At 42.3% G+C, this 72,089-nt stretch overlaps 1 long non-coding RNA gene across 1 annotated transcript; it reads left to right on the top strand.

The window, feature by feature from the left end:
* Nucleotides 1-15,327: 15,327 nt before the first annotated feature.
* Nucleotides 15,328-58,517, top strand: LOC143838077 (uncharacterized). The gene is made up of 3 exons (XR_013231215.1): nucleotides 15,328-15,385; nucleotides 57,719-57,786; nucleotides 58,468-58,517. It is a non-coding gene; the product is annotated as an uncharacterized LOC143838077 (long non-coding RNA).
* The last annotated feature ends 13,572 nt before the right edge of the window (nucleotides 58,518-72,089 follow it).

Genomic DNA, 72,089 nt, shown 5'->3' with positions numbered 1-72,089 from the left:
TCATCCATTGCTATAATATACAACATATAGAATGCAGAATTCCAGAGAAAAGCTAGAAGAGATAAGAATGCCTTCTTAAATGAAAAGTGCAAACAAATAGAAGAAAACAATAGAATGGGGAGGACCAGAGATCTTTTCAAGAAAATTGGAGATATGAAGAGAACATTTCATGCAAAGATGGGTATGATAAGGGACCAAAATGGTAGGGACCTCACAGAAGCAGAAGAGATTAAGCAAAGGTGGCAAAATTATACAGAAGAACTATACAAGAGCGAGCTTAACATCCCTGATGACCACAGTGGGGTAGTTACTGACCTGGAGCCAGACATCCTGGAATGTGAAGTCAAATGGGCCTTAGGAAGTCTGAGCAACAATAAAGCTAGTGGTGGTGACAGCATTCCAGTTGAACTATTCAAAATCTTAAAGGACGATGCAGTAAAAGTGCTACACTCAATATGCCAGCAAATTTGGAAAACTCAGCAATGGCCACAGGATTGGAAAAGGTCAGTTTACATTCCAATCCCAAAGAAGGGCAATGCCAAAGAATGTTCAAACTACCGCACCATTGCACTCATTTCTCATGCTAGCAAAGTTATGCTCAAAATCCTACAAGCTAGGCTCCAGCAATATGTGGACCGAGAACTTCCAGAAGTACAGGCAAGATTTCGAAGAGGTAGAGGAACTAGAGATCAAATTGCCAACATACGCTGGATCATGGAAAAAGCTAGGGAGTTCCAGAAGAACATCTACTTCTGCTTCATTGACTATGCTAAAGCCTTTGATTGTGTGGAGCACAACAAATTGTGGCAAGTTCTTAAAGAGATGGGAATACCAGAGCATCTTATTTGTCTCTTGAGAAATTTATATGCAGGTCAAGAAGCAACAGTGAGAACTGAACATGGAATCATGGATTGGTTCAAAATTGAGAAAGGAGTTCGGCAAGGCTGTATACTGTCGCCTTGCCTATTTAACTTGTATGCGGAGCACATCATGAGAAAGGCGGGATTAGAGGAGTCACAAATTGGGATTAAGATTGCAGGGAGAAATATCAACAACCTCAGATATGAAGATGATACCACTCTAATGGCAGAAAGTGAAGAGGAACTAAAGAGCCTGTTGATGCGGGTGAAGGAGGAGAGTGCAAAAGTTGGCTTGAAACTCAACATCAAGAAAACAAAGATCATGGCAGCCGGCCCTCTCAATTCCTGGCAAATAGATGGGGAAGAAATGGAGATAGTGACAGATTTTATTTTCCTCGGCTCCAAGATCACTGCAGATGGGGACTGCAGCAAAGAAATTAAAAGACGCTTGCTCCTAGGGAGGAAAGCTATGGCAAATCTAGACAGCATCCTAAAAAGCAGAGACATCACCCTACCAACAAAAGTGCGTTTAGTCAAGGCTATGGTATTCCCAGTTGCAATGTATGGCTGCGAAAGTTGGACCATAAGGAAGGCCGAGTGTCAAAGAATTGAGGCTTTTGAACTCTGGTGCTGGAGAAGACTCTTGCGAGTCCCTTGGACTGCAAGGCGAACAAACCGGTCAGTCCTAGAGGAGATCAGCCCTGACTGCTCTTTAGAAGGCCAGATCCTGAAGATGAAACTCAAATACTTTGGCCACCTCATGAGAAGGAAGGACTCCCTGGAGAAGAGCCTAATGCTGGGAGTGATCGAGGGCAAAAGAAGAAGGGGACGACAGAGAATGAGGTGGATGGATGGAGTCACTGAAGCAGTAGGTGCAAACTTAAAAGGACTCCAGGGAATGGTAGAGGACAGGAAGGCCTGGAGGATCATTGTCCATGGGGTCGCGATGGGTCGGACACGACTTCGCACATAACAACAACAACAACATACAGAAGTGGGCCATATGGACACTGTAGGGCTACACTGAACACCTGGTGTGCATGTTTGTGTGGTATTTGTATAATTAAACAATTTGAGGTCCTGTGGATATTCTTTCTCAATCTGGCTGGTGTTTGAGCTAGGGCAAGCTGCCCCGCCTCTTCCTGCCCCTGTATGGGGGAGCGTTTGGTCCGGTGAATCTCGTCCACACTGGATTTGTGCTCTCATATGGGATCCAGGGCAGCAAAGTTCCCAGTGTGGAAACTTTCTCCGAGTGACACCCCTTTCTACTGGGGGGAACTCTGCCTCCCGTCTGGATGTTTCTATCACAATCATACTCAAATCCTTAAACCACATATGGGGAAGAATGTGTTTATGTGTGTGTAACAACCAGGGAAAGGGATAAAATCCTGCTGCTGTTTCTCCACTTAAAATCTTTTATCTCTGAAGCTACTTTTTATTTTATTGTGAGTTTTGGGGGAACTGGCAGGGGTTAACAGGGTTTGTTGCACATATATTTGTGTGTAATGTACAATTTCTCCTGGAAGCCCTATTTATGTATATAGTTGAGTATTTCCTTCAGAGAATTGCAAATGGATTCTGGTTATGGTTGCCAGATTCCTCCTGGCAACCAGCAGGGGAGGGGGGCACCTACTAGGAGTGGGAATAAAACCCAGCTAACATTGCAGTGACATGTCTATATCGCTTCCAACATGACTTCACACAATGACACCAGGGCAACGCTCTGGTGTTTGGGCTAAAACATTTTGGTAAATTTAGGTTCTGCCACAGTGTTTTTGCCCAAACGCAAGAGCATTGCCCAACATTGCCAGCATGATGAGATAACTTCTGGGCTACTTCAAGATCATTGCAACATTGACTGGACTTCACTCTTTTTCTATTTAGGTCCCTCCTGCGAGGCAGCTGATCAGTGGCATTGTCAATAACTTAACAGATCTGCCAGAGGTCTAACATTATTTTATGTGGAATTGATGGGGCCCATTGTGCAAATGCCATTCATTTCATGAATCACAGTAATAATCCTCCAGGATTCATTTTAGTCTGCCTGCCATGCCTAGTATGCTATTATATTATTTGAATTACTAGCAATTAAGCACGCTGTGGTTTGAATACAGCAGGCGCTAGGGAACCTGTAAGTATGTGTGGGCACGGGTCCGGTGGTCGCGGGGAGTCCCGGGTCAGTTGGCACGTCAGCGTGCAGCTCAGGCCGCTCCGAGGCAGCGGTGGGGTGGGTGGGGGTGGGTGGTGAGGGGCGACGGGGCCGGGGGCAGGCATGCGGTGCAGTCGGCGCATGGCAGTAGGTCATGGGGGCGGAGCAGGGGGAAGGTCGAGTTGAAGTATGCACTCGCGGAGCTCAGCGCATGCGCGGTTCATAGCGAGGAAAGCCTTGCGTCTGGGCGGGTCGGGCGGCCTGTCGGCCGGTGTGTAGCTGCATGATTGAGATGTCAGGCAAACGAGTAGGTGGCCGTCCGGCAAAGGAGCAGGTTCTCGAGGGTCCGGCGGGGCGCAGGGAGCGGAGGGTGGGGGTGGGGGTTGCCGAGGCGTGGGAATAGGTGTGGGGGGGTGGGAGGAGGGTGGGAATCGTCAGCGGGAGTTCGCGGGTGCGTTCGTTGGGTGGGCTTACCGCGGGGTGCCTGGTGGTCGTGTTGGCGGCACGATCGGGAAGGGCGTCCTGCGTAGGAGGGCTGCGGGGAGGCTGCGCAAGGGCCCCCGGGCGGCGGCGGCGGCGCCGTTTATTGGTGGCGTGTGCTTTGAAAGGGCGGCGGGGCGGCGGCGCTCCTTTCCCAGCGGCGCTCTCAAGAGGCAAGGGTGATGTTCCGGTGCTGGCAAAGGAGTAGGGCCGCCGCGTCTTTGACCCGGCGGCCATGCTCAGCGGCGCGGGCGGAAGAAGGCAGAGTTGGGCGGGTGTGCGGGTGGAAAGGAGCAGGGCCGGCACGTCTTCGATGTGCCTGCCCTGCTCCTTTCCCCGCATTGAGGCGAAGGCAATGGCGGCCAAAGAGGCAATGGGGAGGCGCGCTTTGCGTGCCTCCCCATTACCTCCTCAGTCCAGGATTGACACTCGGAGGAGCGAATCAGGAGCCGCAAAGAGGCTCCTGATTCGCTCCTCCGAGTTTTTATCATGGATAGAGCCCGCCCTAACTCCTCCCCACCAGCCCTTACTGTATTATTTAGTCTGCGGCACCCTGCGCCACAGGACGGTTTAAAGATTTTGTGTGACCTGCACTGAGCCAACCAGGAAAGGCGAGCTTTAAAAATGATGATGATGATGATGATGATGATGATGATGATGATGATGATGTTTGAGTTTGTGGTCACATTGTCGAAATACCTTCTATTTCAGCCAGTGTAAACTGTTGCTGCAGGGCATTAAGGACTTTTAAATAAGATGGTATATCTATCCTCTTACATTCCAGACCTCCAAATGTTGTTGAGTAACAGGAGAACAAATCACTGTTCAGAAACTGAAACCAAATTAAATGATTGTGTGAATTTTGTTTGTTATAGCAGTGTGTAATGCATAACTTCTGTTCCTTACAGTGTCAGTAAGAGAACCACTTCTGCGGAAAGATCAGAACATTATTTTGCATACTGCAGCATCTTTGTACGTGGCACAATGAAAAGTAACATAAACACAAAACATCGAATGAGCACTTTATATTAGAAATGTGTAAGAGTGGTCTTCTACTGATAGGGACATCCAGATGGGTCACAGACTGACTGCTGGGTCACAAATTCCTGAAGAGCTTCTATTGTGGGGGTCATTTTTAGAAGGACCTGCTGCTGGTGTACGTGTCTACAGCACAAAGGCATGATGTTTCCTGCCTCTTTGTCCTTAGTGAAAGAAATTGCAGGATGGTGAGGTGAAGTTGCTCTGTGGAGGAGAGGATGCTTTTGTGGCACAGGCATGTTCAGAGGGCCCCTGCTTCCCCTGCAAAGCTTATTCTTGCCTTCTATCTTTGTCCCCAGCTTGCCACCGGTCATGCCTGCATCTCACCCCATCATTGTACCACACACGATTGCAGCAGAGTCACCCTCTCTCTTGTGGTGAGTTCATAACCGGGACTCGTCTTCCTGTCATATGCTTTTGATAACATATGACTTTCTCTAATGTGTTTATAGAAGAGACCAGATTCCCTGGAAAAGAGTAATGCTAGGAAAAGCTGGAAGTGGCAGGGAAACCAGAAGACCCAGTGAAAATGAATTAGAAGAAGAAGAAGAAGAGTTGGTTCTTATATGCCGCTTTTCCCTACCCGAAGGAGGCTCAAAGCGGCTTACAGTTGCCTTCCCATTCCTCCCCCACAACAGACACCCTGTGGGGTGGGTAAGGCTGAGAGAGCCCTGATATTCCTGCTCGGTCAGAACAGTTTTATCAGTGCTGTGGTGAGCCCAAGGTCACCCAGCTGGCTGCATGTGGGGGAGCGCAGAATCGAACCTGGCTTGCTAGATTAGAAGTTCGCACACCTAACCACTACACCAAACTGGCTCTTACCACACTTATTTCACAAAAAAATATTTATTTATCCAGCCATTTAAAACTCAGTCTCCCATACCTCATAGACTTACCCAGAAACAGAATAACCCACACTTTTTTTGGTCCATTCCCTCATGCAAATACCATAATTCCAAACTGATTATGTTGTCTGGATACATATAATGCCAACACAACCAAACTGGCAGAGATGAAAGCCTGTGGAAATTTCATCTCATTTCATTGCTTCTCATCTGCAAGAAACTAGGGCTTTAAAAATATCCTTAAAGCTTCACTGTTGAGTAGCATTGCTTTTAAAATTAATTATACAGAGACTGCGTTAGAAGTCTCTGTCATGGAGAAAGTGCATCTGCTTCAGAACGGAATGCTTCTAGTGAACTTCATTCACTGTCAGACAACACTAGATTGAGAGAACTGTCCTTATTGAGGTCATGCTTATAATTAACTACCATTTATTTCTCCACATTAGACTTTTATTCAATTCTTACTCCAAAGAAGTCTACATGCATTTTTAATATTATCTTGATTTGTTACCCTAAAATAAAACAAATAAGTACATGCAATCCATATTACTACTGCCTTTCCATTAAAATAACTTAAATCAGCAAAAAAAAAATCTTTTTGTTCATGTTAAAGAACATAAGAAGAGCCCTGTTGGATCTGACCAGTGGTCCATTCAGTCTAGCATTCTGTCTCTCACACTGGCCAACCTGTTAACTCTGGAAGGCCAACACCAGAGCATAAAGGCTGAGGCCTTCTTCAGGTTGGTACTGGTATTCAGTACCAACTTCTTGCTTCTGAATGAGGCAGTTCTCTTCAGTCAACATGGCTGGCTGACACTGGTAGACCTTCAAGAATCTCTCTCACTATTAGGCACATACATGTTGGAGGACCAGGATCATTACCTTCAAAACATTACTGGCCAGTTATTATAACATCCTCAGGGGAAAAGTGACATTTAAATAAAGATAATAGGTTAGCCAGTATCTTTGAAATGGAGACAACAGAGATGATACTGTTTGTTGTACATCTGTTTAATATCAACCTGAGATGCACTCTTTAAACAGTCAATATGGAACATTCTTTAATCAGAATTTGAGGGCAGATTCATAAATTCATAAATTATTGCACAACCGTGGGAACTATTTTATTCATTTATACCCAGATTTTCTCCCCCAGAGGGAACCCAGACTGCATATATAATTTGTTTCTCCACTTTATCCTCACAGCAGCCCTGTGAGGTAGGCTAGGCTGAGATTATGTGACTGGCCAAAGGTCACCCAAAAATTTCATGGCAGACCGAGAGATTCAATCTGGGTCTAACCACTGCACCACATTGGCTGTCCTATGAACCACTATTTTGGCACATGTATAGAGGTAAAATGTTAGTGGGGTGGATAATTTACTTTCAAAATCCTGTGGCTGCAGATCCGAGTGTCACTAGCATAAAGAGCAACCATAGCATTTTGCGTAACCTTCATAGTCCCTTGTATGGATTTTGCTGGGAGGAAATCAAGAGATTTCTACCAACCTCTTCTTGTAGCACATTTGTTCCACAAATTGTATTGTTCTTATGTTATTATGTAAACCGCCCTGAGCCCCCAGGGAGGGCGGTATATAAATATAATAAACAAATAATAAATAAATAAATAAATAAATAATATATTTCTGGTAAGGGCTTGGGGGAGGAGCATGTCTCATGGCTTAAGTGCCGCTCAGTGGTTAACACCCACTCAGGGCGGCTGTCCTATCCCAGAGTGCCTCCTCCTCCAACTGGCTTGCCTGTCAGTCCAGTAGCCAGCGAATCGCCTTCCGTCACCTCCTCCTCCTCCTTCCACTTCCCTCCGAGGCTCAGAGGCTGCAGATCCCTGCTGCATGAGAACTGCCCCTGCCAGTGACTTCCCTACCAGCTGCCTGAGGCCTTTCCTGGTCTCGGGGGGAGGGGAGCCTATCAACAGAATTATCCCCCCCCCCAATCTAGTGCCCATTGTATTCCTGAATGAAAGGGGCTTGGCCCCTAGTCATAAATATATCTCTTAAAAACCCACCTCCAAAGCAGAAATGGTCATCCTGGTGTGAAAACATGTTCTAACCTCCAGGGGCTGTTGCCACAACTGCAATGAGAAATATGGGGCTAACAGGGCAGTTTGGGAATGTTTCAGTTTATACACCAATTCAGCAAGCCTCATAAACTGAGTCCCCAGCTTCCTCTGCTCTTCCAGTAGCAAAAGGTCAGAGCTTTCTAGGCAATGTGCATCCAAGGACAGAATAGACAGCATTTCCCAGTTTAAGATTTTTAAGGATTTAATACATCAGTTTGAATCTAACTCAGAACTTGCAAAATGCTTAATGACCTAGTCCATTTATGACCCGTGTTTGGGATCCCTTGTAGTTTTTTGTGCAACGATTCTCTCCCTAGGAAAGGTGCTACTTGGACCATCTTTTACACATACATAAAAAAATTACAGGATATCAAATCAATTAAGCAGGTAAAACCACAAGAAAAATGAAGTCATGGAATCCAAGCTGAAGTGTTTTTAGGACTTTTGCTGTTGCTGTTACCGCAGGCAGTAGAGGTATCTTGCCAGGCTCTAGAATGCAAACATCCATTTCCAAACTGGGATCTAGGTGGTAAAACCAGAAAACAAGGCAACAAAGCCCCCTGCCCAATATCCATTCTCCAAGCAGAACAAAAGGAAGAGGAACGGAAGAACAGTGATCTGACCAGCTATGAATTTCTTTCTTAGATTTCAATTTGAACAGGACAAAGGGGATTCAGGATAAGGAAGGAGGATCTCCCATCTCCTGGGAGGTAATCAAGTCAGAGCCCTGTGTGAGTCATTAGTCCCCATCAGGCACAAGCCTTGGATAACCACATCACCCCTCTGTCCATTTGCATTTGAATTACCAACTCAGCAGCAGGAAAATAGAATGCACAAAACTATTGCCAAGGATTATCAATGCAAAAGACAGCGTCAGCAGCTATTTGCTGTAGCTGGATAACTAGAATCTGGATAAGGCAGACAAATGGAAGCATCTTGCTGTTATGCCAAGGAAGGAAGGAAGGAAGGAAGGAAGGAAGGAAGGAAGGAAGGAAGGAAGGAAGGAAGGAAGGAAGGAAGGAAGGAAGGAAGGAAGGAAGGAAGGAAGGAAGGAAGGATGTTGCGGGCTGATGAGTCTACTTCTTAAAATGGCACCAGCTGGGTCAAGTGATAGTCATAAATCGTTACACTCAGGTCCACCAAACCTTCATACATGGGACCGTTAGAGAGATGAGGCCGTCATGATAGTGCTTTGGACCCCATTTCAAGATTATTAACCTTCACTCCCGAAAGGCATAGGTTTGACTGCAGCTGTGCTAAAACAAGTGTAACCCCTTTCTCAGTGTTCACTCTGTACTGGTGTTAGTGCATTGGTGGTTGTTTCCTCCTGGGGGACTGCACAGCAGAGTTGCATAACGTGCATTGCTCACTATGGTAAACATACCTGGGGAATGTCACCGGTGGTCCTCATAACAAGGTTTCTCTCATAACAAAGAATAGTAGCTGGGATTCGGGGACTAGGGGACTGGCATTCTTTATCACAGCAACACGTATGACCACCTTCTCAAATGTAGTGCTTCCCCTTAAAGCGTGCCTGGTGTGCATTCTCTAAAACGTAAACAGAAATAAGACAGATGCTGGAGAATCCAGGGCATTGTGACAAATGCAACATTTTGCTGGTGGAACAAATTGATATTTCACAGCAAATGCCCCCACAGAATGTGTTGCCATCCCCCATGGAGCTGTCTAAAAATATCAGTGTACCCTGTAGATGGTTCTAGGCCATAGGCTACATTCACACAGAAAATATATCAGGCTGGAAAAAAGGAGATGGACAGGTAGCAAGTTCAGTTGCTTTAATAACTCCCAATCCTAATGCAATGGTTTTTCTTATTCTTTATCGAGGGAAGGAGCAACCCAGAAGCCAGTATTTACTGACATTAATGGCTTTTTAAAAGATTTAGAAACTGCATGTTTAGTTTCATGCCTTAGTGGGAATGCAAAAGAGGAGGAAGACATGGTTGCCATGATCACTCAGCATACAAAACATCTTCTTGGTTTTCTTTATTTTCAGGAGAATTTTTGCGTGTTTATTAAATAATCCCCAAGACTGAAGAAAATGTTGCAGCCGTATATCTGGAGCCTATAAGATCCACATGCAAAATTGGGTATGTGTACTGAAAGTCTCTAGTGAACTGTGGGGAGGGGTCCCTCACTAACCACAGTGATGAGAAAGCACATATAAGGGTCAGATCTGCTTCCCTCACTCAGGATCATGCTAGTTAGTCCTAAGGCCTCAAATGAGGAAAATGAATTTACTGAGTGAAAACATGCATTGGCATCTTTCCTCTGTTCAAGCCCACTCACTTCTTGTGCACATCTGGATTTTTGTTAGGCTCTCAATAGGGATATCAACCTCCAGGTGGGATTTGGGAATCCCCCAGTTTTACAGCTCATTTCCTGACTACATAGATCAGTTCCCCAGGAGAAAATGGATGTTTTGGAGGATGGACACGATGGCATTATACCTCACTGAGGTTCATGTTCTCCCTAAGCTCCATCCCCAAATATACAGGAGTTTCCCAACCTGGATCTGGCAACCCTACCCTACCCCCCCCCCCCAAATGCACTGCCAGTGGCAAGGGAGGACCTGGCAACCCTAGTGCTCAACCAAGACTTAAGGACAGGAGCGGCTCCTCATGAGCAAAATGCTGTTGAGGCAATGCTGATGCCCAGAATACCTGCTTTATCCATAGGAAACCTATACCTTTTCATACGAGCCTACACTCAACCAGAGAAATATAGTCAGCTTTTTGGTGGTTGTCTACCTACTGCCAGATGGCAGTCTGTTGAATTTTAGATTTTCTGCTATAAGGTTATTGAAAATTTATCACCAATGCTTGATCAGTTGCTCAAATTTGCTTTTTCCTACTCAGTTGAGATAACAGTCATACCACATGGCTGGTTATCTGGTTGGCTGATTTCCAAATGTTTTTATGTCACTGTTGCTTTTAATATTTTATCATTTTAATGAATTATTATAAACTGTCTAAAGCATTTTTATGGGATTCAGAATATAAATGCTACAAAAGCTAAGCCATACATATGCAAAGAGTAGCAATACAACTCTTTTCTTTCATGGACTGATCTCGAACATGCTCCAAGCTTATTTCAAATCTGCCTTATTGGAATATGTGGTCATTGTGACTTTGTAACATTGGTAGTTCCTTGATGGCCACCCTACTTCTTGCAGTTGCCACATGCTTCTTCTTCTGTTCCTTTTTCTTCTGTATTATTACAGAACTACTACCAGCCTCTGGCCCATTTGGTCTTGCATTCCTTTTGTCATCTGATCCTGTCTCTTCACCTGTTCAGATATGGACTATGTGCACACTTTCCCCCATGGTGTATAATTTGCCACAACATTAAATATCAGACCCTGAATGCTTCAATGTAAAGTATGTATAAGCCTTGCAAAAAGGCCTTACCAGAGTCTAGATTTTTGGATCAATCTCCTTGAATGCATTCCTCCCTGGACAGTAGAACAATACATTTAGTCATTTATAATTTTATTTGAGTACAGCTAAATCCAACATTCTGATAGAGTGCTTTTAGCACTGCCCTGAGGAAAGTGCACGCAATAAGTGAAAGAAAGGGAAATGGAGACAGATGAAATCAAGCGTACAGTGGAGGGGAGTTAAATTGTATGAAGCCTACAAGGACTTCCGTACTGAGAACAATTGGAAATGATTGTTTGCAGCCACTTGGGCTATTACAAACTGCTGTGTTGTTGATATGGCAGCCACCTTTAAGAATAAAGAACTGTAACATGGCCTTGGCTACCTGGTATGACAGGACAAGGCTTACATCTGTGCTTTTAAACAATTTGCTGAGGCTCTGGAGATCGTGTATTTTGCTGCATTTTTTAAAGAGTTGTCAAATGATGAACAGAATTTACTGGCTTATAAATGGCATGCTAATAGCCCTTAAATAATTGCATTAACTAAGCAATGTTCAGTATCAATCTTAATGTCTGTTGCAGTGTCATCATTTTCAGTATCCTGTTCCGTCATAAGTAGGCGCAGTGTTTTCTGCAAGTAGATGCCCTTGTACATTCTAAAATTCACAGTTTAACAAGGTAATTTGTTTACTGATGCATGGATGCATAAGTACCACAAAGACTGGGTATCTCTACATATTCCCTTCTCTAGATCATTCTGAACAAAGATAATCCCTTAGCAAGGAAAAATATGGCACTGAAGTAGTGGATGGTGCTGTTAAGATAGGGTAACCAATGGCATTAAACATGTCCAAGAACATGATCAGCAATTAAGAGCATCCTTGAAGAAAAGAGTCTATCCCTCTTTGGCCATCCCTGCTGACAGAGTATGAACTATTGCAGGGTCAGAAGCTATGCTAATGAACCAGCTAGACTCAGTTCAAATATATTTGAAGGGAAAATCTTTTTTATTTCCCTAACCCAATGGCTCAGGTTGAGAGGAAGTGGGCAGTATCTCTGGGAAACAGAGTGAAAACCCAGTAGGTAAAAGGGTCAGGGAGAATACAGGCAGCAAACCTGTGACTACCTAACTTACTTGCACCTCTGAGCCTGAGAAAGGTTGTATTGGGTGGTAGGGTTATTGGATCACACATTCCCCCACAAGAACTCTTAAGGGAAGAATTAAACATGCCATGTTACCATGGAAAGACAAGTACGGTAGGCCTAGGCTTATGTAAATGTGGCCAAATTGAACCTAAATTCCCACCAAATAGCTTCTGAACTGTTGTCTTAAGTTTTAGTTTAAAGGAACATCCTCAATCTGGGTGATGACAGGAGAGATTTTTTGGCAAAGTATTAGGACAATTCTACAAGACTGGAATGGATACTGAGAAATCCAGATAATTGAGAGGAAGTGATTATTGAGAGGAAGTGTTTCAAATATGAGAGCTGGTAAGCTGAAGCACTCAAAAATAATACTAAGCATTTATATATCCATAGTCAATGCCAGATGTAGAGCCAGTGTGGTCAAATTCTGGCTCTAGTTATAAAGCAAAGCAACTAACTATGGGCTCTTGATCAGATAAAGGCCTAATTGATCACTAATTGATCACCAAGAGGCCTTGATTGACAATCTAGTGGCTTTGGAGTGGGCATTCGAGGCTTCTCCCTGAATCAGCTAATTAGGAGGGCTGTGGGTGTGATCCAATCACACTCTCTCTTTTGTCTTGGTCATAGCTTGATGATGATGTCATCCGTTCAGTCGTGTCCAACTCCCAGCGATTCGCCATGCACCCCTATCTCTGACTGCTTCTTTTACTTAGTTCATGGTGAATCGCTGTAATGGCTTTGATCATGTTGAGCCAGCGGATCCTTTGGCGACCACGTTTCCTTTTGCTGCTGACCATGCCGAGCGTTAATGATTTTTCTAGTGAGTCTGATCGCATGATGTGTCCAAAATAAGTGAGCTTTAGCTGTCGTAGCTTGAAATTCTGTTTAACTTGCCCCAAGGAACACTCTAGACAACAGTGGCTCACAGTGCCAGGGGAGAAATATGAACCAAACCATTTGTTGGTAGCAGCAACCAGCGGTGAAGTGTATTGTATTATCACGCAATAGTGTACCCCTGTGCCATGTCAGTTCACATCCATGTAAACTACACATCAGAAACTTCAGCACACGAGTAGTGTATATTTTGTTAAAGGCACAGAGGCTTCGAAGAAATCTGCTTCCTAGTGAAGTATGGCAATATATTTGATGTGAAAGGATTGTCCCATCTCCCAAACTGTCTTAATTGGTCTTACATGAGGATTTTTCAGATGCTGTTTAAGTGAGCAGTCACATTGCAGAGGAAACCCTTCACAATATCAGTGCAATGCCATATCTTGTATTCAGCTTGTGAGAATCAATTTCTTTTAGCTAGTTGGCTGGTTATAAATGTGTTGCAAAATATAGCACAAATCCAAACACTGTATTTTACAGTACCTGTTTTACAATTAGTGACCATTATTATTGAGTCAGCCAAGCTAATTGTGTTGGAAGAATGCTGACATCTTTCTAACACTGATTCCAAATAAATCCTTGTTCCCTGCTAATCTGGCAGAAGGAACCATTAATCAAGGTCTTCATGCATTTTTAAAGATGAATAGGGGCAAACAGAGCTTCCTGCTGAATTCAAGCTGTTTGTGACACTGAAGGAGATCAAAACTGTTTTTAAGATGGATCTCTCTGATGCTCATGCCCTTTCCCAGGAAGCAGGCTCCAAACTCGTTGACATACACTGAGCTTTGATTAAGAAAATTACTACATTAAAGACAGTGACAATTATTAGAACAAACACGTTGTGTGTACTGCTGGGTGAGAGCTGCAATAAATTATTGCTTTTTAATTATTGTCCCTTAAACTTTATGGAGATTGAGCTATTTATCAATAGGGCTTTAGTAAATTGTAGCAATATATTAAGTACTTATTAGGACCTTTACAATAGGTAAGATGAATAAGAAATGTTTAGTTTCCAGGGCAAAGATGAAGAAAATTTGAAAATTAAAGACAATAAAGAGGAAATGTATGAGATTTTGCTTAAAGGTATATGACTGAATGCACTGATAAGGCTGTTATCAGTCATTCAGACTGTTTCCGTATTAGAAGACATACCTTGTTTTGGCCTCAATTTGGATTTCCTTTGGATGCTGCAAGTCTAGTCTTTCTACATTTTGGCTTTCCTTCCCTTGTTTCCCAGGCTGTAATTCACAGCATGCTTTATACACTGAGTGGAATGAAGGAAGCTTCCCATCATGCTTTTCTCCCTTCTCCTTTTCCAAAAATGTGCTTTTGCAAAATGATGCCTGCTTGCACCTTTGTTTTAGTTGTACCCCTTAATCCCACCATTCTGTGCTGTTGATTGCCTCCCCCTTCTCCCGAAGTGTTCCAAATGTAATTTTAAAAATTCTGAGTTATAAAGTTATAACAAGACTGCTCTTTTAAAAAACTCACAGTGTTGCAACTTGATCACCCCTTTTTAAAACTGATTGCATTACAACGCTGTTTCTGAAATTTTAAAAAGCAGTCTTGCAGTCTTACACAGCAGTGTTATGATATTATTAGGGACCAAGCCCATTGTACATGTAAATACAATGGCTCTAGGTGTGCTTTTGGGGCTGGCAGTGGTGCAGCCTTCCCCCCAGCCCAGAAGTGCACCCACAACCTCCCCGAAGGCTGGACTCTGAGGTATTGTACGATTTTGAAATCCGACCTCCAAAACTCCAGGAATATTTCCAACCCAGGGGTAGCCAACCTCCAGGTGGGGCCTGGAGAGCTCCTGGAATTACAGCTCATCTTCATAGTATAAATATCAGCTCCCCAGGCAGAAAGGGCTACTTTGGACAGGGTTGTGGTAGAGAAGAAACATTTAAGGCCTCCCGCACAGGTTGTTGTTGAATTGGAAGACTTGAGGCCTACTGCACAGGGTTCTTGTGCAGATGAAACAGGAGACAAAAGAGCCTCTGCAACAGCATCCAGTTTCGTCAGCAGAATAGCACTGTGCAGTGGCCTCAAATCTGCAGAGAGTTGCAAAGAAGAAATATACATGGCTTGGCTGTGTCTAACCCCCGGCCAGAGCAGTATTTTAAGTGAGAAGGGGCTTTTCTGTGGCCTCCCTGTCAGCCAGCTGGTTGGCAGAAGGGAAAAGTTCCCCCCCTCAAAAGGAATGCCCACCCCCATTCCCTGAGGTTCCCCTGCGTTGCTCTTGGAAACACCTCAGTCAGGGGCTGTTAAAGGCTCCTTCCCTGCAGGGGGAGGGAGCGCACTCTCCAGCCTCCTGCCAGCTCTGTCAGGGTTTTGAGGCAATTTACAGTTGGACATGACAGTTAGGACAGCCTTGGGATGAAAAGGGCAGGTGCAGCCTGTCCAAGCCTCTGTTCCCATCCCCCTTGGCAGCCCTGCACAGATCAGGAGCAGACTGGCAGCGATGTCTCCAGATTGCCCCTGGCTGGGATAGGTGGGTGAGTCTCCCGACTGGCTGGAACTCTGATCTGTCCTGGTGAGGGCCTTTGTGCCTTCCGATTGGCCCCTCACCCGACTGGCTGGAATTCTTGTCAGTCCGGGCAAGGGGGCCAATCAGTGCCTTCTGCTATCCTGGACTGGCCACGCCCCTTTCTCCTCCCACGTAGGCCTTAACCAATTATTTATATATCGCTTCAGCGATTTACAGATACCACTTCCAGATAACATTATACAGATAACATTATCTGTATAACATTATAACTCAGATAACATTATAACTCAGGGTTGTTGTTTTTTTAATCGCTCTTGGGACACTTGGGGGGAAGGGGGTAGGCAATCAATGGTGCAGAATGGTGGCATTAAGGCATACAATGAAAATGAAGGTGCAAAAAAAGGCAGATTTTTCAGAATGGAAGAAGAGGGAGGAGGGAGGATGGCATTGAGGAAAAAGTTGTTCCCAAACAACTTAAAATAGTGGGCATTGGAAGAACTGTATTACACATTTCTGTATTTGGCAGCCCTGAATTAGACCTTACATTAAAAAATGAAAACCGGTTTTCTGGGGATTCTGAGGTGGCAATTTGGGTCTCCTCCCAAAGAGGCAAATTTCTGAATACAAAAAAATTCTGAATGATATGGCTGCTTTAAGGGATGGAGTCCATGGTATTATACCCTTCTGAGGTCCCTCCCTTCCTCAGCACCCACCACCCCCAGGCATTACCCCTCAAATATCCAGGAACTTCCTAACCGGGAGTTGGCAGCTCTATCTCCTTCCCACCCAAAAGCAAGCCTATTTTTATCTAGTTCTCAGCCTTAATATCCTCCCTCCTCCAGTCTGGCAGCCTCTGCCAAAGAAATCCATGGCTCAACTGTTTGGTGCCAGCCACTGGGCCAGGTCCACTTGCATTGTGGAGGAACTCTCAAGGACATTTGGAGGATGTCTTACTTTCCCCTGTATTCCCCTCCCCACACCATTTCCTTTCCCCTTTCCCATGACAACCCCCATTGCTGGCTAGCCAGGTCATCGGGTGCCCCTGGAATTATCCCCCAAGCCACTGTATGTGAGGGGCAGTGGTCCAGGGGGGAGGGGGAATTTCTCATCGGGTTGGACAGATTTTATCATTGTTTTAGCAGGATTTTATTGCGGGATATAAATGTGATAATAAGTAAAATAAATAGCCTCTCTCCTTTCCCTACTTCATTTTGTAATCAGACATTCACCAACCTACTTTTTATTTGCCTCTCATCTTCAGCTATATTTATTACTTACTTACTTCATTTATACTTCACCTTTCTCCACAGTGGGGAGTAAAACTGTTTTCACTATTCTCCTCATTTCCTTTTTCTTTGCATTACAACCCTGAGAGACAAGTCAGGCTGAAAGTATGTGACTGGTCCAAAATCAGCCAATGAGCTTCAACAGCAAAATGAGAATTTGAAGTTGGGTCTCCTAGGTCATACTCTCTGTTAACTGCTGTATCACACTGGCTTTCATAGGGTGGCTGTTGATGAACAGTAGCAAGCAGCCAGGCCTAGCTGAGTCATGAAAGTTAAATGGTATCAGGTCACCCAGAGGTTGCTATCAGGCCTAGGGTTGCCAGTCTCCAGATGAGATCTGGAGATATCCCAGAATTACAGCTGAACTCCAGTCAGCAGAGATTTGTCCTCCTGGAGAAAAGGCCTGCTTTGGAAAGTAGATTTTATGACAATATTGTTGTTGTTAGTTGTGAAGTCGTGTTAGTTAGTTGCAAAGTTGCGACCCCATGGACAATGATCCTCCAGGCCTTCCTGTCCTCTACCATTCCCTGGAGTCCATTTAAGCTCACATTTATGACAATACTAGGGGCCAAGCCCATTGCATTCAGGAATACAATGGGTGCTAGACTGGGGTGGGGGTGGGGGTGGAAGAACTCTGTGGATGGCCTCTCCCTCCCCCCAGGACCTGGAAAGGCTGCAGGCTGGAGGTCCCCAGGCAGGGAACCCACCGGCAGGGGCAGCTCTCATGCAGCAGGGATCTGCAGCCTCTAAGCCTTGGAGGGAAGTGGAAGGAGGATGGGGTGGTCAGAGGTGGGATATGGAAAGTGATTGGCTGGCTTCTGGACAGGCAGGAAAGCTGGTTGGAGGAGAAGGCACTCTGGGGCAGGATAGCCACCCTGAGTGGGTGTTAAGCACCGAGTGGCACTTAAGCCATGGGGCATGCTCTTCCTCTAAGGCCTTAACAAAATTTTAATGTGTAACAGATATTTGGATGAATCCTATCCCCTCCCCAAATCCTGCCCTCATACTCCACAACAAAATCTCCTAGAATTTCACAACCTGGACTGGCAACTCTAGTCTATCTTGGACTTAATGAGTCTTCCCTCAAAGGATAAAATAGGTCTGGAAAGGCTCCTTTCCCTTCACTCTTGCTGTTTACTGACAGACCCTAATTTGGAATGTTGTGATTGCCTAGCAACAACTACTGAAATAATCTGTTGCTTAAAGTTACTATTTCGGAGTTTGTTAACCACTACCTCCTCCTCCTCCTCCTCCTCATTATTATTGTTTTATATTTCACATTTTCCTGCAAAACTGCCCCCCCTTTCAGGCTTGTAGAAAATCCCGTCTTTCCTGTTCACAGCTCCACTCACCAGAATTAAGTATCCAAAGATTTTGTGAACTTGGCTTTTATTATGTACATTAGGGAATGATTTTAAAATGAACTAGTTTGATTCTTGATGGGCATTCTCCAAAGGTCTATGTTATGTGCCTATGAATAATTCTGGCTTAATAACAGCAATGATAGTTGGTCCTCATTTAACTTAATAAACTTTTTCTCAGTGAAAAATATGTAGACTGGCTACATGTGTTAGGATCAAAACTTATTGGGCTCTCCTACAAATTTTGACTTTCCATGCAATACAGACACCTATTTAGAGTTAAGTATGGTTTCAATCAACATGATACTCCCTGTTTTGAAAGTAAAGGACATTTTCATTTGTTCCTGCTTGATCATTGCCAGGCCCTCAGAGGCAGACTGGAAAGCTTCAAAGACTGCTGAAATGCTGCCACCTTGTGAGTTCAGCAAAACAAATCTTAAAATGTAGTGGCTCTGCTTTCAATTGCTAAAAATAGTCTCCTTTGAAATGGCATATGTAAAAGTGGAACACTTGACACTTATTCTGCTGACTGCAAAAATTCTTTTATGAATTATTTTTATTTTCTTCCTTATTAACTTCTTTTTTGGAATGTTGGTTTATCTAAAATATATCCTGCCTTTCCACATGCTGCCCAAGACACATTAACTTTATAATTATGTATATCAGCAGAACAATTCAATGGGATCTTATGAGAGAGTCATCTTTTTCTTTTTAAAAAATGGGAAAGCCTCTTTAGGCTTGAATTTGAACATCCTGTGAGGCAGTGAAAGCAAATACCCTTTGCTCAAAGGAGCAAAATAAACCTGTAGTCCGGTACACGTTTACTAGAATACTAGGTGACTAGAATATTCTCTCTGGTACTGCTTTTGAAGACATGATAGGGTTGCCATGTCTGTTCTGTGAAATACCTAGTGATTTGTGGGGTGGAGCTTGAGGATAGCAAGGTTCAGGGAAGGGAGGGACCAGATCTGTAACTTAGAAACCAGTGGTGATTCTGGGAGATCTCCAGCTACCACCTGAAGACTGGCAATCCTAAATTGTGGAACATTTAGTTCATTCAGAATGTAGGCATGATGTTCTGATTGGTAAAGATGATTGGGTGTTGATCTTGCCAACACCTGCCAGTATGTTTCCCAGAACAGTGTTGAGTGTTTATTCCTACAGTTAAAGTTGGAAGTCTTCTCAGATTGGGCTTTTGGAATGACCATGTGCAACCATATGAGCCTGACCAATTATTGAGATGACTCTCTCATAAGTAGCAACTATGGAAAAGTTTCTCCATATTTTCAGGAATCTCAATAATTTCAGCTCAGTTATGCCTTATGGAGACCATTATATACAATGGGGAATCTATCTGGGGCATGGATTCCCAACCAGGGTTCTGGGAAACTCAGGGATTATGTGAGAGCTCCCAGCCTTTTCCAGAGGTTTGGATGACCACTGACCTCACTAGACATCACTGAAGCTCACGTGACAGGTCTAGACTCTTTCTTCACAATGGAAATGGGAAATAATTGATTGGTTGGCTCATATATTTTACTTCCATGGCCAGTTCACTGAAGGAGCATGTAACTACTTCTGGCGTTCCTTGAATCCTAAAAAAAATATTTCAGGAATCCCTTCACAGTCAAAAGTTTGATGCAAAGGTCTCAGGGGGTGAGTTTGTTTCAAAAAGTTTAGACCATGGGGTTCAATTCTGTGAGCCCCCAAATAACATGCCCCACCTCTATTGTTTCCAATGACAAAACATGCAGAGTTGGGAAAGCAGGGGCAATAGAAGCTGAGCAGAACCAGTGCCACTGTGGAAGTGCAAAACTGACAGAACTAAGGCCAAACCAGAGAATCACTGAAGGGGGGGGGGGTTTCAAGCCCTTCAGAATCAGTGTAATGCACTAGTGACTAGCAGAACCCAGTGCCACTGGGCAATGCCAGCTCAACAGGACTGATGTGAACCACAGAAACACAATCCAAGTCTTTGTGTGGGGCTGTTGGAAGTCCAGCAAAACCCTGAAAAGATATTTTAAAGGTTCGTAGTCTCCTTAAACTATTTCTACAAGTTGCAAGTTCACCCTGAAGGCATTTAATGGGGCTGCAAGCCCTTTAAAAATCCTTTAATTGTGGCAATCTGGCATTTATAGATAATCCTGAATATTTTTGTAAGATTTTGTAAGTATATCAGGAATACCAATATTTTTGTGTACAATATGCCACAATTAAAAATACTGATTTATTTTGTGAGCACACCCCTAAAATCAGCTACTGTATCAGAAGACTGAAGATTAGCATTTTTAAAAATGCTTCTAGCGGGAGACAGGAGATAATAGGCCAGTTAGCCAAAGGTCTATTCCAGGCAATTTACTAGAAAATGTAATTAAAGGTGAGATGATTAGCAATACCATAGAGGAACAAAGACTGCTGATGGAAAAATTAGCAGGCATCAAATTTTTTCTTGTTCGTCTTCTTGCAACAAGGAATAAACTGGCTTCAGCTCAGAAAATGCAGTCCTATAATAACTATATGATTTAAATCAATGGTCCCCAACCTGCGGGCTGCGGCCTGGTGCTGGGCCGCGAAGGCCATGGCGCCAGGCCGCGGCTCCCTCTCCCCGCCCCCCCCCCCGCAGTAAAAAACTTCCCAGGCCGCAACCTTGCGGCCCGGGAAGCTTCTTACTGCGGGAGGGCGGGGAGAGGGAATCAGGGCCGGGCCGCGCTGCCGTGCGGGTGCGGCCCGATGCGCGGGCACGGCCCGTGCGGGCGCGGCCCGCTGGTGCGGCCCAATGCGCGGGAGTGGCCCGCGGGCACGGCCCGATGAGCGGGCGCGGCCCGATGCCCTGCCGGTCCCCAGCCTCAGAAAGGTTGGGGACCACTGATTTAAATAATAATTCAAGTCACATCATCTTTCCAATTAACATTTCACATATATAAATTTCAAGTATACAAAGTGAAAAGAGTCTAGAATTATACACAGCTCCTCAGAAAACAGACTGTCTGACACTAAGCTTCATAAGCCTGCTGGACTAAACCTGCTAGTTGTTACCTGTGCAACCTTACCCCTGAAATGTTACTGTCATGACCCCCCTGGTTCATGCCATCCTGTTCCCGACTACTCTTGCATATTTTACTTTCTCAGGCCTCTTCTCACCCAAGGCCATAAAGCAATAAACCTGTCCTCTGAGATGTTCCCTCCCTTCCTGTTCCCAGCGGGCGAGGAGGCCCAACAACTGTATCAATCTCACTGTAAGTGTCCTTGCGGAGACAGCCAAATCTCAACAATGTGCCATCTCCCCGATAAGGCACCTGGCCATCTGGTAGCCTGAGAACAGGACCCCTTTTTGTCTCTCTACCCACTCTCCCGCCGAATCTCCTGAGCACCCCTCCCTTATTTGGCGTACCCTATATCTACCCCACCCGTTTCGCTTGTACTTTGTTATTATCAAGATCTTTGCTTAGGAAGATCTTGGCCTGCTTTAGCTTTCTGTGGACTTTGCCTAATAAAGCTCTGCTTTGGAATTTGCAACCGACTGTTGGATTCTTGATGCGCTTTCATTTGGGACTCCACAGGCTGGGCTCAGCCTAATTCCTGACAGTTACCAGTGCTACCAGACCCTGAAAACCAGACCCTCTGGACTGTATCCAATGATGCGAGAAACCCTGGATCAGTACCTATAACAACAGACCTCATTGTGGGACATTAGAACTTGTATGCTCCTTCAATCAAGATTCAGTCAAGACTCTGGACTTTGGACATTTGTTCTGGCCCAAACAAAAAAGCAATCAGGCCAACCTTTCTCTGCAGAGCATCTGTAAAGCTTGGTATGACTGACTGTCCTCAGCATCTCTGGGAAAACATAGTGCTGGTGACTTCATAGAATCATAGAATCATAGAGTTGGAAGGGGCCATACAGGCCATCTAGTCCAACCCCCTGCTCAACGCAGGATCAGTCCAAAGCATCCTAAAGCATCCAAGAAAAGTGTGTATCCAACCTTTGCTTGAAGACTGCCAGTGAGGGGAAGCTCACCACTTCCTTAGTCAGCCTATTCCACTGCTGAACTACTCTGACTGTGAAATTTTTTTCCTGATATCTAGCCTATATCGTTGTACTTGTAGTTTAAACCCATTACTGCGTGTCCTTTCCTCTGCAGCCAATGGGAACAGCATCCTGCCCTCCTCCAAGTGACAACCTTTCAAATACTTAAAGAGGGCTAACATGTCCCCTCTCAGCCTCCTTTTCTCCAGGTTGAACATTCCCAAGTCCCTCAACCTATCTGAATAGGGCTTGGTCCCTTGAGCAACCTTCAAAGAGCATCCTCCTTTCTGACTCCCCACCCCACAAAATGGAAGATCTCAGAAGTGTTTTCTTATCTTGGAATCCCCTTCCCATCCATTAAAATGCCAGGATGCCAAGAGTTTTATGGCTCTCAATATATCAAACCAGAGCCTCTTGTGGCGCAGGGTGGTAAGGCAGCCGACATGCTTTCTGAAGCTCTGACTATGAGGCTGGGAGTTCGATCCCAGCAGCCGGCTCAAGGTTGACTCAGCCTTCCATTCTTCCGAGGTCAGTAAAATGAGTACCCAGCTTGCTGGGGGGTAAAACGGTAATGACTGGGGAAGGCACTGGCAAACCACCCGGTATTGAGTCTGCCATGAAAACGCTAGAGGGCATCACCCCAAGGGTCAGACATGACTCGGTGCTTGCACAGGGGATACCTTTACCTTTATATATCGAACTGGGTCTCAAGTTTCCCAGATAAGTCTCATTGATTATTTTGATCATGGACATCCTGTATCAAGCAACCTTTTGGGCCCACATCAAAGGGGGGGTATCTGACCCTTTGTCCAAAGCCCTCTTTTGCCTACGTGACTTTTACCATGTATCTGACTAAGGAAAAAGTATAAAACCCTTCTTTGGAGCTCCCAGTATGCTCTCTCCCCCCTGGTTATGCCTGACTCAGATGTTTGATTAATTCGTGTTGCTGACCCCATCCCTCAATGCACCCAACTTCTCCACCTGTGCAAGATAGGTAATCGTATGAACCTTACTATCCTCTTCCTATTTCCTATCTTATTTCTTTCTGCTGTATTTGTTAGTGTAATTGCTTGGTTTTATTCTGTAAATAAAACTACAATATTATTTTAAATAGTATTTGTTATCTGCCTTGGATTTCGGAAGGGCTTAATCACCTTATAAACTGTGCAAAAGAGATCCTGCTAGTTATTATTATTATTATTATTATTATTATTATTATTATTATTATTATTATTATTATTATTATTTATTTACTTACTTACTTACTTACTTACTTACTTACTTACTTACTTACTTACTTACTTACTTATTTATTTATTTATTTATTTATTTATTTCCTGCCACTCCCGAATGGCTCGTGTCGGGTTACAGTGTCTTATCCCCCTTTTAGCATAGCTGATTCCTCCAATTTTGGATCAGAGCATTTTGGAATAACAGAGCATTTTGCTTAACATAGTTTCTAGGGTTTACAAAAGATACAGTAGGCATCATTTTATGTTTGTAATTGGTGCATGAGGAGTCCTCAGCTTGTTTCACAATTAATTTGAAATAATTCTTTCTTGGTGAACATTAAAAAAATTAATCTCTTTTTGCTAGAGTACCCTCGCAGCTCATAATGGTGATGGAGCCAGGTGTAGCTACATTATTACATTGCTCCTTGAAAACAGTATTTTGATTAGATTTAACTTGGAATGGTCCATATTTAAGTGTAAGTGTAATTGGTTTATTTATTCACAAAGCACAGAAGGTGAAAATATCATTCCCATTTTGAAAATGTTTCTTGTTTCAGGGACAGATGACAGAACCAGCTCTTGGATCTCTTCATAAAATATCTTATGTAACTTCACAGAAAAAAAAAACAGCCTCTCTTAGCAGAACAACTCATAAATGCAGGCATCAACTTGTCAGGAATTGAGGGACACTTTGCTACATAGCTCTTCAGTCACCATATAGTGCAGTTTTTGTCCCACCTCCTTGTTTACTTTACTATGATTACTTTATTCTGCAGCAAAGGAATTCGTATTCAATAACTTTTATTTGTGTGCCTTCAAAGCACCTAGCTTGGAGCAACTGGTATACTGAACACTACAGGCACAGAATCCTGTCCATCCTTATCAGCCAGAGAAGAATGGTTGGCCAATTTGTAATCAGCCAGGCATTATATTCATATGCCTAACCAGTTAATTATGAGTTTAAGGATGGCTTCAGAACTCTAATCTATGAGATTATCTTCCAGTGAAACCAGATTTAGTGAATGCTGGTGTGGATAAATAGCCTAATACATTTGTTGTTGTTATGTGCGAAGTCGTGTCCGACCCATCGCGACCCCATGGACAATGATCCTCCAGGCCTTCCTGTCCTCTACCATTCCCCGGAGTCCATTTAAGTTTGCACCGACTGCTTCAGTGACTCCATCCATCCACCTCATTCTCTGTCGTCCCCTTCTTCTTTTGTCCTCGATCTCTCCCAGCATTAGGCTCTTCTCCAGGGAGTCCTTCCTTCTCATGAGGTGGCCAAAATATTTGAGTTTCATCTTCAGGATCTGGCCTTCTAAAGAGCAGTCAGGGCTGATCTCCTCTAGGACTGACTGGTTTGTTCGCCTTGCAGTCCAAGGGACTCGCAAGAGTCTTCTCCAGCACCAGAGTTCAAAAGCCTCAATTCTTTGACGCTTGGCCTTCCTTATGGTCCAACTTTCGCAGCCATACATTGCAACTGGGAAGACCATAGCCTTGACTAAACGCACTTTTGTTGGCAGGGTGATGTCTCTGCTTTTTAGGATGCTGTCTAGATTTGCCATAGCTTTCCTCCCCAGGAGCAAGCGTCTTTTAATTTCTTTGCTGCAGTCCCCATCTGCAGTGATCTTGGAGCCCAGGAAAATAAAATCTGTCACTATCTCCATTTCTTCCCCTTCTCCTTCTATTTGCCAGGAAGCCTAATACATACAGACATTATTAAGACAAACTTCAGATTTTAATTACATCAGGAAGTCAGGTAAATAGTTTGTACTTCAATTTACTTTTCTGCTGATACTTTCATATATATATCATATATCTCCTATTCTTTAACAGCCTTAAGGAAGACCCACAAAAATGGATACTTCCTGATCAATTCACTGTTAGTTATGATTGGGCGTGGGGGTGTGGGGGGGGGAGTTTAATGATCAAAGTATACATGGGGCAAAAAACAAGTATATTCATAGCTAGATTCTCTATGAAACATGCTTCAAAATGGAGAATGTCAGTGCTGTATGCATGCTGTGTTGTCTAGATTAAGCCCACTGCCCACTATGGAACAATGGGAAAGACAGAGCTGCACGGCACAAGCCACAGTCTGCACAAATATCAAGGAAATCTTTAATTCATTCCCTTTATACTGCAGTATCCCAGGCCTCTGTCCAGCATCCTGTCTTTGCCTTAAAGATCCCCCTTCAAGTTCAAAGGAGTGGTTGATGCCTTGCCTTTAATATTTACATATATCTTGTCACATCTTCCTTTCCCTTCACTTGTTTCTCTTTCCTATTAATAAAGCAGGCAATAATATTCCTTTCTATGATTTCTGATATTTTCTCATGTTTTTCATGCTTCCTTAGGCAACAATAAAGCACACTTTACGCAGAGCAACAGATTAAATTACAGTAAAAGAAATAGAAATGGCTTACTGACCTTAGGACCATGGTATAAATGAAGCCATTAAAACATGATAGTGGAGGAGATAAAATTGAGGACTGTAGTGATATAGGTCAGTATGGGCAGGGCAGTGAGTGTGAGGGTTTATGATGCATGCTGAATAGGTTTTATGGTTCCAACCTCTTGCCCGTAGACCCTGCACCTGCCCTTTAAATCTCCAGTTGAAACAGGAGAAATGATAGCTTTACCATCCATCCATACTTACTGTACTGAATGGGATTTTGAGGGTGCCACACAGTATGACCGTTTATGCACTGGGAACTTCACTGCCCCAGCTCTTGTGCAAGAGCACAAATCAGGGGTGGATGAGGCACACCGGGCCAAATGCTCCCCCATGTGGATGCAGGAAGAGGTGAGGCAACCTGCCATGACTAAAACTCCAGCCTGTAGCACGGCATGAAACCTCCAGTGCATAAAGGTCTAGGTAAGGCAGAGGGGGTGAATGACTTTGAAAAAAAAGGAACAAGCATGACATGTCTAACCGAAGGCCAGGATGGGGTGAGAGCCGCAGTTCTTGCCAATAGCTGACCATGGCTTTTAGTGGGACAGAGCATTTTCAAAACAGAATGAGGATCCCTCAGCTTTCTAGTAGTGCTTTGGATAAACAACAAGAAGAAAGATATTTCATCAGTTCTTCCTTACCCCAATGCTCTTTTGATCCAGCATTTATCCCTTTTTGAATAAAAATAGATACTGTCCTGCAAAGTGGTCAGCTCTCCATATGATAGAAGATCTACCTTGGTTATACTGGCAGGCAGTGCCCAATAGTGTCTTTCAGCAGAATGATCAGAACATGACAAAATGACCTATTGCTAGAGGCCCACCTCATATATCCATTATCCAGAAAATTAATAAAACCCTGGGACCTAGCTATGGAAGCATCCACTAACACTCATTACTTATGTAAGACAAAACCGTGTGACATTGCTTTGGACTCATGGAGTTGCAGCAAGGAACTAGCAGGTGAAAGCAGACATAGCTTTCATATCACATTCTCCCATCATACTTTCACACATAGGGTTCACCTAGGACAACTATTCTGAGTGCCTGCTGAGCTATTCAGAGAATGGGTGTTGGAATTACAATCAGCAAGTAATTTGGTGAAGTCAGCTTTGAAGGGCTATTGCTAAGCTATTTAAGTAGCTGAGCTGTACCTGGGTGCTCTCTAGTGGCATCAAGTGGTCATTGGAGAGGTTGCAGGGAATTCTGAACTACATGCTCTGGGGGCCCCTTGTTTAAGGTGGGCTCCTGCCTACTCCCTGCTTCTTCAGGAAGAAGCAGCTCAGAGTGTGTGCAATAAGGTTTTTGTTAAAATTGGTTACATATTTCATATTGCAGATGGATAACAGAACAGAACGAAGTATATAAGTAGTCCTAGCAACATGAACATAGAACAATAAAATTCAAGGCATTTTTGGTAATATAGTCAAAGAACTGTTACATCTGAACCCAGTTGGATCATTATGAGAATGCAACCAACTCTCAACCTGTTCTTGTAGACAACTTCAAGAAGGGATTGGAGAAACATTTGGAACAGAGGTCCATCAGTGACTACTCGCCACAACGTATAGATGCTCTATATTCTTGGTGCTTGAGTGGCAGCAGTACAACTGTGGCAGTGTAAACCAAACAGGACTAAGGTCAAGCCATATAATCACTGCAGTAGATGCTGAATAGGGGAGGGGATTTTAGGAAGCCCATCAGAAATGGCACAATGGCACAGAGTGCCCAGCAGAACCCAGTGCCAACAGGACTGATTTCAAGCACAGCATCACAATCCAAGCAAGGGGTTTTATTCTACAATGCCTGTTATTATGCTGTATTTAAGTTAAAAAAATCAAGCAAGGGTTTGCGAGCCTAGCACAACAAGTTCAGTGTTCAGAATGTCCAGCAGAACCCAGTGCTAATGTGGCAATGCAAGCAACAGAGGACAAATGTCAAACCAGAGAATCCCTACAGTACAAATTTTAAAAGGTTGGGCATTTTTTCAAGTCTAGCACAACAATTCAGTGTAGAGGATGCCCAGCAGAACTCAGTGCCGCTGACACTGCAAACTTAAAAGGTCTGCTCTCAAAGCACAGTCACAACAAATTGAAGCAAGGGTGGGGAAGGATTTTGCAAGTTCCCTGCAAAAAAAGAAAAAAAAAGAAAAAAGGGAAGCAAACACAAAGACACCAGGGAAAGGAAATAAAAACCTCTTGAAACACCCAACACGTTTGAAATTGAAAAGAAAATCCTGAATATCTTTGGAATGCCAAAATACACCCAAACATTCTGATAAGGCTTATTAGGCAGTATATTTTTAGCTTGGTTGTATCCAAATGCACACCCCTACTCATTACTTATATTAGTTGTTGCAGTGCAGCATATTGTGTAAAGATTATTTACACCATAATTTAATATCCTAAGACATCGTTTTAGAAATTTACCAGCAACAAATATAAGGATGGCAGTGGTGTCTTTCTTCAGTACTGAAATATCTGCAAGAGTAGCCATAGGCAAGTTTTTCATTCCTTCTTAGAGAAGTAAAACTTTCATTCCCTGTTGGATGCAGAACTGACACTTTTGGAGCATTTATATTACAGCCTCATGCATGATGGAACATGGGTTTGTTATAATTGAGCAGAAATTCATAGAACATCCCTAGAGGAGTCGGAAAGGATTTGTTCTTGCTGCAGAAACTGAGAGGAGAATTATGGAGCTACAACTTGAAACACAAGGGCATGAACTTCAAGGCACCAAATACAACCCAAATAATATAATCACTTTATATGGTCAATTGTGTTGCATACTGTAAAGAAATTGACTCACAAGCACTTCCATGTTCCTTTTGATTAGACCTTTACGAGGTCAGATGAATGCTGTAAAAATACCCAATCCTTTCATTTCTCTAGGTACTTCCTAAGTTATGTTTTATTTAGCTTTACCTGAAAATACAGTGTTACTGTATATACTTGCATATAAGCCGACCCGCATGTTTTATGTAAACCGCCCAGAGCCGTAGGGAAGGGCGGTATAAATAAATAAATAAATAAATAAATAAATAAATAAATAAATAAATAAATAAATAAATAAATAAATAAATAAATAAATAAATAAATAAATAAATATAAACTGAGGCACCTAATTTTACCACGAAATCCAGGCAAACTATAAGCAGAAGTTACTGGTAAATTTACATTAATTGAGGCACCAGTAGGTTAAATGTTTTTGAAAACTTATTTCAAAGAAAAAACAGTAAACTAGCTCTGTAAGTGCAAAAGAGGGCCAGCAAACCAGAGCAGAACAACAGTACCCAAAGTTGGCAACCTATTACAACAAGTACAACAGCTACCAAACTGGGAGATTGGACTACTCTAACTACAACTGCAGTGCTCCCCCCAGAACAAAACACTGAAATAAAGAACTATAAAGCTCAACACTGAAATAAAGAACTATAAAAATCAACTTTTAAAAGAAACACAACCACAAGAAGAAAAGGCAAACAATGCAGCCCCTCAAAAAAAAAAAAGAAAAAAAAGAAAAAAGAAGAAATAAACATTAGGATAAACAGTAAATCCCAAAGCACCCCCAAAACCCACCCCTCCAACAAAAACTAAAAGAATAGTTTGGAAGAAGTGAAGGCAAAAGACAAAAAATGCATTATTTATTTATATGTTTAATGTAAACCGCCCTGAGCCTCCGGGGAGGGCGATATAGAATATAATAATAAAATAATAAAAATAAATAAAACCGTTACTGTCCTACAAGCAGCCAAAGCAAGCAAGCTTCACCTTGCAGGAGGCTTGCACAAGCAATGTAATGATTGGCTGGCTGGGAACAGGCTGTTAGTTCAATTACCGTATATACTCGCATATAAGCCGAGGAGCACTTTTTCATTGTGAATACTGTGCTGAAAAACCCGGCTTATACACGAATATATACAGTAAGTGTTCATCATTTTGACAGATCTTCCAGTTGGGGTTTCTTACCATTGTCCCCTGCCTAATAGACAAGATGGAATACCTAAGTGAAAGCTTAGCCCAGGGGTGGCCAAAGTATGCCTCTCCAGATGTTAATGGACTACAATGACCCCAAGCCCCTGCCAGCACCATGCTGCTAATTATAGTCCATGGACATCCAGAGAGCTACACTTTGGCCACTCCTGGTTTAGACCATCATGATTGTACTCATTCAAATTCCTGTCCAAAATTAAAGAATCCTCATGTTCTGGGAATCTATAATCTTCTTGGGAGGAGTCCATCCCACCTGGGGATCATTTGGATCTCTCTACCACAAAACAAAGAGTAATTTCTAACCATTTGGCTGTTAGCAGTCCCTGTTCCCTTTGAGTGTAACATGATAGCAGGATATGAATGAGTAGCCACAGTCCTGCTTCAGCCAGTGTTAGTAGGGAGCTTGAAGCCTAATGGTTCCTTTCCCCCACTTCTCCCTTTCTGCTTGCTATGAGTTTGCCCTTAAACTCCTGCATATGAACAGAATATAGCCAGAATGAATGTAATGTTGTGGTGCACTCCTGGATGCAGGGCATTTATTCACACATACCGCCAAATAATATAGTAATATCAACCTGATTATTAACCATGAGCCATAGAAGTTGAGACAATGACTGAAAATAGCTCAAAAACTTCATGAAAGTTAATTTTGAAATAAAATGAAGGCCAGGAATAGCAATTTTTTTAAGTAACAGAAATACTGGGAATCTGAGTAAGCTAATATTTATACAAGAAAACTTTAAAGAAAAAATAATCTCAGAAAAGTTTTTAGAAGGAATAGGTTCAACCATACAAGTTGCTGTTTAGATCAAGTATCCAAGGCAACAGTGAAAGTGGAGAACAAAGCACTCAAATAATATTTTTTTAAAAACTAGATCCCTGAAATTGCTTCTACTCTCCGTCTTTCATGGCTTGGTTTTATTAATTTTCTCAACCAGGTTTTGCAACTTTACTAAACTGCACCAGTTAACAGCCTCAAATAAGGTGGGGGAAAGCATCCATATATGAAATGACCTTTCCTGATCTCCCATTTTAAACAAGTGGCTGATTGTAAAAAAGGGATAAGATATGCAATGGTGGTGAGCAAGCATAGTTTCCCACTGGTTCCCAATTGCTAGGGCGAAGTTTACCAAATGGGTTATTCAAAACATCCTCATGGGTTAGTGATAGCAGGATCCAGTGTCTAATTTCAAATCCAGGCACACACCACAGTTTGGCTGCTTTGTATATTAAAATGTATTGTGCAGTAGTCCAGCTTTATAACAAAATAGTTGTCCTATCTTCCCCTTCAAGGAATAATTAACTAAAATATTTTTCTTTAATTTTACTGAAACATCTTCTTAGACATTATGTATACCTGAAAATGCAATGTAATGCATTTTCAGGCCTATACATAATCTAAATATGGATAACAAGGGACTGTAGCCCTATGCCCTTTGATATCCTCTGCTCCAGCAATGATATCTTAATTATGAAGGCATTCTTTGGACTTTCATATTTCATTATAAACCCACACTATGATATACTAATATCAACAAAGATAAGGGCTGCTTCTGTAAATAACCTGAAACAGACTGTGCAGCCAGAGGAAGAAAAATGAAGCAAGGATAGGCAAGAGAGAAGGTGCTATCTATTGCCAATGACAAAAATAATAGCCTTTCTGTGAGCACAGTGTATATTAAATTAGTTGTAAGGCCGGAGGTATCTCTTTATAGAAATGGCTTTTCAATGACTACTTTTATTGTGATGGAGTTAATGTATAGTCTAACAAGATTTCCTTAATTACATTTGTGGCTTGTAATCATGAAACATCCTTTATTTTTTGGCATTTTCATTATTATTTGATAACATTCAAACCTTTTTCATAGCCTCACTTAAATGCTTTATCCAGTGATAAGTATTTATATTTTCTAGTACAGTAAGCAAAAATGGCTATACATTACACATTGACTTCTGCGTCTGATAGAAATTCCTTATGGAAATCTCGGACTACATAGTACATGCTAAGGGTAGGTATTTATGGCAGATCTAGAACAATTTGATAAAACAAATACTGAAGAATCTCTACAAATGATCTCGAAACATCAGGAGTAATGGAACAAAATAAACTGAGCTCTCATGTAATAGATATACAAATATTTTTCACATTCTTGCAATTCAAATTCTTGGATGAAGTAATGTAGTGAAAGGAAGTGGCTAAATAGGTTCTCCTTTCACCTACTAAGTCTCTATAGTGATGAGATTTCTCTGGATAGGGGGCTGGTACTTCTTTTTCTTCTGCGCTAGAAAGAAGTTTCCATTCTGCCAGCAGAGCCAACAATATATACTCAGGCTGCTTCTGTGTGTTCCCTGCTAACAACCATGATGAAGTTTCATAAGTAGAGAGTAAATAGAAAGGCAGATCCACAAGTGTAATTCTCAAGCTGCCTCCATGCTCTGCTCTGTCATATTTCTGTCAAACTATAATAGCTGAACATCGACATTTTAGGAATCAGTGAACTCAAATGGGTGAATTTAATTCAGATGACCATCAGGTATACTACTGTGGACAAGAATCTCGCAGAAGAAATGGAGTAGCCTTCATAATCAATAAGAGAGTAGGAAAAGCAGTCTTGGGATACAATCCCCAAAATGACAGAATGATCTCAGTTCGAATCCAAGGCAAACCATTCAACATCACAGTGATCCAGGTCTATGCCCCAACCACTGCTGCTGAAGAGGATGAAGTTGATCAGTTCTATGAAGCCCTACAACACCTTCTAGAAGCAACGCCCAAAAATGATGTGCTTATCATCATGGGGGATTGGAATGCTAAAGTAGGAAGCCAAAAGATAACCGGGATAACAGGCAAGTTTGGCCTTGGAGAACAAAATGAAGCAGGGCACAGGCTGGTAGAATTTTGTCAAGAGAATACAATGGTCATAGCAAACACTCTTTTCCAACAACCCAAGAGACGACTCTACACATGGACATCACCAGACGGTCAACACAGAAATCAGATTGACTATGTGCTCTGCAGCCAAAGATGGAAAAGTTCTATCCAGTCAATAAAAACAAGACCAGGAGCTGATTGTGGTTCAGATCATGAGCTTCTTGTTGCAAAATTTAGGCTTAAATTGAAGAAAGTAGGGAAAAGCACTAGGCCACTCAGGTATGAACTAAATCATATCCCCGACGAATACACAGTAGAGGTGACAAATAGATTTAAGGAATTAGATCTGATAGACAGAGTGCCTGAAGAACTATGGACGGAGGTTCGCAACATTGTACAAGAGGTAGCAACTAAAACCATCCCAAAGAAAAAGAAATGCAAGAAATCAAAATGGCTGTCTGAGGAAGCTTTACAAATAGCTAAGGAGAGAAGGGAAGTGAAAGGCAAGGGAGAAAGAGAAAGATACACCCAATTGAATGCAGAATTCCAGAGAAAAGCTAGAAGAGATAAGAATGCCTTCTTAAATGAACAGTGCAAACAAATAGAAGAAAACAATAGAATGGGGAGGACCAGAGATCTTTTCAAGAAAATTGGAGATATGACGAGAACGTTTCATGCAAAGTTGAGTATGATAAGGGACCAAAATGGTAGGGACCTCACAGAAGCAGAAGAGATTAAACAAAGGTGGCAAAATTATATAGAACAACTATACAAGAGCGAGCTTAACATCCCTGATGACCACAGTGGGGTAGTTACTGACCTGGAGCCAGACATCCTGGAATGTGAAGTCAAATGGGCCTTAGGAAGTCTGAGCAACAATAAAGCTAGTGGTGGTGACAGCATTCCAGTTGAACTATTCAAAATCTTAAAGGGCGATGCAGTACAAGTGCTACACTCAGTATGCCAGCAAATTTGGAAAACTCAACAATGGCCACAGGATTGGAAAAGGTCAGTTTACATTCCAATCCCAAAGAAGGGCAATGTCAAAGAATGTTCAAACTACCGCACCATTGCACTAATTTCTCATGCTAGCAAAGTTATGCTCAAAATCCTACAAGCTAGGCTCCAGCAATATGTGGACCGAGAACTTCCAGAAGTACAGGCAGGATTTCGAAGAGGCAGAGGAAATAGAGATCAAATTGCCAACAAACGCTGGATCATGGAGAAAGCTAGGGAGTACCAGAAGAACGTCTACTTCTGCTTCATTGACTATGCTAAAGCCTTTGATTGTGTGGAGCACAACAAATTGTGGCAAGTTCTTAAAGAGATGGGAATACCAGAGCATCTTATTTGTCTCTTGAGAAATGTATATGCAGGTCAAGAAGCAACAGTGAGAATTGAACATGGAATCACTGACTGGTTCAAAATTGAGAAAGGAGTTCGGCAAGGCTGTATACTGTCGCCTTGCCTATTTAACTTGTATGCAGAGCACATCATGAGAAATGCGGGATTAGAGGAGTCACAAATTGGGATCAAGATTGCAGGGAGAAATATCAACAACCTCAGATATGCAGATGATACCACTCTAATGGCAGAAAGTGAAGAGGAACTAAAGAGCCTGTTGATGCGGGTGAAGGAGGAGAGTGCAAAAGTTGGCTTGAAACTCAACATCAAGAAAACAAAGATCATGGCATCCGGCCCTCTCAATTCCTGGCAAATAGATGGGGAAGAAATGGAGATAGTGACAGATTTTATTTTCCTGGGCTCCAAGATCACTGCAGATGGGGACTGCAGCAAAGAAATTAAAAGACGCTTGCTCCTGGGGAGGAAAGCTATGGCAAATCTAGACAGCATCCTAAAAAGCAGAGACATCACCCTGCCAACAAAAGTGCGTTTAGTCAAGGCTATGGTCTTCCCAGTTGCAATGTATGGCTGCGAAAGTTGGACCATAAGGAAGGCCGAGCGTCAGAGAATTGAGGCTTTTGAACTCTGGTGCTGGAGAAGACTCTTGCGAGTCCCCTGGCCTGCAAGGTGAACAAACCGGTCAGTCCTAGAGGAGATCAGCCCTGACTGCTCTTTAGAAGGCCAGATCCTGAAGATGAAACTCAAATACTTTGGCCACCTCATGAGAAGGAAGGACTCCCTGGAGAAGAGCCTAATGCTGGGAGCGATTGAGGGCAAAAGAAGAAGGGAACGACAGAGAATGAGGTGGCTGGATGGAGTCACTGAAGCAGTAGGTGCAAACTTAAATGGACTCCGGGGAATGGTAGAGGACAGGAAGGCCTGGAGGATCATTGTCCATGGGGTCGCGATGGGTCGGACACGACTTCGCACATAATAACAACAACATAATAGCTGCTCTAAATTTTACTGAAAGCTAGAAGATGAACCAACCACATTAACTCACAATATTGAAAGGCTGAAGAAACGTTGCCATTCTACTTCCATGTGATCAAATTAAATCTATGAAAGAGCTTCCTTCTGGATCTAAATTAATATCAGCATTGAGATACCCTTGGAAATGTTACAGCCATAGATGCTTTTTTATCAAATAATGTAAATAATAATGTTTTTGATATTGAGCAGAAAATATTTCACATTTATTGTCATGAAGAACTATTAACTGCTTTCCATGAGGTAATGCAGGGAAGAAAATAATGTCAGATCATTGCCCTATGTGGAGCTTTTTTTCAGTGTCACCAGTAAAGTTGTATAGGAGTACACATTATCCAGGAATAAGATGCTGGAATGCTTGAATCTTTAGGAATACACAAACACCACATAGCATAGCATCATCGGCCAATTAATGCGGTTTATAATTCTGAACATTTTTTAAGCTTGCTGACAATTTGCCTTCTTATAGTAAGAAACATAACTGTGACAACAATATAATGGAATTTTATGAACAATTTTTTTTATTTTTGTTTTTAAAAATGACACAATGGCTGATTCCTTTCTGAAACCCAATCATACATAGCAGAGACGGATTCTGTCTCTTAGAAGAGCTTTAAGATTAAATATGCTAAATAATGGTGCATGTGTACGAAATAAGTAAAGATGCTGGGAAGGAGAGTGATAAGAGATTAACAGGAAGGAAGGCTTTAAGTTCCCATTTGCTCATAGAAAACGGTATGATTATGTCTTTTGAAAATGAAATAGAATTGTATATTTAGTGCTGATCTTTGTGGCTTCTGTACAGGCACACACGGGATTATGCTTTTGCAGTTCTGCCACAGAGAGGAGCTAGCAAGCTATTTAAGGTCTTTCTAGAGCCAAAGCGTCCTCCGTTTCCCATCTCAGCTGAGACTGGCTTTCCCTCCAAAAAGTCACACGATGTGAGAGGGGTGAGCACTCTTCCCTCAGTTTTCTTCTTGCCACCACTGAGAGAGGGCTCCTTTCAGCAAGCTGAGAATACATTGCCTCAGTGAGTACTGAGGAAAATATTGAAAATAAGATAAAGGTAAAGATAATAAAACAATGATAGAGAGGCTTTCTTTACTTAAGTAAGACTTAAATAAGATGGCAGTCTTTAAAAAATGGGAAGAGCGTGGAGCCGATGGTTCAAAATGATGGCCATAGGGTAAAGTGACCAGAAATCTGGGGCCACAAGGCAGGAGGCACCGCCGCTGCCACCGCCAGGAGAAGAATGCCATTGGCAGAGAGGGGGGGGAAATTAAAAACCCTCTAGGATTGGTCATCAGATCTCCCATACATCAGGGTTTGATCCAAAGAATCATAGGCTCAGGATATGAAAGGAGAACCAAGATACAAATTCAAAATATACCCTAACTAGTAAAAAAGCCCATTGTATTCCAAAGACAATGGGCCCTAGCAGGGGGGTGGAGAGCGAGGGACTGGCGAGGGCAGGGTGAGGAAAGGTAGCTTACCGGTGAGAGGGCTGTAGCGACGTCGGGCAGCTCCTTCGCGGCGGGCAGCTCCTTGGGTGGCTCCTTCTCGGCGGGCAGCTCCTTTGCGGTGGGCAGCTCCTTCGGCGGGCGGCTCCCTGGCGCGGTCTTCTTGCCGGCGGCCATCTTCTTGTGCCGGCGATGCGTTTGTAGAGGCCGGGGGCTCCGTGGGCGGCAGCGGGCGCGGCCCGATCCGCGGGCGTGGCCCGCGGGTGCGGCCCGATCCGCGGGCGCGGCTCGCGGGCGCGGGCCGATGCGTGGGCGCGGCCCCCGCGGGGGCGGCCCCCACGGGCGCGGCCCGATGCCCTGCCGGTCCCCAGCCTAATAAAGGTTGGGGACCACTGGCTTAGAGGTTCTTAGAGGCCGGCTGGCTTGGAGCAACTGCGAGCTGCGCTACGCGCGGCTCGCAGTTGCTCCGGCAAGGAATCGGAGGGACCAATCGGCAGGCGCTTTGCGCCTGCCGATTGGTCCCTCCGATAGTCTGTCATGAGGAAGGGGCCAATCGGCACCCTTCCTCATCCCGGACACAGCCCGCCTTCCAAGGGCTTACTGTTTTATTTAGTCCGTGGCGCCCGCGGCGCCACGGGCGGTGTAAAGATGGAATTCCATGATCATTGGTAGAGCATCTCAATATTAGTCACCTTCCTGGAGACAACTCCTATAGGTATGAGTCAATTAAAGGGACTATGAGGGATTATGGAGGCATTTCACACATTCTATAACCTCTTCCACAATAATTATGTACTCTCCAAATATGATTGCAATTTTGGACACTAGCCCTGAGGTACCATATACTGTTCTGTGCAATTTATCCTGAAGTAGAATCTGGACTATATATTGACCCACAACTGGAGTAAGAGATTCTATATATCTGGCAGCTTTTGCAGAATTCCAGCATAATACTATGTTCTGAATTCTAAATGGGACATAAAAGAGGATTATAAATGTTTGTGTCAGACAGTTGAGCAAAGAAGTAATGTATGCATTGCTAACCAGAGGTACTACTTAATCCACACCATTAATCTAATAATGATGTCTTAGAATGTATTTGCTGCTGTGAAGCAAAAAAAAAAAAAATAGGCAAATAGATCAAAGAAGCCACTATCATCCCACAGTATGCATATTAGGAGTGCACAGAGAGAGAGAGATACAGAGAGAGAATTGTGAGTCTCATTATCAAACATTTTAGCTGGATTCTTTAATGTGGGAAAATCCTAGGAAATTGGACCAATACTTGTTACTTTAAAAAAACCTGAATTTATCACATTGAAACAGCCTTTCTCAATACTGAGAAACCCCTGGAACATTCTTCAGGCTTCAAGAAAGTCCAGAAGTGGCACAATCATGCAGAATATGGTAGGGAAGCATTGCTGTGCACATACCCACCTGGGACCCCAAGAAAGTGAACTTTCTTTTCCTGTGATTCCAAAATGGTAGATTGGGAACCACACTACAAAAATGGAAGAACAGGAGGACTAGACCCTTGATTCGGCACTGCAGCAATGAACTGGAGTAATGTAAAATCACCTTGGCACCCCATCCTGCAGCACAGTTTGCTTTTGAGGCTCTCTTAATGCTCAGACAAACCATTAGCTTTTTTTCTGGGGAAGGAGAAGGTGGGAAAGAGCTACTCCAGCAACTCCTTCCGGCAACTCTTCTGCTTGGATCCAGACCATTGGTAGAACAAAAAGTCCATTTTAAAGAGAGAGAAAAGGGTCAATTTGTGTCTGTCTCCTGTTTGAATCACAAGAGTTTAAAATGTGATTCTTCCCACACTCTAAAAGGGCATTGGATTCAACCTGTGGGCATGATAATTTCTTTTACATATCTTGTAGTTTTTCTTTATGTACTGGAATCCAGACAATGTATCTGAGAAACCTGATTGTTTTAAAAGTAGTGGAACAGAAAGAAATTGACAACGCAATCGACTGCTTCTTTGACGTTGCTTTCATATTTGTGATGGATAAAATATTAGGCCTGATTGATTCATATTAGACATAGACCTCAGGAAAAGAACTCTCATGCACTTCCAGTTTACATTTAAGTGCACTTTCTACAGACAGTGGCCTGTTAATGCTACCATACTAGTGATCAATGGCTAGAATATTGAGCTATTAACATTCTAAAGTTACACACAGGCTGCGACATGTAGCTATTTAAATATGAGATATGTATGGATGGCTTAAATGAATGAGTACTTTTTGTGCAGCCAGTTTCCTGTATGACTAACAGCAAATGAATTCTTTTGACTAACCACTTCAAACTACAGGCTCAGATGAATGAAAGCTGGAATCCTCCTGGATTAGAAAAGGCTTTTCTGCTTGGACATGCTTTCCTGTTAGTTCCAGGGTAGGGTGGAGGTTGTTTTTCAGTGGTCCTGAAGTATCCATTTTGAAGACACATCCTCCTCTAGAGAGGAATTTGCATAGATTTAAACTGATTAAGTCATTTCATTCTGCTAAGTCAGGATGTAACATTTCCTGGAGACATATACTGATTTCCCCTAATTAGATTCCTACTAGCCTGCTTAATTTTCCTTTGTCGAATCTACATACTGATAAACACCATTGTCCAATGGAACATTTGCAAGACATGTATTATAATTTGATTCTGCTCCACACATGAGGATTAAATCAGTCTGCACAAAGAATCCTTTTTTCATACAAGCTGTCGTCTCATGACAGAAGGCCTGTTTATGCAGTTTTGCTCAAGTGTACTTTGTATTTTAAGCCATGCATCAGATGAAATGTATACCTGTAACTTCAGTTTTAAATATGTTGTTGTAACTCTTAAATTAAACCTGATTACTCTCTTCTTTACAATTTGGAGCTGTCCTCGTATTAGATTAGAACATGATTTTTACTTCTTTTCTTATAGCCCTTAATTTAGATTTTGTAATTCTGTTCTGCTCCACCTACAACTTCCTCCTCTTTCTCAGTAATATGTTTCTGACCTTTATCCATTACTACTTAAGCCTTGAAATGATTCTGGGGAGGGGCTGTTTGCTTGAGTCTTAGTCTTCATTCCATAAAATAATCACCTTCAGTCCACCCTTGTTGGTACCCAAGACACTGGATTGGCCAAATCAACATTATTACAACTAGTAGTTTCACAGTGGTATATACAGTAAGCTACAAAAATAAATATCCCATAACTACCAGCCTGAACTGACTTATAATGACTTCAAGTGTTTTGTGAAATATCTTTTTAAAGAGCATTATTAAATCAAAATGCACTGGGAACTTATCCTCCACAAAACATGATTTTCTCCTACATCATTCTTTCTTTTATTTTACTATGCAACTGAATTATCCCAGGATTTTGATGCCCATATAGAATCAAGGCATAGTAGGCATTTAATAAAATATACAATAAAAGTCTGTTTTGAAAAGAATGACAGCTGGGCAATATCACATTCATTTGAACATAGTATCTGCATGGTAACACAAGCAGTTCCAGGAAGAGAAGGGAAGTTTAAAGCTGGGTGGCCAAGTAGAGGCAATGTTAAAATAAACAGTGGACCATTCAGTTCATTCACTATATCACCTCCTGGGCTGTATAGAAGGTTATGAGTTCTATCTACAATGTAAGGTTCTAAATTAAATTTTTTAATTTTTAAAATTTTTAACTTTACCAATAATTCAAATTACAGAAATAAAGAGTTTTACACATAGTTTAAATATTCGTCCCAATGTTTTGGCAATCTTCCAGAGGTCTGTGGCTGACCGGATCTGTTAGCTTACTGTGAAAATTGGTTTAAGATGTTTTATAGATGGTACTTGACACCTAAAGTTATTAGTAAAATGTCTAAACAAACTGATGGAAAATGCTGGAAATATCAGGATGCTATTAGGTCGTTTTTCCACATGCAGTGGACTTGTAAACTAATCAAAAAGTTTTGGATAAAAGTACAGGACAAATTGCAAACTATCTTTAAATGTAAATTTGTATTAGATCCCCAAAATATGTTGTTAAGCATTTTACCCAGAGGTGTACCCAAGCAGGGTGCAAAATTCTTTTTTTCATGCAACAACAGCAGCAAGACTAATCATTGCTACCGGCTGGAAGCAACAGCAGGCTCTCCACATGGACTCATGGAGCACAAAATTCAAAGTCCTAAATTTTAGACTGAGATGAACAAATGGTGTGAATAAAGAATGTCCCAAAAGTTGATTTGGAGGTATATTTAAAAACAAAAACCATAAAAAAGCACCCCTCAGGTACAATTGAACTAAAGTGAGGTTATATATTCGAATGCTTTGGCCTCTCCAGAAAATTATTTGCCACATTCAAAACCATCTAGAGAATAAGGTGTCACAGACACCATAATGTAATACTAGATTTATTAGGACTGACTGATTATAGTTGTTCAGTAATGAATAAAATTAATACATTTCTGTATATTCATAATATGGGAGATAAAACCCTGCCTGCAGGATAACCACCTGCCTTTATTTGAACCTCAGAGCTCTCCATGACAGTCTTACTCCAGACAATATCTTCCTTTATTCTTTACTATTGGGTCTAGCATATAGTCTGAGCCATACACTCAGTATTACAAAAGCAAGGACAATAAAACTTCAAAATCTTTGCTGTTTAGCAATCAATTTGTAAAGACATCTGGTGTTTTGTTGCTGTTTCAAAAATATCTAGAGTGTGTTGGCCTCTGGAGAGAGATCAAAACTGTCAAGACCTGTTGTCAGGGCTTGTTTTGCCTGTGGATAGAGAAGCTGTGCAGTTTATATCTTAATTGCACTTAGTTTCTACCTCAGCAGGAGATGGTATGTAAAATGAAAGCTGCTACCTAGCTGCCAACAACTATAAAATGGTTCTCTTCCTTCCAGGGACCAAAGCCTGGTTCTTACAAACAGCAAATTAAGTGGCAAATCTGTTTTTGAGCTGTTACCACTGCTACTAAAAGCTCATATAATTGCAGGGGTGGTATGGGAGGGGAAAACAGCCCCTGAAAAGGGCCCTATTCCCCAGCACACGCTGGTCAGCCCACCCTGGTGACCCCTCCCAAAGAAGGGAAGCAGAGGCAGAATACTTGTCCTATCTCCTGTCTTACTCCAGTACCACCCAAAGACAGGAAGATAAAGCCTGTCTGTCCAGTGAATCCAGTACAGTATCCATGTCACCACAAAGAACTTAGGCAGGCTGGCTGCAGCTCTTTGGCAACTGGGCTGCCCCAGCCCAGGTGGCCGAGACAGCCATTGGCCCATCAGGATAAGTTACAATGGCCAGACCACTTGTGCAGTCTTTGCAAACCTACTTTACACAGATTGTCATAAAGATTTAGTGAGGGAAATGGCAGGGAAGCCATTTATGCTGCCAGAACACCTTGGAAGGAAATGATATAGACAGATTTACCTCTTGATTTGTAAATGGTTTTAATGTCATATCCGCTACCTTTGTATTGTGTACTGGCTACCTAGAACTATTGGGGTTTAGTGCTTGCCCTCAGAAGGATGGTCTCAGAAGGATGGTTGGCTTCATGTTCCTTTGGCATTCTCATGGAAACATTCCCTGTGATATTATCCAATTTATCTATAAAATACACATCATTATTTATTTAATTGCTGCTACCACTTCAAGATGTATAGGGCTGACATCTGTGTCATGTGGCTATATCAGTTTCCCTTTTATTCCACTTTAGCTCATGTTCCAAAACTATGAAATGCATGGCTTGAAATGAGTTCAATATCTGAGTGAGTGACAAATGGACCTCAGTTTACAAATGAAACAAATGAAATGAATATTATATAAGATAAGTCTGTGTAATAAAAATCCAATATTAAATCTTATCTCTTCTGCATAGTTATAATCCCCCTTTCTTATATTTCTATTTAGCCCCTGTAGTTGAATTAAACAAGAAAACCCTATTATGTTTCCTTGGTTAGATGTTCACAGTTTTTATTTTCTTGCTAGTCTGAAAAGTTTTTCAAGTCCAGAACATTTTAAATGATTCAAATTGTGGCCAATGTTTGACCACAGCCTCCATAAGCATCTCAAGTAGCAATGAGACGAGCTGTGGCTCAAGTAGAGTACTTGTTCTGCATACAGAAGTTCCCAGTTTCAGTCTGTGACACCTCCAGTTAAAATATCTCAGGTAGTATACTACATATTTGAAAGTCCTTGGCATGTCTGAGGTCCTAGAAATCACCTTCCAGTCAGAGGAGACAATAGCAAGTAAGATGGACATACAGCCTGACTTGATATAAGGAAACTTTGAGTTTCTCTGGCAGATCTCTGCCAGAGATAAGAGTCTGACCGATTCTGCACAAAGGCGTAAAATGTGCACCGCCTTCTGCTTGCAAACACACAATAGGAAACAGTGCATTTGCACGCTTCCTGAATGGAGACCCCTCCTGTGTTATCCTGCCATCTCCTTTTTGCCTCCCAATGAGGCAGCAGAGAAGCAGGAAGCATGGACAACCCGAAGTTCCCCCCAGCTCCTTGAATTGTCAATCAACCAAAGCCACCAATCTTTTCACAGCAGTGGTTTTGGAACTCAAACTCCGCCCCCCGAGTGCCAAAATTAATTTAAAACATTACACTTTAGCCTTGCTATGGGGAAATGCCACAACAGTAAAACATTTCTTTTGCACTTCCGTGTTGCTTTGGGATGATACCACAGCAATAAAACATTTCCTTAAATCCCTTGTGGAGATTCTTTATATGATGGTCTCTCTTTATGTTTGGGTAGATTTGTGATAGGCTGGCCAAGGTAACTGAACCCTGTTGATTGTGTGTTAACAATGAAGTTTTAACATAAAGCACATGGATGCCAAGCTAATAGGGAAAGGGCTGCTGCATCACGCGCCCCCCTTCTTTCCCTGTTCATACCCCATTGCCAGAAAACAAAAAAAAGAATGTGTTTTAGCTGCCTGATCCACATATTACCATACACACTGAAGAGAACATTTTATTTGAAGTGAAGGCACGTCACTTTGTGGTTCTGTAGCTACACGGACCATGGCATTAAATTTTTTTTTTTCAATCAGGAAATGGAGAGGGAAGGGCGGGAAATGTCACACATTTCTCCCTCCAGACAGGCTTGCCCCTGTTTGTGCCTTGATTTGCAGTGCAACAAGAAGGAAATTGGGATTTTGTGATTTCCCTCATCGTGGATAAAACTGGATGATATCCTGCACCACCCACTGGAGAACTATGGGTTGCTGCCGACATCATGTGGAATCAGCACTAAAACCCATGAGCAATGAGTGGCTGTCCAGGGGCAAATTTCCCATGTGGAATCGGTCTCTATCATGAGCCTACCTGTGGCAAACAAAACAAAATAAAACAAACCCAGGCCTACTTGCTGGTCTGCCTCTTCTGCGCTGCTGGATCTCTGGCTCAGTAATTCAGAAGCACAAAAAAGAACAAGAGGAGTACACAAAATTTGATTATTTAGCTGAAAGTATGACTGAGCCAACGGTTGATTCTATTCTAAAAATTGTGTTAGCAGTTTCCGTCCCTTCGCAGGGGCTACCATGAAAGGGCGGCAAAAATATTCAGTTTTGAATGGTTATCGATTGGCTAAGATTAGAGTAACACTACAACCCTAAGCAGTTTCTGAATATACTGTGCCAAAGAAACAAATTTCAGGTTGTGGTTATGGTGGATAGGAAAAAATAAGATTATGCTGAAATATTATATTTTATTATCAAATTAGCATGACATTCACTCAGCATCAGAGCACCTTTCATGATGTTTAAAGCAAGGAAAAAAGGCTACTTGGCTTTGAATTTTATTGAAAGGATAAAGTGTCAAATGATGCAAAAATCTAAGAGGAAGCAGATGAAAAATGAATTTCTTCAGCCCTCTTAAACCTATCTGAAATTTCTCTGGGATCAAATTATCATGGACTGAAATGTCCCCAACTGGCACTATCTGCTTTCTTTCCCCTTTTCCAGACATATCTGATGAAATTAGTAAGGAAGCTAATGCTGGTGATTATTAGACTCCAGACATCACCAAAAGTATGCATGACAATGGCCACGGCCATGACCACTGGGATCTATGGGAAGAGTAGCTTACATAGTTATTGATGTCAGAATATATGTCAGAATCCTCACCATAGTGGTGATCCCAGAACTATGAGGAATAATAAAAAGCCACAAATCTTTTCTACTTTTGCTGCTGCAAACATCTAATACATTTTGGAAAAGGGATATACAATCCCATAACGTTAGAACAGATGCCTATGTGATACCTTATAATTTGTATTAAGCCCTCTTCAAACTGAAAGCATGCTATTTATATCCCTGAGTCAGACAGTCTACTGCATGAATTCTGAATAGGTGAAAGAATAAGAAAAAATTCATTTATGTAGTCATCCTTTTCTCTTCAACATATAACAGATATATTTTAATTAACAGGTTTGGGTCTAGGGGCAAGGAGGGCAAATTAAGCTTAAACATGTTGTGGGCAGAGTTTGGAAGTCTGACGTATTGTAAATGACAATGAATTATCCTAGGTGTTGATATGAATCTAATTGATTTGATCAGCTAAGCTGCATAACGGAGATGAATAAATGCGTAATGATTCCTACTCTTGAGCTAGGGGAGAGACAACATTTTATATCCTTATAAATGTCAGCCTTTCAAGTGAGAGTTATGAAAATGCCAAACTGTCACAGCTCACCAGGTTAATTTTCTTCTCATTGGCCTTCTTTTAATTAAAGTGAACATGAGCATGCTTATATTTCCCTTGTGTGTCCATAACTGTTTTAGTTCTTTCCACTTAGATTGCAATGATTAAGTTTTATATTTTAGATCACTGGTAAACCACTATTGGACTTAAACTGTGCTAGACTAATGAGGTGCTGTTTTAAATACCACACTGAAGACCATATCCGTGCTTACAAAAATGCTGTTTATCAAGCATCGTATTGTACATAAACAGTTTGAAAAATACTTGTAATGCTATCGGCTTGTAAATCATTATGGAGGAGTTATGTGTGCAGTTGAAAAGATATTTTTGAAAAAACTTTGTGGAAGGCTATCATGTGCTATTTATTGTGAAACAGTATTCAGTAGAAGACCCTCCTGCCAAGTTACAGTGAATTTCATTTTCATTGTGCAGCCAATATTTTTGTTTTGTTTTCTGATTATTTAGTTTTTCTTTAAATATCACTAACAAAAACATGAATATTGGATTTTAGCCCCATTGTTTCCAAAAATAATTAACATACTAAAGCATCCAATCAAAACATTTAAATTCTTTCAACAATCCATTTAAATTCTTTCCAAAATACACATTTTAAATATTTGGCCAATAGGTACTAAGTATATGTACCTGGAAAGAAGAGGAGGGCATTCAGAATACCATCCCTGATTAGAAGTGTTAGGTGGAAATCGTGTTTCTATGGCAACTTAGTGTTATAAGAGCATTTTGCTAGCTTTTATTAGACTGGTTGATACTTATTTGATACAACATTTGTCCACCTTTGTCCCTTGATACCTAGCATTTTTCTTTATTTCCTTCTTCCTCTATGCTGACATTTTTGCCATTATTTACTTTTCAGTTGTAAACTCCTCAGGGAAAGGGTCCACCTTTGGGACTTATTTTACTCCAAACTAGCAATTAAATAAATAAAACAACGAATATAACAAAAATAACCATTGTGCATATGCTGTCAGAATATAGGGGACAGATCAGTCTCTACATGGCCTTGAGATTGTGCAGCAGCAGTGATCACATCCTGCCCTTTCTTTCATGGTTGAATTATGGCAGTTCAGAGAATGCTGGGGTATGTTCAAGAACACAAGCTGATATCATAGTGGGGCACTCCTGAGGCTTAGAGGTAGAAGGCCTTATCTTTACCCAAGAATAGACTTTCTCAACTTTTAAATTTTTGAGAACTCCCTAAAACATTCTTCAGGCTTCGAGAAACCCCAGAAGTGATGCAATCATGCAGAATAAGGTTGGGAAGCAAAGCTGTGTACACGCCCATACCCTCCAGGCCCATCACTGGACATCTGGAGATCTCCAGGCCCATCACTGGATAACATGACAATATATGGACATATCACCCAATAAATGTTTAACAATTTTTTTAAAAAATTTAAATTAACTCCCACCCATTCAAGAAATGCTTCCAGGGCCATCAAGAAAACCCAGGGTTTTGTGAAACCATGGTTGAGAAAGCCTTTTCTAGAAGAATGGAATGTGCAAATTAGAATGCACTCAGAGGTTGATGAAGAAGATTTGCTTTTCTCTACTTACAATTTCTTTACTCGCCCCACAACTGACACCCTGTGAGGTAGAGTTCTGAGAGAACTGTGACTGTCCCAAGGTCATGTGCTGAACACATGGAATAGAAGAGGATGAGCTGCAGGCTATCAGGAGGCAGCAGAAGATGCTCAGGTGCTGCTATTTCACTGCTGTTCAGGTTGTAGCCATAGGTGACAATGTCATTGGTTTGAGTGATGGCTATTCTCAGTTAACCAGAAGCAACAATCTATCCAGTACATATGTCAAAGATATTGAAATTAGACCAGTTTAAAATTCTGATTTTAAACATTTGTGCAGGCCAAAAGATTGGTGTCACTGCTGTTATACCAGTGGTATTCTTTTCTTCAGTTCTAAATGTAAACTTTTTTTGTGTGTGATTGAGTACATTCATTTTGTCCAAAGCAAACTGTAAAAAGTACTAGCTATAATTATTGCCATCTGTGGCACATGGTTACATATTTTAGTCCATTGTAAGCAGCTATCTAGAATAAGCATCTACAGTACAAATAAAAAGACACTATATTCATGCACTGTGCTCACCGGAATACTCTGAAGAATACATGTAATTCATATTTCCAGATATGTTCATGCATTGTTCGGGTCTAGCTACAAATAATTTCAAGCATGAGTACCATCTGGGCTAAGTATGTTTTCCTCTCCTTGCAGTTATTAAAACCTGGACTTGGGCAGAGAGGCAAACCCTTGTATGTGAACCAAACTCTGGCTTTCAGCCTGTTAAATCACTTCATCAATCAGAACCAACCAAGGATGAGTTTGCTTATCTGTATTAGGCATTTTAAAAAAATGGTAAACTGCAATTAAATATTTTTCTATGAGTTGCTTTGGGTGTCATCATGCCAGCAATGACTGAATGACAATTTGGTACTTGGGCAAAAACTCTAAGGTAAAACTTAGTTCTACTATAGAGGCTTTGCCCAAATACCAGAGCTTTACACAGACATTCCTGGTGAACTTCCTATATAACACTGACCACAAGGCCTCGGCCTTCTCCTTTCTCCTGGTAAGTCCCCCCCACCAACTAGCTGATGGGTATCTGGAGGCAGGGCATGGTATAAGGGAACTCCCAACTTCACAGAGGATCTGGCATCCCTAAATCCAAATGAAGACAAGTAGTTCCATGGAATGTACAGGGAGAGATTAAACTTTTCTTTTAAAGAAATTATCTGGAGAATCACATGTGCATCTACATCACTATCTTTCATCAAAGTTCTGAGTGGCAGCTGAATGGAATGACGTGTTTGAGGAGATACATACATTCTTGCTATGGTGATCCAGCCACATATGGAAGTCAACAAGTGATGAACATACTTATGTGAACCAGTCTTTCTTCATGCCTTTAATGTTTACAGCGCAATCCTATGCGGAATCACTCTAGAAGAACCCTATTGAACTCATAGAACTGCACTGGTAGAGTCTTGGTTTGGAAAGGAGGTTTGACCATTAGGCACTACAGTACAGATGAGAAACAGAACTGAACTCAGATGTCATCTTATTGATATCTAAGAATCAAGAATGGGCTGGCTAAATCTTCCTCTGTGTCCTTAACTGATCAGCGAGAGAACTGATATTATCAAAATTCATTATTGCCAAATGGGCCAAAATGTGAAGACTTGGGCTCTATTAGCAATTTCTTTGTTATAAATTATTTATTATTTGATTTTTACCCTGTTATTCCCCAAAGGACTCAGAAAAATATGATGAGAGATGGCTTTGCCAACAGATAATTTCTACTTCTAGACATTGAAAAATACCTGACAGCTTCTAATGATCTCCAAGCTGTATATCTCATTTTTTCACACTGTGTCCTGCACTCCTTCATGTGAAGAGAAGAATCTTTTCAGTACAAGTTCTCAACCTGACCTTTGGAGTTTTATGAAGCGTCTTTCTATATAGACAGTAAAAATATTGAGGCTTCCTGGGTTTTTAAAAATTTACTGCAGTGGATATTAGTGTAGCCCTACTCGCAGCTACCCATCTATTTGTATGATGGCATTTAAAAAAAATGATGACAAATGTATATCATATTATAAATAAGCATTTCCTAGCCGAGGACTACTGCTGTCTCTTGGAGTCAAAATTAGATTTATGAAGACTATTTCTTGTTCTCAGGAAGTGACCATGAGCTCAGGGTTTCTCTTCTTGTCCATTAGAAGCCTAACAATATGTGGCCTCCAAATATGACAGAAAGCATAAGTTCCACCTTTGACCTCAGAACGCTGTTCCTTGCCATTGTTTTGAAACCAAGGCTGTTGAGAGACATAAAGCTATACTTTTAAGCACTCAAATGCATGATGCCCACATTGTCATCAAACTCCAGATGTGAATAATTAATTATGCCTGTGCTGACTCAAGCCCTTGGCATAGTGTTCCTGTCACAATGAGTATGCCCCTCTGAAAAATCATTAAAGAATCCTATTTGAAGGATGGTATTATTATAGTCATAATTTTTAATGATTGTGTCCTGTCTGTTTTCTTCCCTACAGAAGGAAAACTTTTGAAAAAAGGGATGATATTAAGCTTAAGCTTTAGATAAAATCTTGGCTCTCTTATTTCCATAGGACATATTTCAAAGTTTAATTATCTACTAAAATTTCATTTTGAGTTTGTAGATCTACTTTTTAGAAACGAATAGCACTACTGATATTATCAGGATCAAAGAGCAAATATGGAACATGATAATTATGTTATCCTTTTGATACAGGACAGAACAGAGAATAAGAATACATTTTGGAGAAACCAAGAGTTTTACTTTAAACTGCAGCTTGATATTACAAGCCAGTTAAACCAAAGTAAATTAATTATTACCAACTTCAGCTATTCCATGTAATTAAATAATTTAGATGAAACTTTGACTTCTGGTTATATCTATAAATGTATGTATGTATGTATGTATGTATGTATGTATGTATGTATGTATGTATGTATGTATATAGAATCTGTAAAGTGCTCCGCGAAAGCGGTAAAAATAAAACAGTAAGAGGTAAGTAGGCAGAGAAAGGTGCAGGGCAAGACTGGGATAAAAACTCGAAGGGGCCAATTGGAAGCCACAAAGTGGCTCCCGATTGGCCCCTTGGCCTGTCCCAGATGTCCCGGACTCTGGGGGGAGGGGGACAGCTGGGGGGAGGCTTCAGTGTGGGGCTCGGAACAGGCTTGCTGCTTCCCAGATGTGGCGGGCCTGCTCCAAGCCCCATGCTGAAGATGGGGACTAGAGGGGGGGCACCGGGAACATCTTCTGTCCAGTGGCCAAACTCGTGGGGGGGGCTGAGGCCAGGGCGGCAGCGGAGGGGGTGCCAAGGCCTACTTACCCCTTACTGCTTTTACATATGCATAGGGGAGCAACTGGGTGGCATAATATGATAACTTGCCCCTGTTCCCTCACTCTGTTGCACGACTTCCCCTCCATTTTTCCTTCCTTTCTGGCTGAGCAGCCCTTTTATCTATTTTCTACTTTTCTAAAGATCTATGGCTGCTCCATCCTGTCACTTAATTGTATTTTGCTGCTGGCTTAGCACAGGAACTTGAGGGAAGAAATAAGATCACCTTTTTAACTAAAACTTCTGAAAATGATGCAGAGAGGCTTTAGAGCAGGGGCGCATGGGGATTGTCCATGGACATCTGGAGAACCACAGTTTGCCTCCTCCCCCCACTTTAAAGCATTCAAAAATAAACAAAATATTTTTTTCAAGAAAGAGCGGAGACTTCATGTGAAATCTTGGGCCAACTGGACAGGGGCAGTTCAGCTATCCTTGTGCTGTTAGACCTGTCAGCTGCATTTGGCATGGTCAACCATGATTTGTTAGCCCACCATTTTACTGGGGCTGGGAGTTATTTATTTATTTATAATTTGATTTATATACCACAATTTTCAGAAATTCCGGATACATGGGATACCCCTCCAAAGGCTGATCTTATTTCTCCAGAACCAGACACAGAGGGTTGCAGTTGGGGAGGAGATATCATGTCCCTTTCAACTCCATTGTGAAGTCCCACTGGGGACTCTCCCCCATGCTTTTTAACATGTGCATGTGCTCTCTGGACTAGCTGGTCTAGAGTTATGAATTGAGTTGTCACCAATTAGCAGATGAAATCCAGATCTATCTCCTGATGGATGGCTGCCTAGATCCCTCCCCCCTAATATTTCCCAGGTGTTTGAAAGCCATAGCTGGATGGTTAGAGCTGAGTTGCCTGAAACTGAACCGCTCCAGGATGGGGAGGAAGGCTGCAGACCAGGAAATATGTCTTCCCAGCCTGGCCAAAGGTGCAACTTAAGATTGCGCCCATGGACATGAATCTGGGGGTGATTCTTGACACTTTCCTATAAATGGAGGCACAGGTTACTAGATTAGCTGGCACTAATTTACACCAAGCAAACCTACTCTTGCTCTATCGGTCCTCGGAACAGCTAGCCATGGTGATCCATACAACAGTCACCTCTAGGCTTGATTTCTGTAACTCACTCTGCACTGGCCTTCCCTTATCTTTAACCCCAAAATTGTAACTGGTGCAGAATGCAGCTGCTAGGGCCCTCACAGGGACATCTTGTAGGTCCCATATCCAGCCAGTGCTGAAGCAGCTGCATTGATTGCAGATCAAGTTTAAGATATTGATACTGATCTTCAAGGCCACTTCTGTGACCCACATACCTGAGGGACCACCTGTAACATTATTTCCCCCGCAGGGCTCTTAGCTCTGTGGGTGCAAACCTGTTGGTAATCCCTGGCCCAAGGGAAGTACACCTGGCCTTGGCCAGGGCCTTTTCAACCCTAGCCCTGACCTGGTAGAATGAGTTCCCAGAAGAGCTAAGGGCCCTGTAGGAGCTCTCGCAGTTCTGTAGGGCCAGTTATAATGAGTTCTTCTGCCAGGTATTTGGTTGAGGCCAGGGCAGTTAAGAACTATGGGCCCCTCCTTGCATCAGCTGGGCCCCTTCTTGCCTCAACATGCTGATCCCCAGATTTTCTTTTCCCCTTGAGATACGGGGTGGATAGAAGAGGTGCCTGAGCTATGGAAAATGGGTAGGGGTAGGCTTAAGTCCAATGCTGCTGTTTCTTTTTGAAGGGATTGGGATTTTTAAATGCATTTTACTGTTGGGTTTTAAAGTACTATAACCAACCATGAGCCAGTGAGCAATTGGGAGTGGCAGGTAATAAATGGACAAATAATGAAATAAATAAACATATCTGGGGTGAATCAAATGTAACTCTGAGCTAATTTAACATTTTCACAAACTCCACCTCATATATTTCCAGAATACCAGAGTTCTTAGAAATGAGATGCTTTTGTTCTAGTGTTTCCTAAACACTGTAGTTTAACTGAATCTTCAGGTTTCAGAATGCAGGGATACAATACTAATTTTCCAATTTCTTCTTTAAACAAACCAGGGATTATTCCACTATTCAGAGCTATCTCCCTTTTCAACTAGACTGGGAATAACTTCTCTAACTAAAAGATCTCTCTTTTTCTGGTCTGAATGGAGTATTTTCACTGATCCTTCCGGTTCTCCTTGCCAACCTTCCCAGTTCTTGGTCAGTGTTAAACTTTTGCATAGGAATTGCATTCCTATGGCAGTGTTGTTGTTGTTGTTGCTGTTGTTGTTGTTATTATTATTATTATTTATTTATTGAATTTCTAGCCTGCCAATCCCACGAAGGCTCGTGGTGGATAACAACATCTATAAAATCCCCCTAAAAATTAAAAACCCATACTATAAAATATATAACAATCCATACCTAAAACTAATCAAGAATAGAGATTGTAATCAAATCCCATATGTCATTTGAATGAAACATGAATAAAGCATATAATTATGTTCCTCTCAGTGAAATGAAAGCAGGGCAAAATGAAGAATGAAATCAATGGAATGGAAATGGCACTTGGTCTGAAAGCATGATCAAAGACAACTTAATTGGCTGTGTTTATGCCTGTATAGTTCATCTGCCTTCCCCATGTTAGGAATTTTGGAGTCGTTACAGAAAAAGCTACTTGGAAACTCATCAGTGAACAACTCCTTATCTTCCATTTATTTATTTATAACTGAATTTATAGACCACCATTCTCGGCCCAGCCAGATCGTGGTGGTTTACATAAAATATAAAGCAGCATAAAACCCAGTACAATCAATGGCAGCAACAAAAACAACCTACTGTGTATACTTGCATATAAGCCAACCTGCATATAAACCAAGACACCTAATTTTACCACAAAATCTGGGCAAACATTGACTCGCATATAAGCTGAGGGTGGGAAATGCAGCAGGCTACTGGTAAATTTACAGGGTTTCCTAAGCACTTAATCCATGCTCCATCATCACAGGCTTTCCCATCCAGCCTCCCCCCCAACAAATACAGAAAAGTCAAGAGGATTAATAGCTGCTGGTTTTTGTACTCCGTTTTTCACTAACCAAAGGAGTCTCAAAGCGGCTTACAATTGCCTTCCCTTCCTCTCTAGATGCCAGACACCCTGAGAGAGCACTGACAGAACTGCTCTGTGAGAACAGCTCTGGCAGGAGAACCAAATAGTGCCCTCCAGGCCAGCAAACCAGAGCAGAACAACAGTACCCTACTGTTAGCAACCTACTACAACAAGTACAACAGCTAACAAACTGGGGGCTACAGTGCCCCTCCGAACAAAACATTGAAATAAAGAACCATAAAACTGAAAACTGAAAGAAGGAACTGTAAGAATCAACTTTTAAAAGAAATACAACCCCAAGAAGAAAAGGCAAACAATGCTGCCCCTCAGATAAAAGGAGAAAGAAACACTAGAAGAAACAGTAAATCCGAAAGCACTCCCAAAACCCACCTCACCCCACTCACAGAAACCAAAAGAATAGTTTGGAAGAAGTGATTAGGAAAAGAAGGGGAAAATATCAGAATCCCTCAGTCAAACCATTGATGTTCTACAAGCTGCCAGAGTAAGCTCAGCTTTCAAGATATTTGCAGGAGGCAAAGGTTAACTGGGAGCAACTAGCTCACTTGCAAAGAGCTCAGCTTGCAAATGCAATGCTACGCTTAGCTGGCTGGGAGCAGGCTGTTAATCAATCACTTGCATATAAGCCAAGGAGGTCTTTTTAGTGATAAAAACTGTGCTGGAAAACTCGGCTTATATGCAAGTATATACGGTACTCTCTTGTACAACCCTCAACCCTTCTGCTGGCAGTTGTTGTTGCCATGATAGCTGACACAGGTGATGTATGGCCTAGGGGGCGGGAGTTCAGATTATAAAAGGGGAGGGTACAAATTATACAGTTGGATGCAATCTTATTACCCCATCCTCAACCAAATGCCTGGTGGAAGAGCTTCATCTTGCAGACTGGAAATGCCCTGGCCCTGGTCGAGGCCAGGTGCGCTTCCTGGGTTGAAGATCTCTGCTGCATAGGGGAGCACCATCACCTTTCACAGATCTGGTAAACAAAACTATCATAGTAAGTCAAATATTACCCTGTAAATCTCTTGGAATGGATTTCTGTTCTCTAAAATGCATAAAGTTACATGTGCTATTTTCTTTCTGTTGTACTAATAATTCCTTCAGATTCAGAGACTGCAACCCAGATTATGATGCTAAGTGTAAATGTTATCTTATGGTCTAGGTCCATGGACTACGGATATCTGGAGAGCCACAGTCTGGCCACCCTTGGTCTAGGTTCTTGACCCAGGCTGCTGTTTGATTAAATTTAGTTGATGTAGTGGAAGTTTTTATTGAGCAGGGGAAAAATATACCTGGATTTCAAGGAAGGCATCATAAACAGCTATATGATATGTTAAACTGACAGAGATTTCTAATTATAAGACTGGTTCAAGTTATTTTTTAAAGAGACAAATTAATGTAATAGTCTGCAGATGAAACGTTGTGACATTGTAACTGGCAGATCTTTCAAACTGGAGAGCTATATGTAAAATTCAAATGAAGAAGTTCTGGAACATGTACTACCATTCAAAATGTATTCCATCTCTTGGGAAAGATTATTAACTATGCCTTGCAGTTTGCATTCTTCTTCATTTGCATTAAACATAGCTCATTAAAATAAATGGACGAGGATCTAGTAGGTGAAATCTTCATAGATGTAATCAGAATGTTTAAATAAGTTATGGGCAGCACTGTGAAAATGATTTCAAAGATTGTATTAAAATTGTATCCAAAATTTCTCCAGTATTCATTGTAGGGAATTTGCATTTGGATATATTCGGTCTGAATATATACTAAGTCTGGAAAATTAAAAAAATATTGATCTGGAAAGGCCAGGAAATATTTAGAATTAGAATCATAGAGTTGGTAGGGACCTCTAGGGCCATCTAGGCCAATCCCCTGCAGAATGCAGGAAACTCACAACTACCCGCTCACCCATAGTAACCCCAAATCCATGCCCACCAGAATCCTTGGCTGGTCTGGCATGGAGGAAATTTACCTCTTGACCCCAAAGTGGTGATGGGCATTTCTGTGGGCATGCAAGAAAGGGCCACAAGAGCAAAAAACTGACATAATCCCTTCTGCCCACCCACTTACCATCTGTCTAAATTCACAGAAATAGAATATCTGTCAGATGGCTGTCTAGCCTCTGCTTAAAAACTTCCAAAGAAGGAGAACTCACCACCTCCCGAGGAAGCCTGTTCCACTGAGGAACTGCTCTGTCAGGAACTACTTCTGGATGTTTAGCCAAAAATTCTTTTGAATTAATTTCATCCCATTGGTTCTGGTCCAACCCCCGTGAGCAACAGAAAACAACTCTGCACAATCCTCTATGTGACAGCCTTTCAAGTACTTGAAGATGGCTATCATAATCACCTCTTAGTCATCTTCTCTCCTGGCTGAAGAAGAGTTGGTTCTCATATGCTGCTTCTCTCTACCCAAAGGAGTCTCAAAGCAGCTAACATTCACCTTTCCTCCTCCTCCTCTCCAGGCTTAACAGACTATGCTCCCTCAACCTTGGTCTCTAAACCCCTCACCCTTTTCTTTGCCCTTCTCTAGACATGCTTTTCTAGACATGCTCCAGTTTTTCTACATCTTTCTTCAATTGTGGCACCCAAAACTGAACACAGTACTCTAAGTCAGCTCCAACCAGAGCAGAGTAAAGCAGTACCATTAACTGAAAATATTGGGGGGGGGGGCATCATTTCAAGATGCACAGGGCTGTCTTTATTATTCTGGTATGTCTTTGTCTTACAAAATACAGATCTGAGAGCCAGTGTGACGTAATGGTTAAAGAGCACCAGACTCTAATCTGGAGAACCAGGTTTGATTCCCCACGTCTCCACATGTAGTCAGCTGGGTGACCTTGGGCTAGTCATAGTTCTCTTAGAGCTAAACAAAATTTGAGTCCAATAGCACTTTTAATATCAGCAGAGTTTTGTAAGTTGTTTTGGAACTCCTTTGGCTAGTAAAAAGTGGGGTATAAAACAAGCTCCTTCCTCTTCCTGCGGCATGGTATTAGCTTGTACATTGGTTGTGTTAGGCTTGCTACACTGTCTCACAGTTCTGCCAGCATTTCCTGGTTCTGAATTGGTTCTGTGGGTTTGTTGGTTCTCTCTGCTGTGCTTCCTTATGTGTCTTTGGCTATTCTTTGCCCTGGAGAAAACATGGAATTCCCTCCCCCCCAGCAAACAATGGAGGATGGCTGTGGGCACCTTGTTTGGGGGACCATAGAACAAGCTATCATGGTCCAATTCATTATTTAAACGACAGGCACCTGCAGTATTGCTGAAAGTTTGGTGCAGTTTGCTAAAACAAAAACAAAAACCAGCCCCTCCAGGAATATTCCCTACAGGGATTAATGGACCTGAATACTATCAGAATCCCATGGAAAAAAAATTCGGTCTGAATAGCAAACCAGTATTTGTAAATCAGAACAAGAATGCCAATATTTTTGTCTCCTTGATATCCAGATCTGAAAACATTTTTGGGTGAGCTGTACATCCCTAATTCAGTGCATTGGTGTTGTATATAGTGTAAGATTCAGCTGATCCCATCCTGGCTGACTGAGATGTGGAAGTACTTGAGGAACAAATGCTTGATTTCTAGGGTCACCTAGGGCTATATTTTATCAAACAGGGCCACTTGTGGCCCTCTGCTATAGCATCATTAACTGAGTTTTAGTTCTTTTCAGATTTTTCTAAAACCAAACATTTTATTGTCATTCCTTTCCTACAAAGATCTACATGAATGAAGAGTAGAAAGATACCAAGATACCAGTGCTTGAAGACCAAACTACAGTTCTTCTCAGATGATCAGAGCTTTAACCATCTTTGTGCACCCCTGCCTGGTGGAATGAGCTCCTGGAAGAGCTAAGGGCCCTGCCAGAACTAACTCAGTTCTGCAGAACCTGTAAAATGGAGCTCTTCCACTAGGCATTTGGTTGAGGCTGGGCTGACAGAAGATCTGGTCCTTCCTCTGGTGCCCCTACTGGTTACATCCCTGGAAACTTGAAAAATTGGGGGAGGTAGGGTGAGGTTTGGGGTTATGGCTAGCTTGTTGGGGAATTGTGTGTTTTTTATGTACTTTATCTGTATTGTATCTTATTTGTTGTTAGCCACTGTGAGCTGGCAGGCCAGGAGTGGTGGTCAATAAGTGCAATAAACAAAGAAGCAAATAAAAAAATAAATAAGGGCATTTCTTATCTCCCACAATGACACTGGCCACAAAAAGAAAGAAAGCTACTGGTATGGCTACTGGGAAGGCATATAGTCCAAGGGCTGCTCATGAGGAAAGTCTTTAGCCAGAATTATCTCCTTGGATAAGAAGCTTGAGTGTTCAGTAGGCAGTCAACTAGGTCTGTACCTGGAGCCAGGAAAGAAGGCAGGCCATGCTTATTATTTTTGAGAGTTTTTGTGTTAAAAATAGAGAAACATCGCTGAAGGAATGAATTGCTTGAAGAACTATTAAAACTGTTTCAGGAAATGTATTAATCTTTATTGGGCTAGCAAAATATGGATTTTGTTATGTATTTCTAAATAGAGCCATCATATACATCAATTGCTCATCAGAGTGGAACTGCATCTTTCAGAAGAACTTTACTGTTTCAGGTTTGTTTTCACATTTTGTATGACCTTCAAATCTTCCCAGGGTATTTTAGAACTGTTCATTTTGAATTAAAAACAAACCAACCCTACTAACATACGAGAGTAATATAGAGGAAGCATTTCATTTTACTGCCAGCCTTTAATTATTCAGCTCTATGAATTCACAAGAGAACAATACCTATAATGAGTCAGACTATGTCACGACTTTGTTATTTTAAAAGTATGCAGAGACTGGCTACAGATTTCCAGATCAGGGAGAAAAAAAGACAAGTTGGTGATGATAATATTCTTGACCATCACCTAACTGGTACAGCTAAGAGCCTGGGCTTAGCACCAATTATTTTCTTGTTAAAGACCAAGCAGTGTGTTGTTAGTGCTTGAGTAGAAAAGTGACATAAAGGATAATTTTAAATAGCCCTCACTATCTGTTTTATCCAGGGGACAAAGAGATACATTTCTGAAGAACATGGGTACCCCAATCCAACTGTTTGCCATCCAGAGCTCCTCTACCTATCATAACTTTCACATTAATTTCAGGAGCCTGCAGAAATGCTGGTATGACAGGTCAGAGTTTCACAACATGTGAACGAATTCTGCCACCTTCCTCTATTATTTGTGGCTAGAGTGGTTGTTCATCATCGCCGCCATAATCACTGACATTTATACCACCCTTTCTTTTATTAGGAAATTTAAGGTGGCAGCGATCTTTGAAAGTCCCTGAAACAAGCAGAGGAAAGATATTGAAGCTACAGATGCATGGAAATCTGCAGTAGTCAAATACAGTAGTGATACATCAGGACTTCAGATGTGCAGTTCAAGCCTTCTCAACTACCCTGCCCTCTGGAAGATCATGAAATTATTGCTGTTTCTGATGCATGAAGCAGGTTTGGGGGTTGGGTTTTTTTTGCTAACTGGGTATATGGGACCAGAGATGACTTAATGCATTGATGTATCAATCCCCCCTCTCCCCCAAAAAACCCACCCCTGAATTAGAAATTAAATTCTGCAGGCGTGTGTGATGTAAAGTGTCATGATTTCTACTGATACTTCATGAGAGTACATGCTGGCCCTAAGGGGTGATGCTCTGCTGTTGGCTGCTTCCCTTTGAGGACAGAACACTCCCCATGAGGGCTGCCAACTTCTAGGTAAAGCCTGAAGTTCTTGTCACAGCCCCTCAGTTTCCATATAGATTTCCTCTGCCATTGCTCCAAATGTATTTTTGTTTGTGGCTCTTGGCTCAAGGCTGTGACCAAGACTAAAAGGTTTTATTTTGTAAAATGCTTGCTAGTAGTGGAGACACGATATCTAGAGGTGAGCCAATGTCTGAATGTTAGCCCAGTAAGTATTTTTTATGTATATACGTATGTATGTATGTATTTATTTATTTATTGGACTTGTATACTGCCGCTCCAAGCAAGTTGGCTCGTGGTGGTTCTCATAAAACACCATATATAAAACACATCTTAAAATAACATACAATATATAATATCCCCACAATAGCAATAAAATCCCCTTAAAATGATATCTTATGGTAATATTATCTCAATAACAAAACAGCTAATCAAGAAACAAAGAGATGGTGGTAATAACATGTAACTCCTCAGCCCAGCGCTTCTGGTTAGAACCGTTTCCAGTTGTAGGACACTTATGGCATATTAGGATTGGTTTGTTTAATGTAGACTGTTGTTATGAACCCTACAGAGAGTTAAGTGAAAATATATAGTCTTATGAAATGTCAGCGAAAGAGGAAAAACATCAGAAAGATCATGTAACATCTTGAGAACCATCTTGCTTAGCCTGTTTGCTTGCCATGTTGTGCAAAACCTTCTCATACTGCAATAAAATGTTAAAACAGGCATCTTGGTATTTCATTCATTTTTATTAGAACTTATGTTCACAGAAGAAAATAGTTTGAAGGAAAAAGGTTTAAACAGACACTGGTAATGGGACACAGGGTAAACCAGGTGTCCTTACCCTGGGAAAGAGCATCGTTTGTATTTAAAACTAATACTTTCAGCTAACTTTTTGAAATTTGATAGGGGGATCCTTTGAGTACTTCTATTCATCTCAATGATGTGTAAAGGAGAAACCCCAGAAGGGCTAAAAGAGGCAGTGGTTTGCCCGCTGCTCAAAAAAACAAAAATCTCTGGACCCACAACAACCCATCAACTATTGTCCCATCTTGCACTTAGCATTTCTGGGGAAGATGGTTGAAAGGGCTGTCGTGGACCAACTGTTAGCATTCTTGTAACAAACTTCAGTCTTAGACCCATCCCAGTCAGGTTTCCGGTCTGGCCATGGAGTACAAACAGCACTAGTTGCTCTGATGCATGACCTCCATCTCCAGTTGTAAGGGGCAGGTCAGTGCTGCATGCCTACCTAACCTGGACAGAGTGCAGCTATAAGTGGCTCACTCGGGCAGGATCCTGGGTGTGATTCTCAATGTCTCCCTCTCAGTGGAGGCTCAGGTCACCAAAGTAGTGTGGCTGGCATTCTATCATCTTCACCAAGCCAAACTTCTAGCAGCCTACTTGGCCCCAGAACACCTTGCCATAGTGATACTTATGACAGTCACCTCTAGACTGGACTTCTGCAACTCGCTCTATGCCAGCCTGCCCTTAACCTTGATCTGGAAACTACAGCTGGTCCAGAATGCAGTGGCCAAGATCCTCACAGTAATACCATAGAGGTCCCACATCTGGCCCATTTTTCAACAATTATGTTGGCTTCCAGTCGAATGAGACTTAAGGTTCTGGTAATCACCTTTAAAGCCATAGGCAGTCTGGGTGCAGTGTACCTGAGGGACCACCTTTTTGCCTACATCCCTCAAAGACCTTTATGCTCTGCTACCTCCAACAGCCTTGTGATCCCTGTCTCCAAGAAAGCTCACTTGACCTCAACCAGGGCCAGAGTTTTCTCCCTCTTGACCCCCACCTGGTGGAATAAACTCCCAGAGGACATCAGGGCCCTAACAGAACTTGAACAATTTTGCACGCCTTGTAAAAGGGAGCTCCTCCACCAGGCATTTGGTTGAGGTCAACCAGAATCAACAACTTTCTCTGGGCCCTTGAGACTCTCTCCCATGAAAATAATCACTTGATTCATCCAACCCAGGGGGGCTGTCAGTATGCTGAAGTTTGAATTACTGTTCTTATCATTGTTTGACTGTTCTTTCATATGGTTCTATTGTTATTTACTGTACTATCACCATTTATAGCTATTGATTTATCTGTACTGTTTCCTGTTCCACTGTTATGTAAACCGCTCTGAGACTCAGGGGAGGGCAGTATATAAATGTAATAAATAAAATTTTAACTATGGGTGTTTCCCACATAGCCCCCATTAAAATTAATCAGAACCAAATTTTTAAGAAACAGATGTAGCAAAACAAGTGTTTTAAAAATGAAACATTAAAAATGATCCTACGGTTGATTTCCCTAACAGGCACGGACTCAATCATTAGTAAGTATCTATTTCCCCCTTGTGGAATTTCAGATTTTCCATTTGAGTGTACCAAGTGATTGCTTTCCTTCTGTCTTTCCAAACCCCTCAATTCATTGGATTTTTCTTTTGAAATATCCTCACAGCGGTTATAAGCAAGAAATGGCTTGATCAGGTGTACAGTACAACCCAAATCCGATTTATACCTTTCTAATGTCTTTTGCATCCATTCTAAACACACTAGTATGTCAAACACAGTTTTATCCCTCCCACAGCATTTATTCTGAGGATTAGGATCTTACCTTTTGATCACAACGGTAGTTTGCAAACCAAACAAGATTAAAACAGTAGTACAGATGCCATACAAATAAGAACAAATGAATAGTTAAGTGCAACAAATAAAAACAGTAAAACAGTTTGAGCAACTGAATATATTAGAGTCTGTAGCTGGAGAAACAATAACTGTATCATAAGGCACTGCAAGTGTGCAAACAAAACATGTCTTCACTTGAAGATGTCTCTGTAATAAAACAACATTCACACCTGAGGAAGCCAGAAGTGGCCAACTAACAGTGAAATCCTAAACCTTAAAGTCCACTGAAGTTAAATAGCTTAGAAGGGTGTAACTCTTCTTATGATGGCACATGTAAGGACAAAATTATATGTTACATTTAACATGAAATTGCCATGGGGATTTACAGTTGTACAGCACAGACCCATAATTTGGATTGGAACCAGAAGGAGGATAATCTCCCACTCTCCCCTCCCCATTTTCCCAACCTAAATGACTTGTGGGTGTATTTGCCCCATGGGGAGCTGCATGTACACTGGATTAGTTGCAGGTTTGGGGTCTGTTAAAGAGAAGGGGGGGAAGACTGAATCTGTCCTCCCCTGCACCATGAATCCAATCTGGCATACTGTTCAATTCTCTATGAAGATCATTAGTTAAACAACACATAGCTTGGGCATGAGTCTCCTAGGAAAGGGAATTTCAAAGCCTAGGCACCATGACCATGAAAGGTGATCCCTTGTCCTTCAAAATCGGCCCTGAAAGAGAAACAGAGAAACTGGAATAACGACACCAGCCCAAATTTGTGATGCAGTTTGTTCTGCTAGCCTTTTTGTGCCCATGCCTAATCTTGGGTATCAAAAGGCCAAATTTAGGCCAAATTTAACCATTGTTCTGATATCATGCCCTACAATCAGACAGGACTCAGATATAGACATGTTCATTCTGCAGCACACCAAATGTTTTCAACCAGTATATTATCCTAGATCCCTTGAGATTCCTGAATATCAAGAAATCATTTTTACCCAGGCATGCTTCAATGCTCTATCCTCAGTGCTTCTGGGGGACAAATACCATTGTGTCTTGCTCCCTCAGTGGCTTTGCCCATGTCATACAGAGAAAGTAGAGCCTACAGAACATGTTCTGCTGCATTGCCTATTCTATAATGGCCTCCAACAACAGCATATTGCTCCAAATATCTCAACTGTACTGGTAAGATCTGAACAACTTTATGTGTGTCTCCTCCTTACTGACTCTTCTTAGGAGATAACTTACAAAGCTGTCAGATTTTGCCTATGGGTGTGTGGGATACACAGTTGAAGAGGGATGTAGACAAACTGGAGTGTGTCCAGAGGAGGGCAACAAAGATGGTGAGGGGTCTGGAGACCAAGACATATGAAGAAAGGTTGGGGGAACTTGGTCTGTTTAGTCTGAAGAGGAGACGACTGAGGGGGGATTTGATAACCCTCTTCAAATATTTAAAAGGCTGCCATATAGAGGATGGAGCAGAGTTGTTCTCTCTTGCCCCGGAGGGACCGACCAGAACAATGAGATGAAATTAATTCAAAAGAAATTCCGTCTAAACATCAGGAAGACGTTCCTGATAGTTAGAGCGGTTTCACAATGGAACAGGCTTCCTCGGGAGATGGTGGGTTCTCCATCTTTGGGAATTTTTAAGCAGAGGCTGGATAGCCATCTGACGGAGAGGCTGATTCTGTGAAAGCTTAAGGGGGTGGCAGGTTACAGTGGATGAGCAATAGGGTTGTGAGTGTCCTGCATAGTACAGGGGGTTGGACTGGATGACCCATGAGGTACCTTCCAACTTTACTATTCTATGATTCTACATCTTGGCCATGACAACCAAAGCAGAAAGGAAACATGCTAGATTGTTCTAAAGTATTTCACTCCCTCCCCCACCCTACTAAGGATGAAATTGTATTCCAATCTGTTTTGTACATCGCAGTTCCCTTTACTGTATACTGGGGTCAAAGCCCATTTATAAAAATGTGCGGTAGCAGGGGCCCGTAGAAGGATGGACGGCCCCCCACCGAGGCGCAGCCGTGCAAGGGCCTGGAAGAAGGCTGTGGGTGAGGGCTGGCATGCAGGCGGCCCCCCTCCCCGGTGAAGGTGGCCACCTCCCTGGGCAACAGGCCATACCAGGGGCCCCCCCACCAAGGATGGGCAGCTCCCCCACCAAGGTGCGGCCGTGCGAGGGCGTGCATGCGGCTCCCCCTCCCCGGCGAGTGTGGGCACCTCCCCGGGCAATGTTGGAGGGTGGGGGGGTGGGAAAGGAGCAGGGCTGCCATGTCTTTGATGCGGAGTCCCTGCTCCTTTCCCGGCGCACAATCCTTGGGGGCCCCCCTCCCTGGGCAAGGCACGAGGCTTCGCCAGCGAGAAAGGAGCAGGGCCGCCATATCTTTGACACGGCGGCCCTGCTCCTTTCCCACTGGTGAAGCCTGTTCCCCCACAGACTCACTGGAGATGGCACGCAGAGGCGAGGACGGCCAACTTGCCAAAGCGCAGAGCCAAGGCGGAGCGCAAAGGCGAGGATGGTTGACTTGGCGGAGCGCAGAGCCAAGGACAGGCCAAGTAGCTAATGGTGAGCCATGCTGTATGCGGCTCCCAATTGGCTACTTGGCCCCCGAGTGACACTCGGAAGGGCCAATCAGGAGCTGCTTCGCGGCTCCTGATTGGCCCCTCCGAGTTTTTATCACGGACTTGGCCCGCCCCTTCCTTCTCCCACCTTGCCCTTAATGTTTTATTATTACCGCTCTGCAGGAGCGGTTTAAAGATGGTTGAGGCCAGGGTGATTTAGCACCATATAGGTCTTCCTCCTGTCCTTTCATTCTCCCTCCTCTGCGGGCAGATGTTACCAACTCGCAGGCCAGATGGAGGATACTAGCTGAGAGTTAATTGTTAATTTTATTATTTTATACTGTTTTATCTTGCTGTTGTGAACCACTCCAAGTCCGTCCATGGAGAAGGGTGGTATACAAACTTAACAACAATAGCAGCTGTTAGATTGGAATAACACACCTAAACCTTCAATGTATCTATTATTATTACTTATTCATATTGATGAGGTCATTTTAATGGAATGCTTTAATTGGTCTCCATTTTTCTGCATCTAGTGTGAATATTTAAAGCTTCTTGAATTAGTAAGTACTGGTTTACTTGATTGTTTTTATTGTCATTTTAAAGAGTCAGTCCAAATTTTCACTGTCAAGCAGCTTCTCCTTCCTACAAAACTAGGGATGCCAGTCCCCAGATAGGACCAGAGGATCCCCTGGAATTATAGCTCATCTCCACTGACAGAGATAAGTACCCCTGGAAAAAATGGCTGCTTAGGATTGTGGACTGCAAAGCATTATACTCAACTGAGGTCCCACCTTGCCCCAAATCCCACCCACTCCTGGATCCACCCTCAAATTCTCCAGGTATTTCCCAATCCAGAGCTGGCAACCCTATACAAAACCCACCCTCTCCCCTGGCCCTCAGCATGGAAAAGCACAGGAACAGTTGCTTCTAGTAAATATGAAGTGTTCTAGAACAGTGGTCCTCAACCTTTTTATCACCAGGGACCGCTCACCAGGGACCACTCAACACCTTTTACTGAGGCCCAGTGGGGGGGTAGTTTACTCCTCTACTCTCAACCACTGCCCTCTCTGATTGCTATGGTAATGTTTAAACATCCCTTCAAAATAAGATACAGACATGCCACAACAATGAAGTGTGTTGTAAAGGGTTGGGGGGGGGGGATAACGTAAAGGCCCGGGGGGGGGGAAAGAAGGCGTCCTTCGGGGCCCACCTCCAATTAGTCGAAGGACCATATGTGGTCCGCAGCCCACAGGTTGGGGATTGCTATTCTAGAAGAGACGTAAGCTGCCTTGGATCCTTATTGAATGAAATATGCAACAAAGATTTTCTCATGAATACATAAAGTTTAGTGCTGTTCTAAAGTTCAGTTCAGTAGATTAAGATCTAAAGGTTTGTTTCCCCCCCCACTCAGGTGTGGAAAGCTGAAGGCCCTCATGTGGATCCTACAGCTATTCTAGGTGAGAATTAATTCATTAGAATCATAAAACGCTTTCAGATTCATTTTTGTCAAATTTCTTTGAGAACACATTTCTCATCCATTTCTTTGGACAGGGAGAATGAAAGACACAATGACCTTTCCAACTAACTCATTGGGACAGAATCAATTTGAGCTCCCTTTCCTGCAAGTGTAATTGAATGATCACCAGTCTGAACTGTGAGTAACATGATTGTAATTAATTATACCACAATTGACCTGCAGTTCTGCTTCTTGGTTCTCCCTGTGCCCTTGCAGGCTGGGTCTGTAATTGCCCTCTAACTGACAGATTTCAGAGGTCTAGAATTGATAATGAGCGGGAGTGAAACAAACTGAGAGGACCTCTATATCTATGCATGCTTGTATTTTTAAAAGTGTTAGTTATCATTTATTTATATCTATTTGTGTTGTTCATAGCCTGCCTTTTATTAATGTCATTAGGTCTGAAACTGGAAGGCTAAAACAATGAGAAATCTCCACAAGATGGCATAGAAAGTAGCCTAAATTACATTTAAATAGGAAACTGATTCTGGAAATTCAGACTGATGCCTGAACGTGAGTGATAAGCAGATGAAAGACAGGCAAAACAATGTCAGGGATGGCTTAAAACAACCCACAGGAAATTCAGAGAGCTGAAGGCTTTGCAGGCAATGGTTCAGTACAGAATTTCTGTACTGTATCAAAGTCATAGATTCTCAAATCTAACAAGACTGAGGCCAGTAATATCAGGTTTCCAGATTATCCAAATTGCAAATTCCTTGCTATATCATTAATTTGTGGCTAGTTTTCAGGGAAAAAAAGGTGTTTATTCTCATTTTAACTTTTTCCAGTAATGTCTGAGGGTGAAACTAGATGTTATGGAAACTATGGATGTCATTTTAAAGACAAATTTAGCCAATTAAAAATGTCATGAGGGCCTGATCCTAACTGGGCCCAGGGAACAGCAGGAACAGGGGATCTTGTTTTTCCCCAAACCTTTTCAAGTCTCAAGACAGCCCCCCCCTCTTTGGTTGTCTTGGCACAGGGGGAGACAGGATCTTCTGTTCCCAATGCCTCAATTAGGATTGGACCCTTGTGGCTTTTTTAAATGCCTGGATTTGTCTCTAAAATGGTGGCATGTCTAGTTTGGTCATGACTGGAACTGACAATTAGTGTATATTCATTTATTTATTTTTAAATATATATATATTTGGCATTTCGGCACAATGTTATCAAGCCTCTTTCAGTATATCACTTTAAGATCTCAGCTAGGGACATCCCATATTCATTTTTCGTTGATCTAGATTTTCTGCTTGGCTTTAAAAGCCCAGTCTACTCGCATCTCACTAGCCTTCTCTATCAAGCTTTTAGGGAACAACCTTGTACTTACATATTCAGGAGAAAAGTCTGTTGAATTAAATAGAATTTAGCATGCCTCTTTAAAGGGCTAGGCCACTTCACATTATTTCTGGACAATTCTAAAAACAATTCTTTTTAGACATGTCAGTTTATCCATGGCCACATGACACTCAGACTCTCGTTTGAGTTTTGTCATGGAGAACGACTCTACTAATTCTCTCATCAAATATCACTCATGACACAGTTTGAGGCCATCATTTATTATGTTTCCCTGTCCCTACCAGTGACTCATAGGATATAAAATTTACTACATAATGGCTCCTATTTATGCAATAAGTGATGCATCACAGGAGCCATTACTCAGTGGTAAAGTATTTATTATACCAACTACTTTTTACAATCAGAGGTATTAGAAAGTTCTGCTAAAACTATTTTTGAAAGATGAAGAAGAATAAAAACTGACAAAATAAAAGGAAAAACAGGTAGCTTTGGAAAAAGGAAAGACAGAATTAGAGTCAGAACTCTGTTCTATGTAAAAATGCTTATTTTGTGCATGAGTTTTCTGTGTTTCTTGAATGAATATGTTTCACTTGAGTTAATACCTTTTTATAATCTGAAATGCCTTGGATATTATTTGAATTTAAATGCTTCCACCCCTAGTGCACAGCCTGACAAACAGCTGAGGATCTGACCTGGGTCTGTTTAAAGGCCTCTTCCTTCCAGCCCAGAGCCATTTAATTACTTGACAAATAGCTGATCCTCAGCTGTTTGTCAGGCTCTGCAATGAAGATGGAGGCATTTAAATTCCCAAAATAGCTGATCCATGGAGAAAGACTCATCTCAACAGATCAGTTTTTTGTTGTGCTGTGGCCAAATCAATTTTGCTGTACTCAAATTACTCGAATCCCTGTACTGAAAATTAAGTCTCATAGTTATTGAGAAGCCTGAGCTAGGGGAGATTGCACTTAAATCAGTTTGTGATGTTAGCTCACTCCTACCTCTTTCCTGGGTCTTCATGGCTGTACCCAAATTCCTTTATGAGACTCTCTAAAGGGGTTGCCTATTAAAACAACTAAGTTCAAAATAAGAGGGAGATTCCACTGACCAAGGGCGTATGAGTTGGAGGAGGGGGTAGGTACAAACTGTAGCTTAAAGACATGTGCTCAGAGGTGAGAAAGTGAATAAACTCAGTATACATGTACAGGTAGTTCTAGTGCAATGATAGGGCTTCTTCCTCAGGCTTGTTTTCCTACTGGTCCCAGAAACGGAATCTTGGAGATAATCTTTTTTTGAATTATGTGGGATATCAGAAGCTGTGAAGGGAAGAGGAAGAAGGAAAGAGATAGCCAATGTGATAATGATACAATAAAAATGCTACAGATTTGGTAGTAAGGGAGGGGTATAGCTGGCCTATTATTTCCTCAGTTATATCCCTTTATCATTGAATAACCTTATTTTTTATCATTCTTTTGAGCAGCAGTATTTACCAGGGAGCATCCAGAAATGCATAGTTAGATGCATAATTAATTTGATAGGAAAATGTACTTGACCCCTTTGCCATCTTGAATGCTGTCTCTTAATTTAATATTTTTGGTGGATTTTGAAGTGACTGCTATTTGGTGTGAAGATTTAGAATAAATATGATGCCTTAATTTATGATAATAGTTGAATATTTAGTATCCCCCAGTTTTTATTGCCAATATTTCAAAATCTCTAGTTGTTACTTAAACTTCTGGAAATAAGCAAATAATATATTTACGGTAATTATATTTTCAACTCCCAATTATCTCTTCATTTGGAAGGCATCTTGTATTAGAGTGATTCTATGCTGCGTTGCTGTTTTGTTGCACGAAAACCAAAACACAGTAAAGTAGTTTCACATCTGCTTAAATTGCATTGATTTCAGTGTAGCTGACTGTTCAGCAGCACATTCAGTATGCTCAAGTGAAATGTAAATGTTGAGATTTAATTTTTTCCTGCTTACTGTGTCACCTGATTTTATGTTATCTTACATATTATGATTGTGAGGGATAAATCACATGTAACAAAAGATTACAGACATCCGTCAGTGTATGAAACTATGGTTCTGAAAGGGCCATACAACAATACAAGAGAGGAATCTTTCATTGTTCCTCCCACCAGTTTCACCAATGCAAACCAGACTTTCTATCCATAATTAACCATTTATTGGAGGAGGTAGGTAGAAAATGGATCTGACAAGAAGACTTCTTAAAACTAGTCCTATTAGTGCAGAGAGTCACATTTTGTGCTTTCCCATATTCTCATTTTCCTCACTTGTTTCTCTCTGTTGTTTCAGGGTTTAACTTCAGTTCCACACGCATTTTTCTCCCTCCTGTGGTCAACTCAATATTACGACACTTTATGTCGGACATAACAGCCAGCATGGTATAGTGGTTAAGAGTGGTGGCCTATAACATGGAGAACTAAATTTGATTATCCACTCCTTCATATTAAGCTTCCTGAATGACCTCGGGTCAGTCACAATTCTCTTAGGAATCTCTCAGCCCCACCTACTTAGAATCATAGAGTTGGAGGAGACCTCGAGGGTCACCTAGTCCAACTCCCTGCACAATGCAACAATTCACAACTACCTGCCCACCCATGGTGACTCCAATTTCATGCCCAAGTGATTCCCCCCCACTTCTTCCGAATGTTCAGCCGAAAATTCTTTTGAATTAATTTCAACCCATTGGTTCTGGTCTGACCCTCTGGGGCAACAAAAAACAACTCTGCTTTCTCTTCTATATGACAGGTCTTCAAGTATTTGAAGATGGTTATCATATCATCTTTTAGTCACCTTCTCTCCAGGCTAAACAGACCAAGCTCCCTCAACCTTTCATCATACAACTTGGTCTCCAAACCCCTCACCATCTTTGTAGCCCTCCTCTGGACATGTTCCAGTTTCTCTACATACCTTGCATGATCTGGACAATATACTTCTTTTAAGCTACCTTTTTAGCTACCAAGTCACACTGATAACTCATGTTCAGTGTATGGTCTACTAAAGACCCTCAGTTCCTTTTCACACATACTTCTGCCAAGACAAGTCTCATCCATCCTATAGTGATGTATTTGATTTTTCCTATCTAAATTCAGAACTTTACATTTTTCACAATTAAAATTCATTTTAGCTCAGTTTTCCAGCCTGTCAAATTCATTCTGTATCCTGATTCGGTCATCTGGTGTGTTTGCTACCCCTTCCAGTTTAGCATCATATATAAACTTAATAAGCACCCTCTCTATTCCTTTATCCAAATCATTTATGAATATGTTGAAGAACACAGGGCCCAGGACAGATCCCTGAGGCACTCCACTACTCTCCCCTCTCCAAGAAGACGATGAACCATTGACAAGCACCCTTTGGATGCGATCTGTTAACCAGTTCTCAATCCACTGAACAGTAATAGGATCCATACCACATTTTGCCAACTAAGGATATAATCCAGAACCTTATCAAAAGCCCAGGTGGCATTTTTCCATCTATGCTGAGCCACGCTACTAGCACCCTACCTGTCCCTGGAACACCTGGCCACAGTGATCCATAGTCACTTCCAGGATAGAATTCTAGAACTTACCCTATGTGGGGATTCCCTTATTCTTGACCTAGTAATTACAGTTGGTGCAAAATACAGCTGCTAGGTTCCTCATCAGGTCATCTTGGAGGTCCCATACCCAGCTTGTGCTGAGTCAGCTGCAATAGTTGCCAAGTGTGTTCCAGATCAAGTTCAAGGTTTTAGAATTAACCTCTAAGGCCATCCATGGCCTGAGCCCCACATATCTGAGGAACTGCCTGTCTCATTATGCCCCCCACAGTGTCGGGAACCCGCTTGCTAACTGAAAAAACAGGGTGCCCCTTGAAGAAAACGTCACGCCAGGCCTGGTGAACGATACAACAGGAACAAGCTTTATTTCAGCAACGTGGAGTCCGCTGGTATGGAGTAAGAGCTTCCACTGAACTCCAGGTGGAAGCTCTCTTTTATACAAAACCCACCTCCTTTGGCTGTATTGCCCCACCCAGTACTTCCGGAGGGAACATGCTGATACAATCATGACTCATGCACATATGCGAGGTTTTCCGGGGTTCCCGATGGCCCATTTTCCTGGAACAAAGGGCCATCTCCGGGCCCTTGTCAAAAGGTGGAGGGGGACATTGAGGTTCTTTAGCGGCCATTGCCACCTCAACGATCGGGTGGGGCGCCCAGCTGCCGGCTTGCCTGTGATCACCATGCCCTACCTCCGTGATCGCGGGCGCCTCTGATGGCGGGGTTCGGTCTGGTTCCCAAGCCACCAAGGACCGAACCACGACATTCTGCCCCCCCAAAGGTCCATTCTCCAACCCCCCGGGACGGCCAGGATACCGCTTGTGGAAACGTTCAGTGAGTCGGGGCGCAAGGACGTCCGCTGCCCAGACCCATTCCCGGTCCCCCAAAGCGAAGTCCTTCCATTCCACGAGGTACTGCAACTTCCCCCTGTGGAGTCTAGAGTCCAGGATATCCGCCACCTCGTGGTGCTCCCCCCCCGGCAGGACCTCGGGCGCTGGCGGGGAAAACACGGGGTGCCAAACGTCACCGTCCGGAGTTTTTTTTAGAAGGCTCACGTGAAAGACGGGATGGATGTGCCGGAGGTTCTTGGGGAGCTTGAGCTTGACCGAAACTTCGTTGATCGGGGCCAAGACCTCGAAAGGCCCCAAAAACCGAGGGCCTAGCTTCTTGCTGGGCAAATTCAACCGGAGGTTCCGGGTGGAAAGGTAAACTCGATCCCCCGGTCGGATCTCCTCAGCTGGTCGTCTCTTCCGGTCGGCGTCCTCTTTCTGCGCTGCCTTGACTTTGTGGAGCTGCTCCTGCAGCGACTTCCAGCAGCTCCCGGCACGCTTCCCCCACTCGCGAAGGTCGGCCGATTCCCGGGCGGGGACCTCTCCAAGCTCCGGGAAGTGTCTCAGGTCTGTCCCGTAGACGACGGCAAAAGGCGACATCTCCGTGCTGCTGTGGTCTGCGTTGTTGTACGCGAACTCGGCCAGGGGGAGCAGGGGCACCCAGGTGTCTTGATGATAGGAACCGAAACACCGCAAGTACTGCTCCAGTACTTGATTAACCCGCTCGGTCTGCCCGTCCGTCTGGGGGTGGTAAGCGGAGCTCAGCCCTTGCT

The sequence above is a fragment of the Paroedura picta genome, chromosome 5 (genome assembly GCF_049243985.1).
Source record: "Paroedura picta isolate Pp20150507F chromosome 5, Ppicta_v3.0, whole genome shotgun sequence".
Taxonomy (NCBI): Eukaryota; Metazoa; Chordata; class Lepidosauria; order Squamata; family Gekkonidae; genus Paroedura; species Paroedura picta.
The sequence above is the reverse complement of the archived record's forward strand: the minus strand, read 5'-3'. Positions and strand labels throughout refer to the sequence as shown.